The 65,673-nt window shown below is 41.5% G+C and overlaps 1 protein-coding gene across 2 annotated transcripts; it reads right to left on the bottom strand.

Moving 5' to 3' along the window:
* Positions 1 to 34,375: 34,375 nt before the first annotated feature.
* Positions 34,376 to 54,077, bottom strand: VBP1 (VHL binding protein 1). 2 transcript variants are annotated; one of them, XM_036740548.1, is made up of 7 exons: positions 53,948 to 54,059; positions 47,317 to 47,360; positions 45,284 to 45,408; positions 44,216 to 44,282; positions 40,074 to 40,172; positions 38,269 to 38,407; positions 34,376 to 35,337 (listed from the first exon to the last, which is right to left on the bottom strand). In XM_036740548.1, exons 3-7 carry the CDS (start codon positions 45,388 to 45,390, stop codon positions 35,267 to 35,269), a joined length of 483 nt encoding a protein of 160 aa, XP_036596443.1. In that variant the 5' UTR covers positions 45,391 to 45,408; positions 47,317 to 47,360; positions 53,948 to 54,059; the 3' UTR covers positions 34,376 to 35,266. The 2 variants fall into 2 exon arrangements, with proteins under 2 accessions (XP_036596443.1, XP_036596441.1); XM_036740546.1 differs by lacking the exon at positions 47,317 to 47,360 and having other exon boundaries at positions 53,948 to 54,077.
* Positions 54,078 to 65,673: the final 11,596 nt, after the last annotated feature.

Below are 65,673 nucleotides of genomic sequence, written 5' to 3'. Positions count from 1 at the left end.
GCTGGATTAGAACTCAGGTCTTTCTGACTCCAGGCCTGCTCTTTTGGAGGATTGGGATTTGACTTATGTTGCTGGGTGCTGAAAAATAAGTCACATCACAGCCAATGTGTCAGAATTCCCCCGCTTTCAAGTCTTTGAGGACCCAGCCTGGTTCTGCCAGGCCCCACAGGATATCACCAGGGGAAGTGGAGGCAGATTGAGGGTTGAGGTCAGGAAAGAGCTGCCTACCAACATGAGTTCTCCAAAAGGGTTGCCTACCTCCAAGTGTTATCATAAGCATCAAACAAGATAACATTTGTAAAGCGTTCAGCATAGTACTTGGCACATGATAGGCTCTATATAAAAGTCACTGGCATCATTATCATCACCATCATATCATGTAGTCTGTGCATGCCGCTTCCAAGAAGACGTTGGGGGCCCTAGAACAGCACAAGAAAATCAGGATTCACAAACTTAGTTGACAGTAAAAGCAGCTTTACTGCAGAAGGGGGTGTAAGGTGGGAGGTCAGTTAAAAGGAAAGGAATTTTATGCATTACCATGTCCTTAAGACCTCAGAGTTTTCTTCTAGCTGTCTAGTGTTTCTGGATTTGGGATCCGTGACCATTGTTCTCTGAGAAAGGCTCTCACACACATTTCTTCATATACATGTCAAAGACTATGTGGGAACCTGTCTGAGACCTTCCTCAGTACATTATTCTGGGACAGCACTTCTCAATCTGTTTTGGTCTGTGGACCTCTTTATGCTTAAAAATCATTGAGAGCCCCTCAGTGAGTTTTCTTTTATGTGGCTAGATCTATCAATATTTACCACATTTGAAATGAAAATGTCAGTATTATTGTGAAAATAGTTTTGGCCTTAGGGACCATAAGGGTCTCAGGGCCCCCCAGAGGGCCCCAGACCACACTTTGACAATCACTATCAATGGCGTTTATCATTAAGGAATTACATAACCACTAACTTGCCACTTGGGCAAATACAGTTAAGAGCTTTTATATAGAGCTTAATTCATCATATACAGTTGGGTTAAACTTACTTTTCCTCTTCTGCATGGCCTGTTCCAAGATGTTGGCCAATAGGCTAATGCCACCTTACTGTGTGAGAGGCTTCAGATATTTAACACATTACCCCAGTTCTGGACCCTCCCCATGCCCCTCTGGATGCAGACACCTAAGATCACATGGGCCTTTTGGGCTGCCACATCCCAGTGCTGAGTCACATGAGCCTCCAGGCCACTAAGACTCAAAACCTTTTGTCAGAAACTGCTAAGCATACATCCCCCATCTTCTACCGGTGATGATTTGTTTTTAAAACACAAGTAAGATTTTATATTTTTCCTTATTAAAATTTTTCTTATTAAATTTGGTTTAAAATTCTAACCCATCAAGAATTTGTTGATCCCAGCTGTCATCCATTGATGTCAGTGTTGTCTTCCTGTCAGCACTGTCCTTTGCAAATTAAATATGCATGCTATTTATGCCTTGTGCTGCTGCCAAGCTGACATTGAACCATTAACAACTGCCCTCTGGGTCTGGTCAGTTGCAAATTCCCTGAACTGTGGCTCAGGCCACATCATGTCCATGATACTAGCCATCAGTGACTTCAACAAATCTAACACTGAAATGCCAGATATGCTACGTCTATAGCATTCTCCTGATCACTAGCCAAAAAAGAAAACCAAGTTATTTTGGCAGGATTTTTTGATGACTTTGTGACTACTAGTTCCTTAAAAAGATGCTCATTAATGATCCCTTTAATAATATGCTCCAGAATCTTTCCAGGAAGCCAGCTCAAGTTTACAAACTCTGCTTTATGTTCTTTTTTTGCGAATTGGGTCAACATTTGCCCTTTTCCGGTCTTGTGGCACTTCTCCCATTCTTTATCAGTATCTTTTGTTTTTAGATCACAGTCATGCCCAGATGTAGGCCCCCCCCACCCCCATTAAACCCTCCTTTGTAACAATGAAAACCAGTTAACCAAAACCAACCAATAAAGTATCTGCATCTTGACAGTGTATACGACACACTGCCAAGAGAATGGAGGCATGCTTCATTATCTGGTCTCCAGAAGCAAGATTGTCCACTGTATATGACACTGGCTTCCTTTTGGCGTTCTTTTTATTACGTTGTTGCTCCTGGTTCTGCTTATTTGCTGTGTTTTTCCGAATTCCCTATAGTCACCATTTCTTATTGGACAATAATCAATATGTTGATACACTAGAGATTCACAGAATTGTAGACTTGGAAGGAACCTCCCCAGCCAACCCATACCTCAAGAAGAATCTGCTCCACAAACAGCTGACCTCTGCTTGAAGCCCACCCTTCTAGTGATGGATGGAGAGCTATCAAATCTCCAGGACACTGGAGAGCTCTGAATGTTAGGAAGCTTCTGCCCACCCCACCCCCATCCCTGAATGTTAGACAGCTTCCCCCCCTCATCTCTGAATGTTAGGCAGCTCCCCCCACCCCCATCTCTGAATGTTGGGAAGCTTCCCCCCACCCCCATCCCTGAATGTTAGAAAGATCCCTGCACCCCCATCTCTGAATGTTGGGAAACTTCCCCCCACCCCTATCTCTGAATGTTAGAAAGTTCCCCCTTACCCCCATATCTGAATGTTAGAAAGTTCCCCCTTACCCCCATATCTGAATGTTGGGAAGCTTCCCCCCACCCCCATCTCTGAATGTTAGGAAGCACCCTGCACCCCCATCTCTGAATGTTGGGAAGCTTTACCCCACCCCCATCTCTGAATGTTAGAAAGCTCCCCCTCACCCCCATATCTGAATGTTGGGAAGCTTCTCCCTCCCCCATCCCTTATCACAGCTATATTGACTGCTTTCTGTGCATTGCTCCTGGTTCTACCTCCTGGGGCCAAAGAGAACAGATCTGATCCCCCCTCATTCAAATGTCTCCCTTGAATCTTCTCTTCAATATGCCCACTTTCTAAGATTGATCCTCAGGGTCCTTGGTCATCCTGGTTGCCCTCCACTGGACACTCTCCAGTACATCCTGGTCTTCCTTAAATGAACCTGAACACAAGGCTCCAGACCTGGCCCAACCAGTGTAGAGCAAAGAGGGTCTATTGCTTCCAGATCCCAAGAAGTTCGTGTTTTGGGGTTGCCATATCACATAGTGAACTTGCAGCTCACTACAAACCACCAGATCGTTTTCAGACCAGCTGGTGTCTAACCAGGCCTCCTCTACCCAGTACTTGTAAAGTGGGTTTTGAATTGTAGATAAAATTGACAGTGGCATAACAAACCGGAACCCCCAAACCAGAAGCCAATTCCAATACCCCAAATTTAAGAACCAAAAAACGTTTCTTGAGTTTGTCAGTAAGGGAGCCCCTACCCACACAGGCAGAGACCCCCCAAAGAAAACACAAGGACAAAGCTCATATTAGGTTTCAGTTTAGGCAGGAAGTGAATTGGGTATGGGGTACCTCAGGAGTCCTACAGGACCGAAACAACCTCAAGATTGGACAAGGCTGTTGCAGGGGGCTTGTGCGCTAGGAATAGGGATGCGGTATCTTGTGATTGGGCAGGGCCTGTGCCTGGGCTAGTAACAAAAAGGGATCTTTTTCAGGTTAACTGTCTCTTGTCACCCCATCCTAATAGGACTATCCTTGCTGTTTCAGCAGTAAGGAAGGAAGGTCTTGGTTCAGCAATACCAACAGGGTCGGGGCAAGATGAGGACGTGCCGACCAAATGGAATTGCTTTAGTTTTTGTAGCTGCCCACGGTACTCAAGTGCAAGGCTTGACTTGAATTAAATTTGATTAGATTGAGCCCAACGCTAGAGCCTGTCAAGGTCCTGATTCTATCATCTGGGGTACTAGCTATCTCTCCCAATTTTATGTCACCAGCGAATTTGATGAGTGCATCATTTGGGCTTTTATCTACATCCTTGATAAGAATGTGAGGCCACCCTGGGCCCAGCCCAGATCTCTGGGGCCCTCTCCACTGGGGATGACCTTACACCATTAACAAGGACTTTTGAGCTCTACCATTTAACCAGTACACCTAATTGTATCATTCAGTTCCATCTCTTGTCCCTTTTCCACAAGAATAGCATGAGAGACTTTATTGAAGGCTTTGCGAAAATCTAGGTAAACTATCCTGTACAAAAAGGAAGTGAGATCATTCAGATGCGCCCCATCCTTAATGCTATGATAGTTCTTTGCTAGCACTGTTTCCCTTGCTAAGGTCCAATAACCTTCTCTTTAATGGTGTGCTTTCCCAGGAGTTGAAATCAAGCTCACCGGCCTGTAATTGGCAGGCTTTTCTTGATACATGGGGGCATTTGTTTTTCTCCAGTCCTGTAATGCCTTTCTTGCTCTCCAGGATCTTTTAGATGTCACTGACAGTGGGATGGAGGATTGGAAGGTCCCAAGGGCAGCTTATCTTGGGGATCAGCTCTCAGGGTACCTTTTCTGTTCTATCATTTCTCTTTGGAGGAGAAAACAGAAGCAGAAAGATTGAGCAATTCTGTTTTCTCTCTGTTGTCTCCATCTGTCCTCTCCCTCTCTATCAAAGATTCTAGAAGAAAGTGGTCACTTCCCTCTGATGTTCCCATCATTTCTACTCTAGCAACCATGTTAGCATTTCCCTTGGTTTCTCTACTGACTTGAAGGATGAAATTTTCACTAAGGGAAGTCAAGAAGTGACTAGCTTTCCTCCATTTGAGGGAGGGAGGGAAGGAGGGGGAGAGAGAGAGAGAGAGAGAGAGAGATCTCCAGCAGGTACCTGGATAATTTAAGTCTCCCAGCACTTCTCTGTCCTGTTTCTGTTCTAGGTTTGTGTCTTGCTTCCCTGTTTTCTTTTTTTTTTTGGAGAGGGTAAGGCAAGGCAGTTGGGGTTAAGTGACTTGCCCAAGGTCACACAGCCAGTAGGTGTGTCAAGTGTCTGAGGCCGGATTTGAACTCAGGTCCTCCTGACTAGAGGGCCAGTGCTCTATTCACTGTGACACCTAGCTTCCCCCATCTATTTTCTATTTCTATACAGGTGATCTGTAGTATATACTTATGACAAAAATCACTTGTTTGTCTCTCCACTGATTTTTTGTATTCATTTATTTTTTATTCTAAACTTAAATACCAAAAAGGAGAATATTTCCATACACACAGCAGAGCACAAAAAGAGGATTGTATATGAAGCCAAGAATTTCTATTTTATACCTCTTTTTAAAGAAGTATATAATTCCACATATTACAAACCTGTTCTGCTTATCTGTGCTTCCTTCTGAACTAAATTCCTTTTGTTTTCATCTGTGTATTTAAAAAATGTTTCGATGACCCCCCTCCCTTCTTTGGATCACTGTTGCTAAACCCTCTGTCCCTGCCGACCCTTAGTTAAAAACCAAAAAGGGCAATGAACCCTTCAAACAAATAAGCATAACCAAACCAAGCGAACCCATACTGTGATCGTGGCCAAAAATAATGTCTCTTTGTGCACCTTGAGTCCATCCCTTCTCATTGTAGGTCCTCCGGAGGCATGATTGGTCATTTCGTTGATCAGAGTTCTTAAGTCTTTCAAAGTTCTTTTTCTTTACAATGTTGTTGTTGTTACGGAAAACTTCCTCTGGTTCTGCTCACTTCTCTCTGCCTCTGTTCATGCTTTCCAGGATTCTCCACAACCATCTCTTCTGTCATCTTTTCCAGTACAATAGTATTCCATTGCCTTCATATACCACAATTTGTTCAGTCATTCCTTATTAGAGGAGTACCCCTCTTCGATTCCAGTTCTTTACTTTTATCTCTTCTCCAAGATCAGGAAGCTTAATTTGCTTATGGCTTATGACATTATCCTCCCTCTTAAGCCCCTTCTCCCTCTCCCCATTTGTTTTCCTGTTGACGTTGATGTATTTCTGCCCTAAACTGTTCCATTCAACACTATTTGTCTGTTTCAGATAAGTGTGAGGCTCATTTGATGCCCACTACCTTTATCCTTCCTCCTTCTCTCTATACTCTTCTTCTCCCATACCCCAAATGTGAGAAATAGCAAGTTCCACCACCCCCTTCTTCCTCCTTTCTACACTAGTGCATTCCTTCTTTTACTTTCCCTTCTCTTCTCCTTCTTCAAACCCTGACAGAAAAGAACCAATCCACCCCCAGGTCCTCTGTTTTTTTTTTTATTTTAACTCCTTCAATAGCCTTTGAAAACATTAAGGTTCTAAAGGGACACTCGTTTCTCTTCCCCCAACCCTCCAGCCTTTAAATGTTAACACTACAATGTCATCTAGCTTCTTCTACTTGGTCAAACAAATCTGCCTTGCTAGGTATCTGTAGGACTCTTATGTCTGTATTTCAAAGTCACTGCTCAGCTCTGCTTTTTTTTGATCAGAAATGTCTGCAAGTTCTCTCTTTCATTAAAGGTCCATTTCCTGCCCCCCTGTAGATTATACTGAGCTTTGCAGGGAACATTAATCTTGGTTGTAAGCCATTTATCTTTTGCTTTTTGGAATATCGTATACCAAGATCTCCGTGGTAGCACTGGCTTTGCTGGCAGCTCCCTTTCCTATTGCTTTTGAGCTTCGAGCTGACCTTTGGGTGAAATTCTGAAGTGAAAAAAAGTCCCTGTCGTTTCTCATTGGATTCCTTGATCATTATTCATGCAGATGAAATTTTCAGGTTTTTGCTGCAGTGCATAGGAGGGAGCTGGGTGGTCTTCCTCCATTCAGGCAGCCATCTTGGCCAGAAGTCTTCAATAAAAGCTTATCGAATTAATGCACATTGATCTTGACCCAAATGTTCTCCATTCCCCCCTTCTGGTTTCTGGATTTCTTCATATGTACATAGCTTCTCAATATACAATGCTATCTTATTCTCAACAATACAATGGTCCAAGACAGCTCTGAAGGACTTGTGCTGAAAAATGTTATCCATCCCCAGAGAAAGAACTAATGGTGTCTGAATACAGATCAAAATTTATTTTTTTTGGGGGGGTCTGTGTTTTCTTTTACAGCATGACTAATATGTAAATGTGTTTTGCATGACTTCTTAATGAGGGGAGTGGGAAGGGAGGGAGAGAATTTGGAACTCAAAATTTTAAAAATGAATGTTAAAAGTTGTTTTTACATGTAATTGGAGAAAAATAAAATACTAAGTAAAAAATATACAATATTATATACACATTACCTATCCTATTTCTTTTGAATAAGATAAACTAAGATAAACCCATCTAGCACCATTGTGGATTCATCCTACCAAGTCTCAGTGACACTTATGATGTCATACTTATCTTCTTGTTGTCAGGACCTCCACTTTCTCTTCTTGTTGTCAAGCTTTGGACAGTTGAGAACATATATTTTACTTACTTGCATTCTTCTTGGATTTTGGCTCCTATGAACTTCTGGGTATATCAACTGCTGTTCTTCCCTCATTGTAGCTACTTTCTATGGCATCTAGCTTGGAGGATAGGTAGTTTTTTCCCCTCATACTTCTTTGTTTAAAGCCTTCTTGGTTAGATTTGCAAGACACCCAACAAATGCATTTTACTCATTGCCCCTTAGGTAAATGCCAACCCTAGCCGGGAGTCTGTCATCCCTATATCTTTAGCTATGGTCAAGAAATCCAAATCCCATTATGACATTACCTTCTTAGCCAACTATTCCCAACCAAATTGATTCTTCCTCTCTTCTCCCACTCTTTCCTAAACCTTCCACAGATGTTGGAAGTAGAATTTGATGGGCATGAGGGGAAACATACAAGTTGTTTTAATTAGCATTTCTTTTATTATTAGTGGTTTAGAGCAGGGCTTCTTAAACTTTTTTCATTCGAAACCCCTTTCTCATTTTGGCAGTGTTCATTGGTGCTGTGTGGGCATAATGGCATGCTCAGTGCAAAGTGCGCATGCTTTGTGTTCAGAACCAAGGCTGCAGTGAAGTTTCTCAATGCAACACAGGCAAGCACTGCCAGAAACACCTCAGATTCATTACTTGTTTGATTTTTAATTAATTTTTGGTCATTGTGTGTTCAGAACCCTTTTACTTGTTGCCAAATTTTTGGGGGGTCACAATTCGCAGTTTAAGAAGCACTAGTTTAGAGCATATTTTCATGTAGCCATTAATAATTTGCAGTTTTTCTTTAGAAAAGTGTTTATATATTTTGACTACCAAAGGAATAGCTTTTCGCTAAACTAAAAATTATGAAGGAGAGAGAAAACTGCCTATGTATATTTGTATCAATCTTGTACATATCTTAGATATTGGATTTCTAGCAGTTATTTATTGCAAATTTTTCCCCCACTCAGTTTCTCTTATTCTAGCTGTCTTAGATTTTGGTCATACAAAAACTTTTTAATTGTCTGTACTCCAAATTGTCTTTTGCTATCTCCTCTTTACTTAACACTTCTCTGCCTACCACAGTTTTGAAAGGCTTCCATTCTTCTCTAATTTTTTTAATGATGTAACCCTTTATATTTAGGTTGATTATATATTTGGAACTTATTTTTGGAATATGGTGTAAGATGCTGACCTAAGCCTAATTTCTGCCAAACTACCTTCCATTTTTTTCCGAAAGTTTTTGTCAAATAGGGAGTCCTTCTCGTAGTGTATGTTAGTGAGTTGTTCAAATATTAGGTTTGTGTTTTCAGTTGTTTCTGACTCTGTTCCACTTATCCACTCTTCTACATTTTAGCAAGTAGCAAAGATTTTTAATGATTGCTGCTTTATGTTATGATCATCTTCCGTGGTAAAAACAAAACAACCTTTTGGATCTGAGGCATCACTTAACCTTGGACAGTTACAAGGAGATTTACATGTAGCTATTTAGAGACTTAAGAAAAGTTATATAAATTACAAGCTGTTCAGATCCCCCACCCCCACAGACCAGAAGGCTGGTAACTCTATACTGTCAGGCATTCTAGCCATGCTAGATCAAAGGGAGGTTTTATTATAATAATAGGAAACCAAATAACAGTCAGTTTTCTACAAAAAGTAGCTGACAATAATCACACATCCTACAAAGTCACATGCTAAGTGGCCTACATCCCTCAGCATGGGCAAGTCTTTTTCTCTCCCTGAGTATAAAATGAGCATCTCTTCAGAAGGGGAAAGAGACCAAAAGAAAGAAAGAGACTTCAGATAACAGGGCACTTCTTGCTTTGACAGCCTGTAAACTGTAAGTTGAATGGTTTGTATTAGATAACTATCTGAGATCTTGTCCACCTCTGTTACTTAAGCAAGGCATATCACATTTTGTGGTAGTTAGGTGACACAGTGGCTGGGATGCTAGGCCTGGAGTGAGGAATACCCTTCTTTCTGAGTCCAAATCTGGCCTCAGACACTTACTAGCTTTGTGATCCTGACAAGTCACTTAACTCTGTCTCAGTTTTCTCATCTGTCAAATGAGCTAGAGAAAGAAATGGCAAACCACTGCACTATCCTTGCCAAGAAAACCCCAAATGGGATCATGAAGAGTTGGACTCGACTGAAAAATGACTCAACAACAACAACAAAAATAATCACATTTTAATTTTTCTATTTTTTATCTTTGTTCCAACAAGTCAGTGTACTTACTATATACTCCTTCAGACTTGGATGTATTTGATCAGATTTGGAAATGATTCCCACATCAGCCACCACTAATCTCCAGGCAAGATGTAATCATTCTCCTTTTTTGTGATGTGGTTATGTATTGTATTAGCAAGGCAATAAACACAACATCGATGATAATTGTGAATATGCCTGTGTAATTCTGTATCTCAAAATATGAGAGATTCTCCATATAGAAGGTAGAAGAAGTAAAACATTTATTCAGACACCAGAGGACCAAATCCCATAACCAATAAGTCCAGTCTATCATAGCAGCAACCAACTTCCCAAACCAGTAAGCCCACTTTATTATAACAGCAAGGAACTTAAAACTCAATATCACAGCATGGAGCCTCACCATCTCATTAGCCTTCCACCCCACTGCTGGGGCCTTGCCACCAACACACACACTTCCAGCACAGCCTACACGTCTGCTCTCTCCCTCAGTTCTAACTGCTCCCTCTCCACATTTCCTGTGACATATTTTCCTTTTCCTCTCAGCAAGCTCCTCCTACCACATGTGACTTGGTTTCCTGTGATATAAGCAAGTCACATGGCCTATTAATGGGTGGGAAAGATCTTCAAATCTAAATTGTCATTACATGTATATTCCCCATGCCTAGCACCTCTCAACTCTTTTCTTAAAGAAAATACTCATGCTATAAAGGCACAGGATTTCCATGTAGTACACAAACCTTTGTCCTCTTTTGTTTCCTACTTCTTTATTGTTTACCACACTCCCCTAGGCCCACCTTTTTGTTGATTTAACCCCAAGGGTGATATAGAATTTGTCATTAAATTTCTCTACTTTAATAATTGGGCATTTCTAGCTTTTGTACCAGAGGGGGTTGAATGTAAGCTCCCCAAGGGCAGGGAGAGTTTCCTTTTTGTCTTGTTATTTATTCCCAGAGCTTGGCACATAGTAGGTGCTTAATAAATGCTTAATGGATGGGACGGAATTCCAAGAGGTAAGTTCCCATTTCTGGACAGTCTGAAAATTGTGATTCTTAGCCTCCTTTGCCACTGTTCCAGCAAAAGCAAAGGCAGAGGGACAGCCCAAGCTGGAGGGTCTTTCACAGGGTTTTTTGGTTGCACTGATTGCCATGGCCAAAGAGTTCATCTCCTAATGAGCTGAAGCTTCTGGAAATGAGCATTTCCACACTTAGCTCATCTGGGCCATAGAAAGCAGGCCCACTCTGGTGCCAGGACTATACTTCTCCAGCATGGTAGAACCCACCTGAACTTAGATTTTGCTAGCTTAGCTTTGAAAACCCAATGGTCACCTTCAGGCCATGATGATGCTCTGCCCTAGGACTTTCATGGAGAATCTGTGAAACAAAGAGAAGAAAGTAACTAAGGTATCAATTTCATCTGTACTTATTGTAAAAATAGAATTAAGATGAAAAGAAAAATAATAGACCCTGAAAACCATTTATTACAAATACATCTGATAGAAACAACACCTAAAATATATCATCAGGATAATAGGATTTGCGAGTTGGAAGGAATCCCCATAGTCATCTAGTCCATTAGGAATCCTCACTATACCATCCCTGAGGAGCGCTCACTCAGCCTCTGCTGGCAGACCTCCATGGAGTCTCCCACTTCTTGAGGAGGCCTCTGCCACCTAGGGACAACACCAATTGTGAGGGTTTTCCTGATATCCAACTTAATTGTGTCTCTGCAACTTCTAGCCATTGTTTCTGTTGCACACTGGAGCCAAACAGAACAGATCATAGGTTCATTAATCATTAGGATGGCAGTCAGCTCGTTGAGGGCAGGAACTGTCACAGTGGTGTCTTTGTATTCCTATAGATCAACCTGGTGCGTGGCACATAGTTGTTGTTCAGTTGTTTTCAGTTGTGTCGAAGATACTGGAATGGTTTGCCATTTCCTTCCCTAGCTCATTTTACAGATGAGGAAACTGAGGCAAACGGGGTGACTTGCCCAGGGTCACACAGCTAGTTAAGTGTCTGAGGTTGGATTTAGATTCCGAAAGATGAGTCTTCCTGACTCCAGGCCCAGCATTCTAGCTATTGTGCCACCTAGCTGCCCCTGGCACACAGTAGGCAGCATATAAATGCTTGCTGATTAATTGATTCATAGATCCAAACTGGAAGGAACCTTGAAGGTTATCTAGTCTGACCCCTTCATTTTTTTTGACAGGAAGAAATTTTATTTGTCATGCTTAGCTAACAAGTTTATTACAGATTCTAGTTTGACACAAGAGCAATAGTTGCAACTTTTAATTACAAAAATAGTTATATTTTTTCTCATTTCTATGTTTTTCTTAAGTACTATCTGCATATCTGATTCGGTGAATTGCAATAGTGGTTAAGCTCACACACAAATGCTTCCCTTGAAAAGCTTAGTGTGTCACTAATATCCTCTATGAATGTTAATAAAAACAAAAGGTGCCCAACACACACCCAAGTTCCAGGTTCTGTTCTTCACCAGCCATGAAAGAAAAGAGACTAGCACTAGAAAAGACTAGAACCCAACTAACCCAAAAAGTTACTAAGCAGGTTGAGTCCAGCACATAGCGTGCACCAAAGTTCACTCTTTAAAAATTGTAGTAAATAATCTTAGTCTACATCTGAAAGGTTGTCCATAAGGCATATTCCACAATTTATAAGATTTTACAATCCAAATGTGACTCTTCCTTTTTAAAACTGAGAACTAAACTTCTTCCCCACCCCTTCTGGAGTTCCCAGTCACAGGCAGGAGAGCAGCACTGAGATTTAGACCCAGATTCTTTGACTTGAAATCCAGTGTTCTTCCCATGGTGCCACACTCTATAGAGTTGTTTAGTTTTGTCTCAATGCTGGCGGATGGACTATATATACAAACTCCCAAGAAACCTTCCTAGTGCTAAATCTGGGAAAAGGAGCTGGGAATCAATGAATTTTGACACCTTTTGAGGTTTTACCCAATTTAAAATACTTATCTTGGAAGCCAACAGATAGGCTCAGTGTGTGTGTGTGTGTGTGTGTGTGTGTGTGTGAATTCCGGATTGGGACTGAGTGAGGCCCGTGAGCTCTTGATGTCATTTTTTTTTCTTCCTTCATGTTTTTTAGGTCTATCACCAGAGCCTACTACAGGAACTCAGTAGGTGGCCTTCTCTTATTTGACATCACCAATCGCAGGTCCTTCCAGAATGTCCACGAGTGGTTAGAAGAGACCAAAGTCCATGTCCAGCCCTACCAGATTGTGTTTGTTTTGGTGGGTCACAAGTGTGACCTGGACACCCAACGGCAAGTAACCCGACATGAGGCAGAGAAAGTTGCTGCTGGGTATGGTATGAAGTACATTGAGACCTCAGCCCGAGATGCCATTAATGTGGAGAAAGCCTTCACAGACCTGACTAGAGAAATCTATGAGCTGGTCAAAAAGGGCGAGATTACCATCCAGGAAGGCTGGGAAGGGGTAAAGAGTGGCTTTGTGCCAAATGTCGTTCACTCCTCAGAAGAGGTTGTCAAATCAGATAGGAGATGCCTATGTTAGCCAATCCTAGTAAGCCAGACACAATTTTTATTAATAAAACATACTCTACTAACTGAAGAGAAATGTAATGGAGAGTTGTAGCATACTAGTGTGCTCACCAGCAGGTGAGAGTAACTTTAGCCACAGATGAGAATGATGTCACATTCCCAATAGCCCTATTTCCAAATGGGAAATCCAGACCTTGTCAGAAAGGCCAATGGTGGATGTTTGTGTTGAGGGTCTGTGGGAGCTGGAACAGAGAGGAAACTAAAAACAAAAAAAAAACAAACCCCCTCCCAACCCCAGAATTGTCGTATTCCAAGGGAATTGTAGGCGAAGCGTCTGAGCTCAGGGATCACTGTCACTCCTATGTTCTGCCTCCTCTCTCCAGCCCTGGCGCTTCAGAGTAGCTTCTCCTACAGTGAGGTGGGGGCTGCTTGAGTTGCTCTCCAAGGACCCTTCCAGCCCCTAAATTGTACAGTTCTAAGAGACATAATGCCATGGGATACTTTTTTGAGGGGGTGGGGAGGAGGAGGGGAAAGGTCTGACCCCTGGGATCTCGTTGAGAGCTCTTGGGATGGAAACACCCTCCGCCAATTCAGATGAACACTTGTTGTGCGACTCAATGTCTGAGAGAGAGATGCTCGGGTGCTGAGAGGCTAAAGAATTTGCCCAGAATTGCACAGCCGGCATGAGGCAGGTCTTGACCCCAGGTTTTTCTGATATGAAACAGCTCTTTTATCCACTATACCACAATGCCTCTCAAAATTTTAGCAGGTTGTGATTGCTAATCTAACAAGTGGAAAAGAAAACTTCAAATCCTATTGTTTCTAAAGCCCTGGTCTTGAATGGGCTTCAGCCCATCTGTGTGAGGAGCCTAGCTTCCACAGAATTTATCCTTCCTTCACCCTGATCCTACCCTTTTCCAAAATGAACAAACCAAGAGTCTTAAACTCTTTGTCTTCAGTGGCAACTCAAGAAGCCACCTGCTGTGGGTTTGGAAAATACACCCATGAATCCAGAGGCCTGAACATCTACTTTCCATCCAGGCTGTCTTTGTTCCTGTGAAGCAGGGGAGCCTGGGGAGCCGGGGAGATGACAAGTGGCAGCTGAGCTCCTCTGCTGCTAGGAAATCATTCAGAACATCTCAAGCTGCACTCAAGGAGTGCCCTGGTCCCGGTTTTCTCCAAGCCATTCACGTCAATTGGGGAAATGCAACAAGAAATTTTGTGCTGAATTGAGCAGAGATGCATTAGCTTGTTGGGAACATGTGACAGTCATTCAGTTTGGGAACCGGAAGAACAAAGTAGAAGGAAGGACCCTTGGGGGACTACGTAGTGTGGCCAACACATGGGCCTCTTTAATGAGAGATGGCAGACTGGCCTCAGACACCATCGGTCAATGGGATATTTATTCAGAGTTCCTGATGTGTGTGTGCCCAATGCTGTACCAGGCGAGAGGGAGAAGGAAAGACAAATGAAGGAAAGCTCCCAGGCTAGTAGGGAGGGAAGAAGACAATTTACCCACATTAACAGATGATGAAATGGACCCATAACCAAGGACACACACACATAGCCAGGTCAGTTCTCTATTTTAGAGTAGCTGGACAGGTCCTTGAGCAGAAAAAATGGAATGAATCCATGAAGCTGAAAACAAGTAGGGGGGCCACCGTACACAGACCTGGAGTCAGGAAGTCCTGAATGACCCCGAGCACAGTCTCTTCACTGAGTGTCTGCTTCAGTCTCCTCACTTGAAATGGGGATAATAATAGGCCCTACCTCAAAGGGATGTTGTGAGAATCAAACGAGAGAAGATTTGTAAAGTGCTTAGAGCTGCTGTTATTTCCTCCCCACCCTACCTCTCCCCCAGCATAATGATCAAGGAGGTGGGTTTTTTTTCTTAATTGGGAAAACTAACAGCACAGATGGGGTTTGCTCATCCAACCCCTTTAACAGCACAGGCTCTTTGGAAAGTGACTACTGTGTTGGTTTCCCCAGTTCAAACAAGCTTGAACCCTCCGAGTGTTTGGCATTTTTTTCAGTATCCTATATATAAGGAAGAAATAAGTGAGTGAGGTACCTCTGAAATGAGGGCTTGAGACCTCAGTTTCCCCTGTAGCAAACAACCCACCTTTCTCATCCCATTTAGCATCCTAACCTGGCAAAAGTACTTAGCTCAAAATCACCCACACCCATTTGTCATCTATGTGCTGGCTGCCACAGATCTTACACTGAGATGTCCACTCTCCAAGGTGGTCCTTCCCCTCATTTGATTCCCCAACAACTCTTTGAGGTCAGACAGGCTGTACAGATGCCAAAATTTATTATCCCTAGAGAGAAAGAAGCTCTGAGATCAAGCAACTAGTGACTGACAGACGAGATTCCAATCCAGATCCACTGTATATCACACCACACTGTCCCTCACTGCCACTAATCTTAGACTCAGGGGTAGGAGGGACCTTACAGATTATTTGGGCCAGCCCTTCTCTCCCTTCCAACAACTGGGAATTGGTGGGGAAATATCAAAATATTTGGGTTTTCAGTAGTACATTTTATTAGAGTGCACAGCCAGGGAATTGAATTCTTTTTAAAAGATAAAACACTTATTAAATACTCAATTATTATATTTCTTTTTATTGATTAAAAATACACTAAGATTTAGCTAAACCTAAATTTTAAATTAACTAAACTTTCCAAATAAGCCACAACTTTTTGGAAGAGGCATTAGGGTATGACAGGCCCCACACCATGAGTAGCAACATCCCGTACTCTCCAGTTGGGTTTTTGTGCCACCAGACCATAGGCTTTTGAACTGTTTCCATATAAAGAAAGGTTCTTAGTATTTAACATTGGCTATATTTTTGCTCCAAAAGCATGAGTTCTTGCCCTAGTTAGTTATAATCTAATCATGATTCCTTTTCACAAGAATTTCCATCACTGAATGAATATGGCAAAGAGAAACCAAATTTAGCCATTGAGGACAACAAATCATTGACGAGAGGAAACTCAAAAGGGCTAGCTTGCAGTGAACAATTTCACAAGGGAAGCCACATTTGAATTGAATTAGGAAGTGTATTAGTGATGTGAAAACCAGTGGCCAGTGAGCTTGACCTTGATTCCAAGCAATATCTTGATAGCATTTTTGAGCATGAAGCAGAGGAGAGAATTAATTACCGTGGACCAATCTGGAATTGTCAAAAATTCATACTAGGCAAACCCTATTTCCTTGTTTTTGACAGGGTTATTATATGAGTCTATCAGAGAAGCAGTCATAATGTGCCATTCCCAACTCTGCCACTTGCTGTGTGATTTTGGACAAGTCACTTAAACTCTCTCGGTCTCGGTTTTCTCATCTGTAAAGTGAAAGGGTTCTACTACATTACTCCAGAGGTCCTCATTCTAAACCTGTGATACACGAAAGTGGCCTGTTGAACAACACAGAGGGACATGTCCAATGGCATGCCACAAGGCTCTGTGCCTCTTTGATTTTTTTTAAAGCCCAATTACTTGTACAAAGGCAACATGCACCTGGGAGGGACAGCTAATACCATGGACAACAGAATCAGAATCCAAAAAGAACTGCTGGGCCAATTGTAAGATTAAATTTAATGAGGATAAATGGAGGCCTACACTTGGGTTAACAAATCAACGATACAGTTGTCTAGGGTGGGGAGATATGGCAGTGAAATAGTAAATGTCTCAGGGAGAAAACTTGAAAGCCAAGTCATTCCAGAAGACAGGAGGAAGAGTGATTCTTGTCCCCAAGTATTCGAAGGGCCCCCTATGGAATAGCAACTTGGTCCTGGTGCCCAGAATCAGGGTGGAAAGCAGCAGGGTCCCCCAAGGGACTCACGGCTGTTCCTTGCCTTCTTCCCTTATCACCTACTCCTGTTGATATGCTAACACTCATCCTTTGGACTTCTGGCCCCTGTTTGTCCCTCTGGGAGCTGAGTATCTCCAGGAACCCAAGTGCTCCCTCCCTCCCTCACCCCACCCACACCCCAGTAGAAGAGGCTTTGTGAAGCATGAGCTCTTCTTGGAGAAGCTGGTCTCCTAAAGTGTCCAACACTGACCTTCCCAGCCCCCAAGTAGAGCTTACCATACCTTTTCTTGCCTTGGAGGGGATGGTATCTATCCATTATCTCTACTCTTCTATTACTCCCCAAGACAGAAGTAGAAACAGAAAATCTCCAGTCTGCCTTTGTCAAGTCCTGATCAGTCTTCTACTAAAACTCCCTGGCCTGGCCTTCTCTAGATGAAAGGAAGTCCTCTGCACCTCTCCCAACACCAATAGTATTGGCTGTCTCTTAAGGTACTGAGTTCCCCTTCACTGCAGGTCTGCAAGTGCAGTCTGGCTAATCGCTTGCTGAGAATGGAGTAACAAGTTTTCTGGTTCTGTGTAAGGATTGGCCTGAATGACTGTGAGCTCCCTTCTAGCTCCAGGTCTGTAATGAAAGAGGCCATAGACATGGGGAGTAACAGGGAATCTGAGGGCAATGGGTCTCAAGCCCACTTTCTGGTGGTGGTGGTGGGGAACTAACAGAATCTCTCTTGATTTGGTTTTCTGGGCTCAGTTCCTCCATAAAATGGAGGGGGGTGGAGAGAAAGGTGAGCTTGATGGCCCTCTTAGCTGTCAATTTTTGACCCTGTGTTACCACAACAGACCATTACCCCTTTTTCTGGTGGAGGGGTGGGAGAGGATGATAAATAACATTCCAGTTCTTAGTTCCAATTTCCAAGGACCTAGTCTTAAAGAAACTGGTCTTTTGAAGCAGGGAAGAGAGTATCACAAAAGTATAAAGGCTCCTTTACCTTCCAGAAGGGAACAGATAATGTTAGTGTTCCAAGGCTATTCCCTGAAAACTAGGGAGGAAAAAGAGCACACTTGTCTAAATCTCTTGAAGCATTCAGGAGCTTTCCCCAAGGAGCCCTCAGATCATAGCTGAAAAGGACTTCAGGGGTTTGCTCATCCAACCCTTTGATTTTACAGAAAAAGAAACCAGGGCCCAGAGAGATCACCCAGCATGACGGTCTATCCCTGCAAAGCATCTGGCATACTATCTCTCCTTTGACCTTCTCCACAATCCCAGCTCTAACACTAACTCCCTTTGTGACACTGTCCATTCCCCATTCTGGGTCTCCATTTCTTCTCTCCAATGAGGGGGTTGGACTAGATAATCTCTGACTTCCCCTTCGAGTTTGTGAGGTCAGCCCAGCAAGTCATTCCCCTTCTACAGATGAGAAAACTGAAGGTCAGGTGACACCCAAGATCACTCAGTTAGCAATTTTCTGTTTTTCATGATCATGGAAAGGTGCATGAGCAGTCCAAAATATCACTAAATTTATTCTGAAATTTCCATGTGAATGTGGGCATGTCATCAATTCCCAAACAAATAAAGCCACAGGGGAAGGGCCCTGGTAGGAGCAGGCGTTGGGTTGGCTGGCTGAGAAGCAAAGCTCCCATGTGCTGAGCGCCACCCCAAAGCAGAATTTGGATCTGCTCTAGGGGCCATGATTCTGATTCCTGTCTCTGCCACTTGTCAATTGTCAAACCTCCCTAGCCTGTTTTCTCCTCAGTAAAATGAGAGGCTTGGATTAAGTGGGCCCCGAGGTCCCTTCCAATCCTTAGATTTTGTCCTGGGACACAGCTTTGGAGCTGGAAGATATGGCTCAGACTGAGCTAGAACCCTTGCTTCAGTCAGCTCCTTACTTCCAACAAAGGCACAAGCAGACAATGAATTGAACCTAGCTTTCCTCAGAGGCCCAGGTCAGGTGTCACCTCCATCTGGAAGGAAATCCTCACCAGGAAGGGCTCTTTCCCGGGTCTCCTCACTCCCACCCCAAGTGTGTCAGGCATCTTGGGGAGGATTTTCCTATGCATCTAGCACATTAGAAAATGTGTTCTAGTTGTCATATGCTGTCTTGTCCTCACTGGACTTCCAGGTCCTTTGGAGCAGGGCTGGGATTATTTGTCACATCTATCCCCAGCACCTAACCCTGGCACTCACAGTGGGTACTTAATATGGTGAATTGAATTGCATTTTAGGCATTCCCTAGCTTGAGAGAGTGAAGTGTTTTGGTTGAAGAGACCAGTTGCAGGGCTTTATTGATCAAATTCAAAGCAAACGACAACTGGGCCAACCCAAGACTTCATCACCTACTCAAATTTGAAAGTAAGGTTATTTAGTAGGTAATTGAGTTTGACGGTGTGGGGCCGGTTCTGAAAAGGGCAGAGGCAAAATTTCTCTAAAGTCTTTGCTAGAGAAATCCATTCTGTGTACACCTTCCCATCTGCTGGCATTTGCCATTCAGGTTCTGACTGGAAGTATTCAGAAAATTTAAGATCCAGCAGGTAACTGTAAAATTTATTTGCTAACTAGACTAGAGAGAAACTTTTGTTGTTCAAAGCACATGTTTCAGTAATCTGATAACTGGACACTAAGCCAAGAATGAATCGCTGTTAAAGGACTTCTAAGGACTCAGCTTTACAAGCTCACTCACTAGATATGTCAGGGTGAACACAACAAAAAAATGGAAACTAACTTTTCTGGTACCCATGGATCACGTTCAAAACTGCATGTTGGAGCACAGATCCATGGTCTGAATTTCAAAAACTCCCAAATAAAATATACTATATGCTTTCCCTTGCCTTCTGTTATGCACTGTAATGAAATGTGAAAAAATGCTGTATTTTGTTGTCTGTGAATCAAAACATGCTTGTATTTATTAAAATGGTCAATAATATGATGTGTGATTCCACATGTAAAAAACAAACAAATCCAACAACAAAAAACCCTGTTTCTTTTTCCTTGGTCGTAGTTCTGTGTTCAGCACCATGCCTAAGAATTCAATATAAAGAAGACCAATAAAAAACAACGTGCATTGTTTATAACAGAATTCAATGTGATCTCAAAGCTTTTTTTAAAAAAAAAAGGTGGGTGTGATTTGTTTTTCGGCTTGTTTCCCAAAGGTTAGACTTGGAAGGAATCTCCAAGGTCAGCAATTTCGAGATGGAGGGGAGCTCTGAGGGCATCTAGGCAATTGCCCGTGGAGTATTCCTGCCAGAAGAAGTGGAGTCTACTGGCCACCAGGAGCCTCAAGGCCTGCCCCTGCTACTTACTACCCTTTGGACTTGGGGCAGTCATCTCCCTCTCTGGACCTGTTTTCCTCATTTATAAAAAGAAAGGATTAAACTTGCTCATCTCCAAGGTCCCTTCCAGTATTAAACCCTATCTCATCTATTCTCTGCTTGAACACTCATAAGGCATCCCATTCTATATGTTTGAACACTCTCCCTTAGGTTGATCCGAAGTCTGCTTTCCTGTAACTTGCACATATCTGATCTAGTTCTGCCATCTAGAGCAACAGAGGGACATGTCAGCCTGTGGTTTCTGGGTTACTCCCAGTTAAACCTCAGCTAGTTAAAAAAACCTCAGCTAGTCCTTGCATGGCCAAATTCCCTCCCTAGAACCGCTTTCGTTGCTCCTGAATGACATCTTTCCAGACATCTAGCAGAGCTCAGTCTCTCTATACCTTCTCCCCACTTCTCCTGGTCCTGTTCTCTGGATACCAGCAAATAAATATAATTCCTCTTCTCCAAAAAAACCCTTTAAATATCTGACAACAGTTTTCATGGCCCCTTGGAGTCTTCTCTTCTCCAGGCTAAATACCTTGAGTTCTTTCACCCACTCCTTACATCAGACTCAAGACGTCACGGACATCACTCTTTATATGACATGCACCAAAAACCAAATTCCCTTCCTCTGGGCATCCTTCTATTGCTCAATGGCCTTGCCAAAGCATAATGTCCAGAATAACATATAGTGCTGGGGACATAATCTGTCTGGGGTAGATGACAGAGGGACTAGTGAGCTCCTGGAATCTGGACACAACTTATTTGAATGAAGCCCAGGACTTCAGTAACAGCCAAATCCCTATTGATTGGGCAGTGAAACTTTACTAAGCACTGGTTTAAGGGTTCTGAGTGAAAAAACAATGGTGCAAGTCCATTCCTTCAAGGAGTTTTCACTCTAAGGGGGCAAACAACATGTACACGTACACACGTAGGCATCCCCAGAAGTACACCAAATGAAGGCAAAGAGACCAGGAAAGACCTCCTGAAGCAGGGAGTCCTTAATCTGAGCCCTAAAAGAAACCAGGGACTCCAAGAGACAGAGGTGAGGAGAGAGGGCATTCCAAGCACAATGACACACAGGCCAGGAATGTAAGAAGACTGGAAAGCCAGGGCTTTCCATGCCACATGGAGGACCTTCTATTTGATCTCGGAGACAACAGAGAGCCACTGGAGTTTGTAGAGGTGCGGAAGAGTAACACAATTAGACCCATGCTTCAAAAAATCACTTTGGAAGCTGCATAGAGTCCATCAGTAAACACTGATTAAGCACCTACTATATGCCAGGCACTATGCTAAGGACTGAGGATACAAAGAATGGCAAAAGACAGTCGCTGACCTCAAGGAGCTCAGTCTAATGGGGAGGTAACATGCAAACAGCAATTTCCAAACGACGTACAGGTGGCAAGATAAATGGAAGATAATCGACAGAGGGAAGGCACTGGAATTAAGATGATGGGGAAAGGTTTTCTGGAGAAGGTGAGATTTCAGCTGAGACTTCAGGGAAGCCAGGAAGGATGAGGAGGGAGAGCATTCCAGGCACGGGGGATGGTCGGAGAGAATGCCTGGAGCTGAAGGATGGAGGGTCTTGTGTCGGGGAAGAGCCAGGAGGCCAGTGTCACTGGATCACACGGAATGTGAGAAGGTATAAAGTATAAGAAGATTTGGGACAGGGGAGGGGGAGAGGTTCTGAAGGGTTTTGAATGACAAACAGGATTTCACATGTGATCCTGAAGGCAATAGGGAGCTACTTTCTTGAACAAGAGAGTGACATGGTGGGACCTGTGTCCTAGGAAAGTCATTTTGGTGGCTGAATGGAGGATAGACTGGAGTGAGGAGAGATGCAGCTGCTGCAGTAGTCCTGGGTGAGGTGATGAGGGCCCGAACCAGGGAGGTGGCAGTGTCAGGAGAGCAAAGGGGGCATATTTGAGAGATGCTATAGAGGTGACATCGACAGGGCTTGGTACCATATTGGATATGGGGGATGAGAGATAGTGAGGACTCCAGGCTGACTCCTAGGTTGTGAGTCTGGGGGATGGAGAGGATGGGGGTGCCCTCTCCAGTAATGGGGTGGGAATAGAATTAATTCAATTTGGAACAGGTTGAATTTAAGATGTTTGCAATACATCCAGTTCTAGATATCCATTAGGCACTTGGAGATATGAGACTGGAATTTAGCAGAGAGGTTAGAGCTAGGAGGCAGCTGGGTGGCGTGGTGGATAGAGTACCAGGCCTGGAGTCAGAGATACAACCTTAGAAGTTTACTAGCCATGTGACCCTGAGCAAGTCACTTAATCTCTTACTGTCTCAATTTCTTCGTCTCTAAAATGTGGATCATAATAGCACCTACCTCCCAAGGTTGTTCTAAGGATCAAATGAGATAATAAAGTGTAAAGTGCCTGGCACATAGTAAGCACCATAGAAATGTTACTTGTAATTATTATTATAAGTAGATGAGAATCATTAGCATAGAGATATGTGAAACCATGGAAGCTGATAAGATCACCAACTGAAACACCATAGAGAGAGAAGAGGACCCAGGACAGAACCTAGAGGGCCCCCTATGGTTAGAGGGAGTGATCTGGATGAGGATCCAGCAAAGGAGATAGAGACAGAGTGGTCAAGAAGGTGGGAGGAGAATCAGGAAATTGAGAGTATCCTGAAAACCTAGAAAGAAGAGACTATGAAGAATGGAGGATGGAGTGGGGAGGGGGGAGGAAATCAAAGAGAAAGCTAAGATGGCAATCCAGGTTGTAAGCTGTGAGGAGGGAGAGAGATTCAAGAGATGTTGTGGAGGTAGAAACAAGATCTAGTAAGTGATTGGATGTGCAGAGTGAGTGAGAATGAGGAGTTGAGAATGCCCCTGAGGTTGGGAACTTGACAGGAATAGGGAAGTTTGAAAGGGGAGTAGGTTTGGTGGGGACGGGGAGATTCTGTTTTGATCATACTGTTTAAGATGCCTACAGAGCATCCAGTTTGAAATGCCCAACAGGCGATGTAGGCCTGGGGCTCAGGGGAGAGACTAAGACTCGATATATAGATCTAATCATTACCTACATAGAGAAAATCATTGGACTCAAGGGATCTAGTGATGCATCGAGGAAGGAGACACAGAAGGTCCAAGACAGTCTTGGAATCCATTCACTGATCATGGTCATGGATGATGAATCAGCAAAGGAGACTAAGAAGGGAAAATCAGAAGAAAGCAGTGTCATGAAAACCGAGAGGAGACAATGTTTAGGAAGAGAAAGTGGTCAATGTACAACAGAGATATCAAAGGGTAGTGTTCAAATGTGGCAGAATAGTAAAAGAGAATGAGGATTGAGAAGAGGTCATTAAAACTGGCAATGAAGAGATGGTGCTGAGAACTTTGTAGAGAGAGGTTTCAGTTGAGTGATGAGGTAAGAAGCCAGATTGTAGGGGATCAAAAAGAGAGTGACAGGAGAGTAAGTAGAGACACGGAGTGTAGATGGCTTTTTCAAGTTCTCCAGAGAAGGGGAAGAGAGGTATGGGATGATAACTAAGGAAGATGGTGGAATCTAGTGAGGGGTTTTTGAGGATGGAGGAGGCTTATTCAGGTTTGTAGATGGCAGGGAAGGAACCAGTAGATAGGGAGAAATTGAAGATTAGAAACAGAATTGATTGAGGGGACAATCTGCTGGAGAAGACTGGAGGGGATGGGATTTCCAGGACCTGAAGGTGTTACAGGATGGGATGTTATACAAAGTTCCTGGTAAATACTTCATTGGGCCCTAAGTGAAGATGATGAGGAGTGGAAGACCAAATGATCCCTTTTGAAGGTGACTGGGTTCTACTTTGCTTTACTGCTTTCCCCATTATTTCCACTTACATTCTTGACAAATTGTTTTTAAAAAGATTTAAAAATAAAACAGAGGTGAAAACCTATTCCACCTGGTTGTGCTCTTAACCTTAGTTACATATTTTCGCGGGGGGGGGAGTCCTTTAAAAATTGGCACATGGTCACCTGAGAATATGGTAGTGGGAAAGGTTGCCAGCCTTCTTGCAAATGTCCGAATAATAATAATATAAACAAAGCTGCTAGCAGTTCACACGATAAAATTAAAATGAACACAAAAGACTGTGAGCAGACCAAAAAGTTATTTTTGAACACTTTTATGGCCTATACTTGTGATTCCATCAGAAGCAATGCATTTCCACAGCCATTCTGCAATTCCTGGGTGTCTTGGGGTACTTAGGCGGGTCATCCAGATTGGCTGTGCATGTCAGAGGAAGGACTTAAAGCCAGGTGCCCTTGACTGTAGGGCCAGCTCTCCTCTCTCAATATTGTTGTTGTTTGTCCTTTGTTTTCAAAGAGGACCAATGACATCATGGGTGATGCCTTGACCCATGAGCTAACTGGATTTAAGTGAGGCAGAGTTGCACAAAGTCATCAGCCTCATTGTTTCTTCCAGAGTCATCAAAGTCCAGTGGCAGAACAAAAATCAAGACAACTGGAGATGGCCCGGGATGCAGTGGCTGCTTGGTGTCTTCAATGTCTGACCAACCTCTAAGCGTTCCACAGTGCCTGCTTCAGCCACATTCATGGTGATTTGAACAAGTTGTTCCCATCTGCCCATTCTGCCAGGGCAAGTCTTCACATGCTTGGGGAAGACACCCCTGTAACTCACTGACAGCTTTAAGGCCCATCAGTTACCCTCAACCTGGGTTAACTCATCTGCCAAGATGGTTTTACTAGGGTGTGGCCACTGTACATGCTATAGCTTCTTGGAGCCACAGATGAGGGTTGGGTGCCAGATGAGCACCAAAGGTGGGTGAGCAGCCCTGAAAAGGGCTCAGCAGCCCCCATATCAGAGGTGCTAGTCCTCCTGAACACTCCATACCCCTATATAACTATGGAATAAAAGAAACAAAGGAAAAAGCACCAAAAGAAATGCACACAGGAACAAATTTCACACAAGAAAGTCAAAAAATTTAAAGTAGGATTACAACTAGTAAGAAAAGTCATGGATTGATTAAGAGAGGGAGGGACTTGGTATGGCTACAAAATCTGGAGGGAGGGGCGGGGGAGGGGAAGAGGCAGGGAGGGACTGGAGGCAGGGAGGGACTGAAGCCAGGACTGAATGGTGCTGAAACATCTACAGAAAAAAATCATGAAAAAATTCACCAAAATAGAGATTTAGAGAGACAATATGAGGATAGCAATTAACCACTTGAAAAAGCTGCGTTAATGTGATGAAAAATGCTATCCATCTTCAGAGAGAGAACTGATGGACTCTGAGTACAACAAAAATTGAAGTATACTTTTTCAGTTTATCTTTATTGCTTTTTTTCGCAACATGGCAAATATGGAGATGTTTCACAACTTCACATGTATAATCAATATATTGCTTGCTTTCTCATGGGGTGGGAGAGGGGTAGGAGGGAGGGAGAGAATTTGGAAATCAGAATTTTAAAAAATTAGTTAAAAATTTTTAAATGTAAAAAATAATTTTAATAAAGTTTTTTAAGCCAGGTTAACATAAAGTCAGAATCACTGACAATGTAGTGGAAGCAGACAGACAAGCTCAGAAATGGACACCTGAACAAGATTTGAGCACACTGCAGCTGAAGTTGACTGCTCTGGGGAAGAGGTCAGAGGGAGAGGGGCCAAGTAAAACAATAAAGAATAAACTATTTTGATCACTTTACTTCATAGAAAAGCTTGCAAAATTATAAAAAACAAACAAGTGGCACTCTGCAAACAGAAAGAATCCATAGAACTCTACCAAGAAGGCCTTAACATTCAACTCTCCCAGGCACATGATGATGGAACTTGTAAATTACCAAACAAAAACAAATAAAAAACCCTTCATACCACAAGAAGGAATACATCACTCTCCAAAAAGTGATTTTATTCTTACAAAATTTCTATTTGATTATTGGTTACTATTTTATTTTTCCCCACTTACATGTAAAAACAATTTTAAACATTCATTTTGTAAACTTTGAGTTCCAAATGCTCTCCCTCCCGCTGCCCCATTGATAATTTGATATAGGTTATACATGTGTAGTCATGCAAAACATATCCATACCAAAGGGCAATCAAACTGTGCATACTCTTTGACCCAGCAATGCCACTCCTAGGGCTGTATCCTAAAGAGATCATAAAAATGGGAAAAGCACCCACATGTACAAAAATATTTCTAGCAGCTCTTTTTTGTGGTGGCCAAGAACTGGAAATTGAGGGGATGCCCACCAATTGGGGAATGGCCGAACAAGTTGTGGTATATAATTATTACGGAATACTATTGCGCCATAAAAAATGAACAGGCAGACTTCAGAAAAACCTGGAAAGACTTATATGAACTGATGCTGAGTGAAGTGAGCAGAACCAGGGGAACATTGTACACATTAACAGCCACATTGTGTGATGACTGACTTTGATAGACTTAGCCCTTCTCAGCAATGCAAGGACTTAACTCCAAAAGACTCATGGTGGAAAATGCCATCCACATCCACAGAAAGAAATATGGAGTCGGAATGCAGATCGAAGCACACTATTTGCTCTCTTTTTTTGTCTTGTTTTGTTTTTTTCTTTCTCATGATTCCTCTCATTTGTTCTAATTCTTCTATACAACATGACTAATGTGAGAATATGTTTAAGAATGTATATGTAGAACCTATATCAGATTGAACACTGTCTTGGGGAGAAGGGAGGAGAGGGAGGTGGAGAAAATTTAAAACTTACGGAAGTGAATGTTGAAAGCTAAAAATAAATTATTTTAAAAATATGCATGAGTCATGTTGTGAACAAAAACATAGAGAAGAAAAAAACCTCAAGAAAAATAAAGTAAAAAATGTATGCTTCGATCTGTATTCAGACACCATCAGTTCTTTCTCTGGGGATGGATAGCATTTTTCATCATAAGTCCTTCAGTATTGTCTTGGATCACTGTTTGCTGAGAATAGCTAAGTCATTCACAGCTGATCATCTTACAATATTGCTGTTACTTTGTACACAATACATTTCACTTTGCATCAGCCCATGCAAGTCCTTCCAGGTTTTTTTCTGAGAGCATCCTGATCATCATTTCCCATGGCACAATAGTATTCCATCAATAATCACATACCACAACTTGTTCAGCCATTCCCTAAATGATAAGCATTGCCTCAGTTTTTAATTCTTTACCCCCAGAAAAGAGCTGCTATAAATATTTTTGGGCATATAAGTCTTTTTCCCTTTTGGTTTTTATCTCTTTTTGGATATAGACCTAGTAGTGGTATTTCTAGGTCAATGCATGAGCATAGTTCCAAATTGTTCTCCAGAATGGTTGAATCAGTTCACAACCTCACCCACAGTGCATTAATGCCTCACTTTTCCCACATCCCATTCAACATTTGTCATTTTCCTTTTCTGTCCTATTGGCCAATCTAATAAATATGCAGTACCTCAGATTTGTTTTAATTTGCATTGCTCCAATCAATAGTGAGTTAGAGCATTTTTTTTTGTATGGCTATAGATAGCTTTGTTTACTTCATCTGTAAACTTCACATATTTTGATCATTTATCAACTGGGGAATGGCTCTTATTTTTATAAATTTGACTCAGTTCTCTATGTTTGGGAAAGCAGATCTTTATCAGAGAAATTTGCTTCAAAAATTTTTTTTCAGTTACTATTGTTAACTATTTCCCTCCATCCCACCCCATTTATTCTATTCTCTCCTTTCACCCTGTCCCTCCTCAAAAGTGTTTTGCTTCTGACTATCCCCTCCCCCAATCTGCCCTCCCTTCTATCACCTCCCCCCTTCTTTTATCCCCTTCCCCTCCTACTTCCCTGTAGGGTAAGTAAGACAGATTTCTATACCCAATTTAATGTGTATACTATTCCCTTTTTGAGCCAATTGCAATGACAGTAAGGTTCACTCATTCCCCTTTCCCTCCCCCATTCCCCTTCACTGTAAAAGCTTTTTCTTGTCTCTTTTATGTGAGATAGTTTACCCCATTCTACCTCTCCCTTTCTCCCAGTACATTCCTCTCTCACCACGTAGTTTTATTTTGATACCATCCTTTCATAATCAATTCATAACTGTGATGTTTGTCCATATATACTCCTTCTATCCACCCTAATAATGAGAAAGTTCTTATGAGTTACAAGTATCATGTAGGAATGTAAACTATTTAACCTTATTAAGTCCCTTATGATTTCCTTTTCCTGTTTACCTTTTTATGCTTCTCTTGGGTCTTGTATTTGAAAGTCAAATTTTCTATTCACTTCTGGTCTTTTCATCAAGAATGCTTGAAAGGCATTTCATTGAACATCCATGTTTTCCCCTAAAAAATTATTCTGTTTTTCTGGGTAGGTGATTCTTGGTTGTAATACTAGCTCCTTTGCCCTCCCAAATATCATATTCCAAGCCCTCTGATTCTTTAAGGTAGAAGCTGCTAAATCTTGTGCTATCCTGACTGTGGCTCCACCATACTTGAATTGTTTTTTTTCTGACTGCTTGCAAGATTTTCTCCTTGATCTGGGAACTCTGGAATTTGGCTATAATATTCCTGGGAGTTTTCCTTTTGGGATCTCTTTCAGAATGTGATCAGTGGATTCTTTCAGTTCCTACTTTACCCTCTGGTTATAGAATATCAGGACAGTTTTCCTTGATAATTTCTTGAAAGATAATGTCTAGGCTCTTTTTTTGATCATGGCTTTCAAGGAGTCCAATAATTTTAAAATTATCTCTCCTGGATCTATTTTCAGGTAAGTTGTTTTTCCAATGAGACATTTCACACTGTCTTCTATTTTTTCATTCTTTTGGTTTTGTTTTATTGTTTTTTGATTTCTCATAAAGTCATTAGTTTCCATTTGCTCAATTCTAATGTTTAAGGAATTATTTTCTTCAGTGAGGTTTTGTACCTCCTTTTCCATTTGGCCTATTTTGCTTAAGGAGTTTTTTTTTTCTTCAGTGAATTTTTGTGCCTCTCTTTCCATTTGGCCAATTCTGCTTTTTAAGGTATTCTCCCCATTGGCTTTTTGGACCTCTTTTACCATTTGGCCTAGTCTGTTTTTAAGGTGTTAATTTCTTCAGTATTGTTTTTGTTTGTTTCTTTCCTTTACCAAGCTGTTCACTTGTTTTTTTGCATCAATCTCATTTCTCTTCCCAATTTTTCCTGAATTGTTGGTTGGGATATATATGCCCCAGGGGTCAGAAATAGTGTTCTCTAGGCTTGTGGCCTTAAATTTATAACCTAGTTAAATACTTTTCAACTAAATTATCACTATACTACCACTATATTCCCATAACATGTAGGCAGCTGGGTGGTATGGTGGATAGAGCCCTGAACTTGGAGTCAGGAAGACCTAAGTTCGAATCTATGAGTATTTAATCACTATATTCATACTATAATTTGTTCAGCCAATCCCCACTTTGGGGCCCAGTTTACAAAAGGTTTTCAGACAAAGGGTTAGCCACGGCAGTTGTCTGGTGGGGTAATGGGGTCAGGGAGCATGGACCAGTAGCAAAAAGAGGGCTTCTAAAAATTAACCATGAAAGCCTATTAAGGAAAGAGAGATATAACTATACTGCACAAGCAAGCTTGCTGGAGTTTCAGCAGCCATGGGTGCAGTTTAAACCTTAAGTTTACCTGAGCTATGTAACAAGAGATACTTCTAGGAGAATGGAGACGTAGACTCCTCTGGCTAGTCAATATTTTTGTTACATATAAGACCTTTATCTCTTTCTGTGATCCATTTAAGGTATAGGCTTAGTAATGGTATCACTGGGTCAAAGGTCATTTGGTACCTTCTGGGACAGTTCCAATGGCTTTCCTGAATCCCCAGACCAATTCACAGCTCCACCAACAGGACATCAATGTGTCTGCTTTCCTGTAGCTCTGGCAATACTTATTTGCCAATCTGATTTAGCATGAGGCAGAACCCCAATTGCTTTATTTTGCATTTCTCTAACTATTAGTAAATTAGAATATTTTAAAATATGGTTTTATAGCTTGTGTTTCTTTCCTTGAGAACACCCTGTTCATCTACTCATATCCATTTATCACTTATCAATTGGGCAATGACATATTCTTATAAACTTGAATCCATTCTTTATGTCATGCAAATGGAACTTTTGCCAGAGAAATCTGCTGCAAAAAAATTTTTTTTCCTCGTGTAACTGCTTCCCTTCTAAACTTAGCTATGTTGGATTTGTTTGATCTGCAAAATACATATATATATTTAAATAATCAAAATTGTCCATTTTATCTTCTTTGATTCTCTCTAGCCTTTGTTTGGTCATGATCCAATGGTCCAATAAAACTGAAAGATAATTTATTTGTTCCTCTAATTTGTTTATGATAAACCTTTTATATGTAGGTGATGTGGTACATGGTGTGAGGTGTTGACCTAAACCTAATTTCTGCCAGTTTTCCCAGTTTTAATCAAAGAGTTTGTCTTTATGCCAATAGCTGGGTCTTTGGGTTTAACGAACAGTAGGCTACTAGGTTTGTTTACTTCTCTATACTGGGTACCTCTCATCTGCTCCACGGATAGACATCTCACTCTCTTAAACCAAACTGTTTTAATAATCGCTGCTTTGTAATATAGTTTGATATCAAATACTGATACTCTTCCACTTTTTTCGTTATCCCCTTGAGATTCTTGACCTTTTGTTCCTCCAAATGAATTTCATGATTTTCTTCTAGTCCTTGTATTGGCAACCAAAAATGGGCTCCTTAGCACTTAGTCAACAAGTGCCCTTGACTAGTTTGGCTTTTTCCCCTGAACTGAATGCTGTTTGTATGTTGGACTGGAGTAAGCTTGTCGGCCCCTTCACCTTGCTTCCCTTGCTTAAGCTGATGGAAAGAACCTGTGCTTTCCCAGTCAACCCCTTCACCTTGCTTAAGCAGATTGAAAGAACCTGTGCTTTCCCCGGCGTACCTTACACCCCCGCAGAAGCTGAATGGTTAAAAGCAGCTCCCGTTGGAGCCAGAGGCTGCTACAGCCACAGCCACAGCTGAAGCAGGAGCTGCCAGTAGCAGAGCTGACCTACGGGAGGAAGCTGAACAAAGACTTCAGGCCAGTGGGTAATCTTTTTACCATAGAGGGGGAAGCATGATTTTGCTTTATGCAATCATGCTTCTCTGTAGCCTCCTGGTTACTCTTTCAAGGCGTACTTATTGGGCCTGGAAGCTTTTGATCAATATATCAAAATGGGGTTGCTGGTTCATGGGTTGGTTACTGTGGAGCCTAAATATATGTTTTGATTCTTCTGCCTTCTACTTTGAGAGTTTCTTATATCCGGCGGTTCCGAACCTTTCAGACATGTTTATGATCCTCTTTGAGATTATAAACTCTGCCCTCCTAATACAGTCCTACAAATAAGTAATACCTACTCTGTTCCAAGCACTGTTTTAAGTGGTAGTTTGATTGATATTCATTTAGAGGTTATTGTTATATACCAACTGCGCCTATCCATGAACAATGAATTATCCCCCAATTATTTGTCTGTGTTTACTTCTAGAATTTTTCAGTTGTATTCATATAGTTCCTGTGTGTATCTTCATGGGTATTTCATACCTCCCAAGGGTTCTCTAAGTACCTCACATGATTTGCAAAAGTAAAAATTTTGTTTCTTCTTTGCCAATGCTTATTCTCTCAATTGTTTGTTTTGGTCTTAATGCTACAGTTAGTATTTCTAGCACTACATCAAACAGAAGTGAGGACAATGGGCAGCCTTGTTTCATCGCTGATCCTACTGGCAAGGATCATAGTTTATCCCTATTATATATAATGTTGCATCTTGGTCATAGATATGTACTATCTACCATGTTAAGGAAAGGTCCATTTATTCCCATTTTTCCAAAAGCCTTTTCTGCATCTCCTGATACAATTCTGATTCTTATTATTCTTGTTAATATCGTCGATTGTGTTTATTGTTTTCCTAATAAGAAGTAACTATACGTGGCATAAGTTCAAGCCAGGTTGTGTGTGTGTTCTTTGTGATGTTTTGCTATCGGTGTATGTAAAATGTTCACTAAGATTGATTTGATTTTCCTTGTTCCGACTCTCTGGTTTAAGTATCATACAAAAATGTGGCAAGATCCCATCTTCAGCTATCTTTTCAAACAGTATCTGTGATACTAAAATTGTTCTTTGAATGTTTGATAGAATTTATTTGTGAAGCCTTCTGGTCCCAGGGTTTTTTCCTTTGGGAATGCATTTAGGGTTTGTTCAAATGTTTTCTGAGATGAGTTGTTTAAATCCTCTATTTCTTGTTTTGTTCATCTGGGTATTTTACATATTTGTAAACATTCTTTTAAGCTGCTGGCTTTGTGAAGTTACAGTTGGGCAAAATAGTTCTTAATCTTTTTATTTGCTGTAAAACCTCCTTTTAAAGTTTTGCTGTTAGTTATTTCCTCTTCTGAATAAAATCATCTAATAACGCATCTATTCCCCACCCACCCAAAAAAAACCCCTCCTACTTTTATTCTTTCTTTCCCCACCTGGTATTGACATGTTATGCCATGTGATAAATGTTAAGTATCAAAACTGTTTGTCTATGATTATCTTTCAGCAAGATACAGTTTCCCTGTTTATCTAATTGTCAGTTTTTGCTATTGCCCTAGTCTGGAAATCACTATTGTTAACACCTGATTTTTATAGTTCGTTGAAGCAAAAAGTTTGCTTTAACCCCTTATGTTCACTGTGTAGGTAACTAGGTTTCAAGTGTTTCTTGAAAAAAATTCATTGTTGGAAATTTTTAAATCCATTTTTTTCAATCCATTCTATTCTCATTCCTTTCTTTCCTTTTAGATCCTTCTTCATAATCCCCTCTGAGCTTATAGTTTGTTCTGGTTATGACCAACCACCCCCTTTCATCTCCCATCCTTTTCCTATCCCCATTTCCTCCAGTTTTCCTGTTGGGTTGAACGCATTTCTACACCAAATTGTTTTTCTACCCTCCTTTGACACAATGATTACAACGATGTAAATCGAAAAAACCACCACCACAAAACTATCAAAAATGAATGTTGTGGATATGTGGAATTATATCCACAATAAGCTTGGCTCAGAGAAAATTCCCCATTCCTTCGTACAGGCGAGGGATCCAGTTGTGGAAAACTGCGTATGATGTCAAATTTTTCAATGAATCAGTTTGGCTAAAAAAATGTTCTTCATATTTAAAAAAAAAATGTGTTATATGGAATGGCTCTCTGGGAGAGAGCGGATGCAGGGGAAAATCCAGGTGATGTAAAAATGTAAGTTATCAATAATAACTTCTTAAAAATCCAACTGTACAACAACAGGATAGGAATGAAAAGGCTAATAATTTAATGAGGCTAACATTTAATTAGTGCTTTTTACGTGCCAGACAATGTACTAAGCACAGTTAGAGCCTCACAAACACCCTGGGCAGTAGGAGCTAGTATTATGACCCCCCCATTTTACAGATGGGGAAATTGAAGCATACAGAAATAAAATGGCTTGCCAGGGGCCACATAGCTAGTGTCTGAGGCAGAATTTGAACTCAGGCCTTTGTGGCTCCAGGCCCACTGTGCACTGTGGTGCCACCCAAAACACAGTTCACACTTCAAACTCAATGAGCCACCAGGATTGGTCTTCAGGTCTGGATGCTACGTCTGAGGAAGCAGTGGCAGAATTTCTAGGGGGTTTCCAACCATACTGTACAGAGCCAGTCTAAGTCAGTTCTCTAGTACTCAGGATGACAGGGGAACTGTCTGCCTGCCAACATGTGGTTCAGTGGTTCGAATGGCTTTACTTGGCCCCAATGGGCAGGTCTAGTTAGCAGCACTAAGGGGCCAAGGCAGCTCTCTTTAAAGAGGGAGGCCCAAACTATGCTTCTGTTTCCTAGTTACCTTCTTGGCCCTCATCTTTTTTTTTGGGGGGGGGGGAAGGCAGGGCAATTGGGGTTAAGTGACTTGTCCAAGGTCACTGAATTAATAAGCGTGTCAAGTGTCTGAGGCCAAATTTGAACACCAGTCCTCCTGACTCCAGGGTCGGTGCCACCTAGCTGCCCCTCTTGGCCCTCATCTTACACTAGAGAAACTAGACTAGAAATTTTTATGGAATTCAAACTGGTAAATAATGAAGGTAAAAATCAACAAGATGGAAGTTATTGTGAAATTAGAAACAGGCAGAACCTGAGAGCTTTGAGATGACAACAGTAAAAATCAAAGCTGGCATCTTGACTTTTTTCTTTAAGTAACCAACCCTTCTTGGAATATGGAATTCATCAACAGAAGAACAGAGACAGGGACATTTCAAAAGGCGCTTTGCCAAATGTTTAATTTCACTGTTTTAATATTATGAAACCATTCTAAATGTATTGCTCACTACTTGAAAGTGGAAAAAAACATTGAAATTTAACTCCGCAGTTCTTTTATAAGCTGGTGTCATGTTAGCTTTTTAAGTCAGAACAGCTTGAAGACTTCCTTCCTTTGAAAGAAATAATCATTTAATTTTGTTACCCCTGTTAAGAGGCCTTATAGAAAGAGTTGTCAGAATGTTCAACTCAGACTTAACCAAGAGATATGAAGGGCATGAGAAGTAGGCATCCATTTAGCAGATGGGAGATGAATGTGCCACCTCAACAAACCCTACTGCTGTTCAGATATACTGCACGTGTTGTTTATAAAGGGAGATAAAGCAATTCATAAAAAAGGGCAGGACATTCAGTAAACTGACCAAACTTGACATGAGAAAAAAAATCAATCTGTGAAGTAGCAAACTTACAGCAGACTGGTTTAACCCAAAACCACAGGCCTGCAAGAACTTTCCCAACCTCTTAACTGACTTCACTTCTTCAAAGGTAACTTACAATAAATAAAAAAAAAAAAAGCAACCCTCCCAGCCCTACCCCAACCCTGCCCCTTGCAAATGCCCAACAGTGCATTTCACACATGCCCCAAAGATCCAGAGTGTCAAAGCTAAACGGAGATAACTGAGTCCAACCCCAGCATGATCTTGAACAATCATAATAATTTCATGAAATCTAAAGCTTTGTAAATAAAATGTGTGCTCATTATTGCCTTTAGTATTACGTTACAGTGTCTTTTTTTGTTTGAAAAGCATTTATCCCAAGTCAAAAATTCCAATCTCTGGAAGTACATCAAGCCCCTTGGGAAAGCTGAGCCCCAGGATGGGCATGCTAGACTTTAGCTTCGGCGGGCTCATCTTGGTTTCTTCTCTTGACATCCCAGTTGTAAACCCGAGCCATATCTGAGAAAGTTGTTAAAGAAAATGTATTCTGAGAATACTTCCAGTCTGCATGAGTACTGCCATACTCCCTTCCATAGAGAAACCTGATATGCAGATGCACTGTGTTTATTCCCTGGTGACAGCTAATGGACTCTGCAAATATTGGTTTACAAGATATTTTTAAAAAATAACTAGATCATAAGGCTTCAAAACAAAAACATTTAGGATATTTTATACTGTCATATTTCACAATTTGCATTCTAATCTTCACGGTAAAAAAGCCAACCCAACTTGTGCCTAAGAGGGTTATTAGTAAGAAAGAGCTGGACTCAAGAGTCAGAAAGACCCCGTCCAACAGAATGGGTTTCTGACCCTGGGCAAATCCCACAGCTCTCTACAACTTATATGGCAGAGCTGCTGATCTGCGTCACTAGATGAAATCAGTTACAGGTACGGGTACACAACACAACACTAGCCTATAACCTTACAAGCCTGGCTCAAGTCTCATTCTTAAGGAACTGTAAGTAGAATGGCCTTTGTTTTCTTTGAGTGACTCAGTTTATCTCATTGAGCCTTGCTGGGTGCTTGGTGGGGTAGGGCTAACTCCAGGGAGGGCCTATGCTGGATTAAAGTAAGCTTGTCAACCCCTTCACCTTGCTTCCCTTAGTTAAGCAGATCAAAAGAACCTGTGCTTCCCCGGTGTGCCGGCAGAAGCTGTGGGTGGGTCTTACACCCCCACAGAAGCTGCTAGCCAAACTGTTAAAAACAGCTTCCGTTGGAGCCAGAGACAGCTACAGCTGAAGCTGAAGCAGGAGCTGCCGGTAGCAGAGCTGACCTAAGTGTGGATCGAGGAGTGCTGAGCAAGGACTTGAGGCCACTGGGTAATCTTTTTACCATAGAGGGGAAGCATGTGTATGATTTTGCTTTATACCATCATGCTTCTCTGTGGCCTCCTGGTTACTCTTGTGAGGCAGATTTATTGGGCCTGGAGGCTTTTGATCCAAATATCAAAATGGGGATGCTAGTTTGTGGGTCTGTTACTCTGGAGCTTAAATACATGCTTTAATTCTTCTGCCTCCTACCTTGAGAATTCCGAACCTTTCAGACATATATATGATTCTCTTTGAAATTATAAATTCTCCCTTCATAATACAGGAACTCATTCTAATCTGGTTTTTAGACTAACTAAAGCTGGTCATTAGCTGCCACCACATCCCTTCTCCTCTTCCATGCTTTCTCTTTAGTTGCCAATGGGATATCCCACTGAGATGGGCCACCATCACTTGAAATGGCAGCATGTCGAAAATTAAAACCATTTCCTCCTTCAACAATAGACACATCCCTTCTCAATTTCTCCAATACAAAGTTTTCTGGGCTTGGAGGTTTCTTATAGCACTCAGATGAGATTCCCAAGAATCTTCTTCTTTACAATGTCTCTCAAGCTCACACCCCTCCTGTGTTTCCACAGACATCCCCCACCTCTGCCTCTAGGGTCTCACCATCAACTGATCCCATCTAGCACACCAACCTTATCTCACTCCTCCCTAATAAGGTAGGTCTCTTCACTCCAACCAGGAAATTTGAGAGCAGGGAAGGCCTGACTACTCCAGTCTCCAACCATTTTTCTTACTTAAGATGTACCCCAGAGTAGCGCATCTCCAGGGCTACCTCCCAACTTTCTTATTATCTCCATGAGGCATATGTCACCTAAGAGCACACTGCAAACACACAGTGACCTGACCTTTGCATTGAACCTAACATACTTGACACGTGGTTGCCTGGCCTCTGCTTAAAGACCTTCAAGGAAGGAGGGTCCAGCACCTACAGAGGCAGTCCATTTTACTTTCTGGGCAACACACACTGTTTTAAAAGAAAAGCTACGAAGCTCAAATTCACCCAGAGGAGACCAGGATGGCAAGGGGACTAAGGATCTTTAGCTTGGAGACAAGAAAAATTTGGGAACTGAGAGGTACACGTACGTAAAAGCTGTCTTCAAATGCATGAAGGACTGTCATGGGGAAACAGAGTTGGAGTTGTTCTGCTGAGCCCTGAATTCCCAAGTATTAACAGGTAGAAGTTAGGGGCAGCTAGGTGGCACAGTGAGTAGAGCACTGGCCCTGGAGTCAGGAGGACCTGAGTTCAAATCCAGCCTCAGACACCTGACACATGTACTAGCTGTATGACCTTGGGCAAGTCACTTAACCCCCATTGCCCTGCCCTCCCCCAAAAAAAACAAAACCAATTAACAGGTAGAAGTCACCAACAGTTGGACTCTAGGGGTCTCAGAGGAATAATTTTGGAAGAATTTAGGTTTGGGGGAGGGACTTCTCCAATTTTATGAGCACGCTACGCTTTTAATAAATGCTTGTCAAAGTAAACTCCTACCTGGGTCAGGAAAAGGACTCTGACATTTCCCACAAAGATTTTCTTGGCTAAAAGTGTTACCTAAGTTATGGTTGTACCACTGTGAGTTTGCAGAGCTTACATCAAGAAATTCTAAATAAGGGCAAAGAAAGGAAGAAACCTCTATAAAGTAAGCTTTAAGTAAATAAGCCCAATAAGCCACCTCTTCTACCCACTCCACAGCACTCAGAAGAACACTCAACATCATGTATGTTCACTAAATGATAAACCATTTCAGAAAGCCCTTCCCACGCCCTCTAGGCCTTTTTCACCAATTTATGCTTTCACAGCCAACTACCCTGAGAGATCTCCTACCTGTTTGGCATTTCCTACATCTAGGCATTCCAATGAATAGCAGGTAGAGCTCAAATGTATTTCACACCCATACTAACTACTACTAACATGTTTCAGCATCAATTCAGATAGCATTAAGATCTTCTTTATATTAAAGGGAAGCAGCTCATTTAAAAAAAAAATCCCTGAGACAGGACACAAAGCTCTGTGAAAGAAATCGTCTTTCAGATTTCTTTTTTAAATTACAAAGGATACTGACTTCTGTGGTGGTAAACTGATCCCGAAGGAAGTCCAAGTCTTCCTCGAGAGATTCCAAATTGCTGGTAGCAGTGCAGTGGTTCTTCTCCAAGAGAGCCTGAGCTTCATCGATGTCATATTCAAGCATCACATTGGCCTGGCGAGAGGGAGGGATTCTGAACTCAGCCCTGTCAGTGAATTGGTGATCTTAATGTCCCCAGGAGGACAATGTGTGTTTTCTTTCACCTCATTTGGCATTCAAATTCCCTTGGGAAATCTCAGTAGCCTCCCCAACTCCCCCCACAAAAGCACTGGGGGGTACAGGGGTGGGCGGTATTCTACCCTCACACCTTGCCTGGCATCCTGAGCTCTGAGCACTTACTAAATGTGTTTTCATTCATTCATTCTTCTTTTTTTTCTTAAAGTTCTGGGTACAACCTAGAAGCAGCTGGTGGATGGTACAGTGGACAGAGCACTGGGCCTGGAGTCAGGAAGACCTGAGTTCAAGGTCTAGCCTCAGACAAGTCAGTCTGACTGCCTCAGTTTCCCCAACTGCAAAATGGGAATACAAATAGGCCTGACTTCCCAGGGGTATTGTGGAATAAAATGAGAGCATATTTGTAAAGCACTTAGCATAGTGCCTGGTACATAATATGTGCTTAATAAATGCTTACTCCATTTTAGGAAGGAGATCACCAAGTCAGAGTCCAGAGAAGGGTAACCAAGATGGGGGCAGGCCTTGAGATCATGAGGCATGGTTGAAGCCTGGAGGAGAAGACTCAGGGGGCAAATAATAGCAATCTTCACATATTTAAAAGGGATTCGATTTTTTCTCCTTGGCCCCCGAGGACAGAACCAGAAGCAATGGGCAGAAAGAACAAGGAGAGCAATGTAGGCTCAATGTCCAGAGCTGTCCGAAAGTGGAAGGTGGGAGTCTTCAAGCAAAGGCTGGAGGAGTACTTTGAGGTGGGGTTGAACTAGCTGGCCTGGCCTCAGAGCTCTAATTCTGTTCCCTCTACCTGATGCTAGGCCTCAGTATACTCCTCTTTCTTCCAAACTGAGGGAGGCAGGGTATTAGATTATTCAAGGTCCTCCCTTGAGCTTGCAAATGAAGATATTGAGTCTTGGGAGATCTTGAAGAGCCATCTCAGGTCAAAGGAAGGCCTGGGTGGTCTGTAGCAGGTGGCAGTAGGAAGGGAAATGGAATTGGTTTGGCATGTTGCTTTACTCAACCCATGCCGGATTCAGAAACGTTTTTGTCTCTATGTTCCATAGGGTGCTAACCTCTAAGTCTAATGGCATAATAATACTGATAGCTAACATTTCTATAGTGCCTATCAAATGCCAGGCATTGTGCCTCTGAAGCACTTCACAAATGTTATCTCATTTGATCCTCACCACAACCCTGAGATGGAGGCATTATGGATCTCCATTGTTCAGTGACATTGACAGCTAATGTTTCTATAGCCCTTATGTTCCAGGCATCGTGCTAAGTGTTTTACAAATATCATCTCGCTGGATCCTCACAACAGTGCTGAGAAACATAGGTGCTGTCCCCATTTCACAGATGAGGAACCTGAGGCAGACAGGGGCAAGTGACTGGACCAGTGTCACCCAGCCAGGAAAAGTATCTGCAGCTGCATTTGAACTCAGGTCTGCCCACCTCCAGGTCCCAGGCTCTGCACTGTGGCACCTGGGCTTCAGGAAAGCTATTTAACCTATGCCTCCACTGTTACCCACGAAAAGGTGATACTATTGTGTTAGCCAAAAAAAGTGAATTGTAAGCATCAGCTGAGAAAGTTCTCCACCTTCCATGTACTTACCCCCAACCACAGGCAGACTTTATCCGTAGGAGGAACTGAAGCTTTGCAGTAAAGGTTATCGGCCAGTAAGAATCTAGTCTCCAGGGGCTCTGTGGTCTCCTTGGGGAGAAACCAACAGGTTGGTTAGGTATGCCAAAGGTATCTGTCACTCACAGGAGAGAAGCTGCACAAAGAAGATGGTGTCAGAGGGTGGGTGAGATGCCGACTTCAGGACTTCCACCGCAGCTCTCATTGTGAGAGCATTTACTAGGAAGGCACAGCCTGGTGTCTGTCTTGTAAATCGAATCCAAATTCCTTTTAAACTAAGGAGAGGGACTACAGAACAATGCCCACACTTCCCTGCCAAGTAGATACCACAGAGACCCACTATAATAAAACACCCACAAGTTGTTCAGAAAATAAAATTGAAGAATGAAGCCAGTACTAAAACATCTAATTTTTACTTTCTATCTACAAATGTTGAAAGTTTCAGCAATGAGCAAGCAGAACTTTAGGACCTAATGCAAGGAAGCTGAATGGACCTCCTAGGTTAACACTGACACTTGGCGGGATAAGAACCAGTACTGGAAGATGGCTATGAATAGGTGCATCTCATTAACACAAAACAAAGAGTTAGTGGGGATATTATATCAAGGCAGTATGAGGACATGCAGGAAGGGGAGGGGGATCGTGATACAGAACATTTGGGTGGAGATCAACAGAGGATTAAACCGAGGCAATACTGTCATTAAAGACTACTTTGACAGGAAGAATAGATGGGGGGAGTTTGAAAAAAGACATCCCAAGGTTGGTAAATTCATGATCATGGTAGTAATAGCAGGCTTCAATCATTCAGACATCCATAGGAGGTCTCCTTCTCTGCCAAAAGCAGAGCAGCTAGTAACCTCTTAGCTGTATTGTCTAAATGAGAACGCCATCCTTCAAAAGGTAGAACCCAAAAGGGAAAATTTTATTGTGGATCTGATTCTAAGGGGCAGCTAGGTGGTGCTGGACTTGGGAGTACAAATCCCACTTCAGACGCTGACTGGCTCTGTGACCCTGGGCAAGTCATTTAACCTGTCTGCCTCATTTTCCCCATCTGTAAAATGGGGATTATATCACCACCGATCTCACAAGGTTGTATCAAATAATTTATGTGCTTTGCAAACTTTAAGGCTCTATAGAGACGTTAACTTATTAAGAGTGAGGCCCTGGTTGCTGGGGCAGAAACGACCTTTTCATCTTAAAATTTGAGGGGGCAAAGAGGAAAGCTAGACATTGTCTGCCGTGTAACTTAAGATTATTTTGAAAAGCACATTTCAAAGGTTCAGAGGAAGGGCAGTCAAGTGGAGTAAAACCTTCCAAGGAAAGTCAGTCCAAGAAAGATGGAAACTCTCAAGAACAAAATTCAGAAGGTACAAAGAGAACCAGTTCCAATGAGGATTTGTCTGAAGAGAGTGGCAGGGTTGCACAGGGAACAATGCATGGCCTTATTTCAATTTCTACACGTGTCAGAATGAGAAACTGAGGGCAGGTAAGAGAAGACGAAGGATTCTAAGAGCAGGCGTGATACTCAAAGCCTACGCTCCAAAATGAGCACCAAGAGCTACAGTGGGAGAAAAGGGAGTTAAGGGAGAAAAAACAAAAGAGAGAAGACAGAGCCACCCAGGTCTGATTGGGCTTCTGCTCTAGGCCAAGGAAAAGGGCAGACCCAACATAGCTCAGAGGGAGCTCATAGCAAAGAGAAGAGAAAGTCAAGTCACCTGGCCCCAGTGGATGCCCAGGCTCTACGATATAGCACGTGAAAGACACTGGAGAACTGGAGGACTGTAGGAGGGTGGACAGACAAATGGCTTCATTTGCAAAAAAACAGAAGACAACAAAGTCCTTGAAAGTATAAGCCAGTCAGCTTGGCATCAATTCCTAGAAAAATTCTAGAATGGATCATTAAAGAGCTAGTTAATAAAAATGCAGAAAAAGAAGTGGGAATTACAAAGTCAGTATGACTTCCTCAAGGACATGCTAGGCTAAGTTAACTGGCTGTCCTTTTTGGATAGAGTGTTCAAGGGAACGCTATAGAACTTACCTAGATTTAAGTATCTCATAGTATTCTTGTGGAAGATGAGCAGAGATGTGGGTTAAACACTAGTTCAGTTAAGATGAATTTAGAAGAGATGAGCAGTCAGATTCAAAACCTGATGTCACTTTGGGAGGCAGGTCCACTGAAGGTTCTGAGAGCTGTGCTGTTTCACATTCTTCAGAGGTCACGCTCATCAGATCAGCAGGTACCATCAAGCAGGGAAGGAGGCTAACCCACTGGGTGACAGAGTCAGAAGCCACAAAGAGCTCAGTAGGCTGGAACTTTGGGGCAAATCCATGAGATGGAATTCAATAGGGATATATGCCAAGTCTTACACTTGACTAAAAAAATAACCTGACCTCACGAGCGTAAGATAGGAAAGGCATGGTTACTCAGCAGCTTGTCTAAAAGATGCCTAGGGACTTCAGCTCAAATTCCATGAGTCAGCAGTGGGCTAGGACAGCCAAAATGAGTCCTTGGGCTGCAGTGAGAAAGGCAAACTTTCTAAGAACCCAGAGATGAGAGTTCCTATGTACTTTGCCATGGTCTAACCTCATCTGTACTGTGTTCAATTCTGGAAAGGAACATGGATGAACTGGAGAGTCTACAAAGAAAGGCATCCAGGGTGTTGAACGGCTTAGGATCTATCTTACACGAGGAAGAGGTGAAGGAGGTGGGGATGTGTAGACTGCAGAAGAAAAAGCCTGGGGAGAGGAGTGGTGGAAAGAATAGGATAGCCACCTCCAAGCATCTGAACAGATGTCATATGGAAGAGAAAGGGGTTGGATACCTAGTGCCTGGCTTCAGAGGGCAGAACTAGGAAGAATGGGGTAGAAATTTCAAAGAAGTCAAAGTTCCTATAAACAAAAGTTGCCCAAAGTGGCATGACCTGCCTCAGAAGATAGCAGAATTGTCCTCCTTGAGGGTCTTTAAACAGAGGCTGGGTGCCCCACTGACCAACTGTATGGATTGCCATCAGGACTCCCTTTTGGGGCTTTCCAGCCTCTTCATCTACTACTACTCCCCTTCCCCCACTAGAGCATTCAGCAAAGTGACTTTCCCTCTGCTCCTCAAAGGACACCTGTCCTCTTGAACTGCCAGCAATGGCCTCCCTCCTGTCAGAATACCTCTCAGTCACCACCTGAAGACTTTCCTGATTCTGCCCTCTACCTCCTTTGGATTTTTATCTTTATTTTTGTAGCCTAGCACATAGTAGGTGTTCAAGAAGTGCCCGCTGATTCATCAGATACCTGCTGAGCTCCATTTTGACTCCAAAATTCTGTTCTTTTGTGACAAGTTCAACTAAGCTTCTGCTTGACACTTCTAAAGAAACAATGCATGTGTGACACAGAAAGAGAAAGACCCGTAGCACTTGAAACTTCCCAATGATGCCAACAGAGGCAGCACTACGGGTGACAAAAGAGTTTTATGCTGCAAGGTATGTCAATGTTAGTCGGATCATTTATGTCACATGTTTGTACTTTCTTTCAATGAGATGTTATCACGGGAGAGAATGGGCAGCAGAATGAGACACTTGAGAGAGCAGTGCCAAGCCATATTAATGAGGGTCCTTCCTACAATTCCATGACATCCTGTATTTTTAGTGAGCATAAGAAACATAATGCTACTTCAGGGTAACATGTCAATTTTTTCATTTTCAGAAACAATCTTTGGCAAACAAAAATGTCCCCCACTCCCTGTAAAACTGAATCTTACCTTGTTTGGAGGGGGATGAGTTGAGGGAGCTCCATTTGGAGTTTTGAGGGGAAGAGTGTGGAATACTAAGCGGCAGCAAGGCCACCTTTAACTCATGATTAAGGAAGAAGCACTACCTCAGCAAGTATGACTGACCTGTCACAGAGAGGCAAAGGGAGTCAAGCCTCAAGCAGAGGCTAAATTCAATGATGTTCCTAGGTTAACATTCTATGAATCTGGCAAACTGCAGTAGAGGGGTGCTGGCTAAAAGAAAAACAAGCTGTGTAAGAGAGAGCAAAGAGCTATGCCGCCATGCATCTGCTTCGAGGGCCCAGGTGCCCCCAAGGCATCCTGACTTAAATCACTGAAAAGTCCAAAATTCACTTACTTTTTTCTTCTGCATATATTTTAAAATGTGCAATGTCTGTTTGATTTCAGGAATCTGACTTTTTAGCCTGTGAATTTAAAAGAATAACAATTTAGTATCTCCCAAACAAGAAAACCCCCTCTCCCTCCAAACCACGGTTTTGAAGACCCAACGAAACCAAAGTTTACAAACAAACTCTGTAAGCTCAGTCAGCATTTATATGTGCTTTGGTCTCAAACTGTTGTCAAGCAGAAGTAAGCAGCGCATTGAAAGAAGGCCCTTGAAGCAGGTTTGTCCTGCACAGGGGCGACTCACCAGACTCACCTCTTTTTAGTTCTCGTCACACCCCTCCCCCTTTCCCATGAATTTTCTGATTCTCTTTCTCTCTTTTTAAAAGTTAGAATCTGAGATACTTATGTGCAGAGAATTAGGAAGGGAAAAGAAAGAGGGTACTACACAGAGAGCATCAGTTCAAGGGGATAACCATATAGGGGTCTTAAAGTACATCAATTATTGCCCAAAGGCTTTCTCTAGAATTTCAAGCTCAACTAGCACATAGTGCCCACTAAGGTCAATGCCATGACTTCTCTTTGGGTCAAGCGAATCCATGGGGCTGACTGTGGATTTATGAGGGGCCTGTTCACAGCCAGATGGTCCTTGCTAGGGTTCCAGGGGAGAGGCTGTCAAGTGTAATTGTCCATATTCTAGAGCTAAGGATCCATGACATTCCTTAGGCAAGAGTGAGGGATGACAGCTGTACCAATATCCATGAAGCAGGAAAAGAATGAGCCTTCCAACTATAAGGTGCATAAAGGAGGCTATGGAGAAATCTCCCAGGAAGACAAAGCATAGAGGGACTGCAATCCACATTAGTGGAAGAAATGCCTACAGAAGAGAAACAATGGTGCCACCAAAGCAGGTTGTGGGAATTTCCAGTCGTCTGTTTCACTTCTCTTCCAGTCTTGAAGTCATGGATCATAAAATGGTGGCCAATATTCTTTCGTTCATCTTAAGAAATCTGTGGGGGAATATTTTCTGATATTCCTACCTTTAATTTTCAAAAGCACCTTCAGAAATCTCAAAACATACCTTCTTTTCTTCTGAGCAAGGTTAAGTTCCATAAACTTATACTTCTGATACTGCTCATCCAATTTCTTGAGTACAATATCTACAGACTCATTCCCAGGCTGTTTCATAAAAGCATCTACATCTTCCTTTAATGAAGGGGAGAAAAAGTCATGGATTATAAACTTCAAATATTATACTAACAAAGCTCATAAAAAGGGAGAATAGTATATACAAGCTACTATTCTATATCAAGGACAATAAAATGCTATTCACTCAGATTAATTAGGGATAAGGGTAAGTTTTTTTAAAAATCAGGGGTCAGAGAGATGTGATTAAAACTTAACACATATTTCCCTCAATTTGGTGATACTCATATTGATCATCGGGTGGAGAACTATCTCCAATTGAACGTGTTTATAAATGGGGATATTTTTATTACACTGCAATTGAGAACAAGAATCAGCCATTTAAATTCTTTTAATGGAAAACATCAAGCTTTTATTTTGAACAGGGTTTTCTTCAACAAAAATGTGGTTACCGTAATAGAAATAGCCCAAGGGTTTTTTAAAGCATAAAGCATTTTAGCTTTAAGTTTAACAAAACAAAGACTGCTGTTAGGCATTTCTATCAATTACTTAGGTGATATGAGAGCAGAGATGGTACTTATGATGCTTACCAGATTTACAGATGCCATCAAGCTGGAAGGGAGGGCTGAGTTTGGAACCAAAAAGACCCTAACCAGTTAATAAGGGCAAGTGTATAAAACCTACTATTTAGGAAGGCTATACAGGCAAGTGAAGTATAAAAATCCTTCTACTTGGGAAGGCTATGAAGGCAAGTGTATAAAAGCCTTTCCTTTGGGAAGGTTTCATAAACTGAATTTGGGGCAGGCAGAGCTGGATAGTAATTTCCTAGGGGGAAAAAAAGGCCTGGGCTTTTAGTGGCCTTCCTTTAGAGTCAATTGTTTGATCAGCAGCCAAGAAAGCTAACACTAGATGTTAGTCCCACTGAAAGGAGGAGTATCAAGGCCTTGGGAGGCGATCGTAGCTTTGTATTTTGTCCCATCCAGACTGATGTGTTCAGTTCTGGGCACCATATTTTAAGGACATTAAAATGATGAGCATCCAAGGCCTGAGATCATGCCATGAGTGACTCAGCTGCTGCAGCAGCTACGACTTACTAGGCAGTTAGGTGGCACAGTGCCTAACAGTGTTTGGAGCCTGGAGTTAGGAAGACCTGAATTCAAATCCAGCCTCAGACACTTTCTAGCAGTATCACCCCCGTATGCCTTGGTTTCCTCATCTGTAAAATGGGAATAATAATAATAGCAGCACTACAATCAAAGGATTGTAGTGAGGATCAAATGACATATTTGTAAAGCTCTCTGCAAACCTTAAAGCACTCTAGAAATCCTAGCAATGATTCTTGTTATTATTACTATTGTCATCATTACTATGAGTGTGACCTTGGTGGAGTCACTTCCTGTCTTTGGGCCCCACCTGTAAGACGAGGAGGCTGGACCAGATCATCTCTACAGGCTCCAAATCCCTGCCATGTGTCCTTTTAAGGCTGGTGGACAGAATGGCTATTGCTACCTCAAAATAACTCAGCTGACCAGCAGAGTGTGCTCCTTTGGAGATCTCATCAGCCTGGTGGGATAGTATAAGCTATGTTTCCAAGTCCTTTGTTTCCTTTGGGTGGTTTCACAAGTATTTAAAGAGGAAGGTTAGACTTGTCCTGCCCTCAGAGTGACCAGTCAAAGCTTCAAAGAGGCCTACTTAGCTTTTAGAGAAGAAACAAATTTAGGAAGTAGTAGGTTCCTCATTCAATGGAATTCTTAAAATAAAAGCAGGATGATCATTTGCTAGGTGTATTATTGGGAGGACTGTTGTTCCTTTCTATAGTAAGGAGTGGACTAAGCAGACTCTAAGCTGATTCTGTGTGAAAGACGATCCTTGTCAGGTCAACATGAGGAATTGAAATGAAGTTTTACAGCTCTGGCTCTATTGATTTACATACTAACTCAGAAAAAAATAAAAGGTGAGCATGCCCACCTTGTCAATTCTCAGACTGGAAGAAGTAACCTCAGTACTGAATACTGAAAATAACACAATGAATTTAAAATCATTCACGGCCTGTTTTAACTTATTTCTAAAAACATTTCCAAAAGGCTTCCTGACTTATACGAGTCTAAAATCTTAGGTAATCTGCTTCCAATGTACTAGGAAGTTACATTCCAAAAGCATTTTATCTTATAATATAAAGGAAGCTTTTGTACATTTGTAGTAACAAAGCAGGAAGAAACAAGAAATGTTCCCAAACAAGTAATAAGACTGAATAAGAAAGCATTTCTGTACCTGGAATGCTGGCACTTCAGAAATAGCTCATTAGAATCTAATGAGGAAGCAGAGGTAGGGAAATGCCCATTTTAAAAGGAAATTCAGAGTGCTATTTTCAAGGCTCATAGCTTGAGATCCTCCTTGAGCTACCAAGCTATTAAATGCTAGCTATTAGTTCTCTGCATGATAAACCGCGCTTCCAATCTTGTGGCTTGTCTTTTCCTTGATATAAGAGTATCATTAGCACTACTCAAGCTCATCAGCCAAGATTATGGTACTTTTTTGGTTAACAAATGGAAGAAACTCAGAAGTAGAATGGGCCCTGAGGAGGCATGGTGGGAATGGCCAGGAGAGGCAAAAAGACAGGGAACTGATTTTCCCCAAGATAATGGTCAAGAATTTCAAAAGAGAAAAAAGTCCTCACCAATAATCTCTACCAAATCCAGTGGCCCTCTCCAGACCCTCCTCCTTTCTTTAGCCATCTTACACAGCTGAACATACCCCTCCAGTAAACTGGCTCTACCCACAGACTACATTCTTTAATCTCCACTTTCCAGACTCTCTTTCCATCCCTCAAAACTCTAAAGGTTCTTCCTTAGGTCCTCTTCTATCACAACTACATAGAGGATTGACCAAATCTACATTTCATAGCCCTGATTTCCCTCCAGAGTTCTAGCCCCACATCTCTATCTGCCCATAGGACATTTCTACTCCAAAGTCTTTAGCTCAACATCAACACATCTGAAAGAGTCATTTCCCCCCCCCCCCCCCCATCTATTCTAGCCTCTCTGTTCCCACACACTAGCAATAACTCTAAATAGATTAAGCAAGTGTTCAACAGGATAAAAACGATTTAGTAATTTCTTTAGAGCACATGTTCCACTACAGACCTCCCCTGAGGGCCTCATCAAGCTGGGTTCTTCTGGAAGGCCAGAGACTGCCCCACAGGCTAAGTCTCAGAGTGGATGCAATCTGCAGAGGCAGAATGGGTACACTCTGCAGGTCAGTAAACACAATCTGTGAGATTTTAGGTCTCAGGAGAACCAAAAGCACTTTAGCTCCTCCAGTAGTAGCAATAGCACTTGCATGCAACTAGGTGCTTGGGGCCAAACACTTCCAAAGGAAATCTTAGGCAGTTTTTTCCTTTGAAAAGAACATGTAAATTTTAACTCTACCCCTTCCTAACCAGTCACACAAATTCAAAACCAAAGTTGCATAGTGTATCCAACTCTCAATTACCTGGGATTATGGAACATATGGGTAATAGACACACCTGAAATTGACTCATCAAAAGATAAATTTCATACTTCTCAAAAAAGTCATTCACTGGGGATATGCATTTATCCCCAGTGAAATGGCTGGGAGGCCAATAATTTAAAAGGTATCTAGGCATGGTGGATAAGGCTTGGAAACAGGAAGACTGGGGTTCAAATAAAGATACTTTCATAGCTTCAAGTTAGGGCACGGGACACCCCTGTGCCTCAATTCCCTCATCTATAAAATGAGTCAGCTGGCCTCTAAGGCCCCTTCTGGATCCCAGGATCTAGAAGCTGCATAATCAACTCTCCCATCATGGAGAGAGCCAGCTATCTGCATAGCTTAGAGAGCTAAGAGTTTTCAGAAAGTTTAATTGAATGGTTAAGGAGGGAAGAAGACTGAATGTCAGAATCGGACAGTTAGAGACTAGGCAGCCCCCTCCACCTGCCCAGAGAGGTAATTTCTGATAAGGAGCACTGTCTCGTCCTCAGTGAGTGGTTCAGACCCTTCTGTGTGTCAGACCCCTTTGGCAGGCAATCTGGTGAAACCTAGAGATGCCTTTCAGAAAACAGTGGGTTTAAATGCAAAAATTAAAATACATAGGATTACAAAGGAAACCAATTATATTTGTAATAGTTCTCAAAATAGTTTTTAAAAATCATTCACAGACCTGAGGCCAATAGCCCTCTCAATTAGACTAGTAATTACTTAGATTGATTTTTTGATCATGGTAAGCTCAGAAGGGTTAGTCACTAGTAATATACTAAGACAGGAAACAAGACCAATAAGCCTATACAACAGTCCACAGGGCAACACTGAGACTTCCAAATAATTTTTTGGTTCAACCATTCTAGGAAAGTAATTTGGAACTATGCCCAGAGGTCAAAGAGGGAAAGGACCCAAATATATTTGCACAAAGACATTTTAAAAACTTTTTGTATCAAAAGACTGAAAACAAATTGGGTGCCTATCAATTAAGGAATAGCTGAATAAAATGTGATATAAAAATGCAATAGTATATAAAGAATTCCTGAGAAACTAGTGAAGACTTGTGTGCACTGATGCAGAATGAAATGAGCAGAACTAGGAGGCCAATTTATATGACAACCACAATAATGGAAAGGAAAACAAGCTTCCCACACCCACAACACGGAGAATACTGTGCATTAACAGATAGAACACCAGATCTTTTCCAGTATCGTTAATTTTACAGAGCCTTTTTTCCTTTCTCCCTCTTCTAAAAAATTAACTATTGAGAGGGAAGGCTCTCTTGGAGGGGCAGGGAGGTGGGAAGTGAGGTGATGAGCTATCAAGAGCTATCAAAAGAGCTATCAAAAAAAAAAATGTATTTTCGAATTATAAGATTGTGATCAACAGGGTGCTAAAGCTTGCTGCCCACATCTTGGCAGAGAGTGCAAAAGGAAAAACATTTTCAGATGCAGCCAATGCACAGATTCTGAGACAGGTGGAGATAAGGGAGGGTGGATTTAGTGGGTAGTAATAGAGATTCCCTCAAAAGAGAAAGCATTAAAAAATACACAGAACAAAAACAAGTTTAGGAGGGGACAGAGACAGGACAATATAGTTAATTCTATGCTCCGTTTACTACACATTTTGAAACCAACCCTGTATTAACAGAAGATCAGTTTCATGCACAATCCTTTTTATTCTTTTTTGTATATTGTTTTTGCTTTGTATTACTATTTTTCGTATACTGTTTATCCTTGTTGATGATTAATGATTCACAATAAAGAAAAACGTATTCAAAAAGTGAGCACCAATTTTCCAACTTCCCTTACCTGCACCTGCGCAGCAGCCAAGCTGTCTTGTGCCAGGTTGGCTCCAATCTTCCTTCAGTCATCTGAGGTTAGGCCTCTTTTTCTGACTTTCTCAAGCTGCCAATATACTGGAAGTTACCTTCATTTTCTGATCAGTCAATAAGCATTTATTCACCACCTACTGAGATAGCATGCTGTGGTGAGAGTTGGTGTCGAAGTTCAACCTCTAGCACTTACTAGTTGTGTGGTTTCAGGTAAATAATTTCATCTCTCTAGGCTTCAATCAATCAACCAATAAGCATTTATTAAGCACCTACTATATGTCAGCCACTGTGCTAGGTGCCAGAGATAAAAATACAAAAGTGAGACAGGCCCTGCCCTCAAAGGGCTTACATTCTGGGGAGAGGAGAGTACATACAAAATATATACAGAGTAAATTGGGGCAGGAGGGTCCTGGAGCCTGGAGAGATCGGGAAAAGCTTCATGCAGAAAGTGGCGCTTGAGTTCAGTTCTGAAGGAAAGAAAGGACTCTTAAGAGGCAGAGGGGAGAAAGGAGTACATTGTAGGCAGGGGGAACAGCCAAAGGCATTTACTTGGGTGAGAGATGGACCTTCTTTGTGATGAACAGCAGAAAGGCCATGTGGCCAGCCTGAAGAGCAGAAGATGGAGAATCATGTACAGCGAGGGCAGAAAGTGAGGTTGGGGCTAAACCTAGACTGAGCCTAAGGTCTAGAGGAACTCATCAGATTGCACTGACCAGAAGACTGACATGATCAACTCTTAACTTTAGGAAATGAACTTCAGTAGCTGTGATTGTGTGGAAGAGGGATGAGAGAGTTGGGAGGTGAGGCCAGAGATCAATTAGTAAACTATTGCCAACAGACCAGGTGAGAGGTGATGAGAGTATAGATTTGGGGGTGGTGGCTGGGGGAGTTCAGAGAAAGGAAGAGATTTGAGAAATGTGGGGGTACAAGGGCCAAAACGTACACATATATGGTTTGGGAAGAGTGTGGAATCCAGCATAATTGCAGAGATTGGGAAATTGGGAGCCTTCAACAGAAACTGGGAAGTTCAGAAAAGGTTTTGGGGAAAAGCTAATGAGTTCTATTTTGGACATACTGAATCTAAAATACCTACAGAAATCATTAAAGGACAATTGGAGATGAGTGAGTAGCTCAGGAGATAGCCTAAGGCTCCATCTAGAAGTCATCTGAATAGAGATGCTAATTAAACCCATGGAAGCTGACAAGGTCACTAAATTTTCTCATTTAGGAAATGAAGAAATTGGAATAGATGATCCCTAAAAGGTAAAATTTCAGGAAATATAAAGCCATGAGGAAAAAAAAGATTTTTGTTTTGATTACATTAAGTTTCTTTTATACATCTAAGGGTAGTTGAGGAACAGAAAAACATGTCTAATTTGGTGGGCATCATATTTGGAAATCCTGGAAAAGTACATTTTTGGGGGGAGGGTGCGTGTGTGTGTGTGTGTGTGTGTGTACATACAGGGGTAGCAATCCCTAAGTAGAAAAAAATATTTGCACAGCCCTTTTTAGAGGGCCCCTTACTATTTCTAGCCAAACATATTTATAGGCACTATGGGAGACAGAAGAGAATACTGAAGAAATAAAATGCTTATGGATCTTACACAGGTACAAAGTACTGCAGTGGGATGGAGGTGGGACACAATAAAGGAATGAGTAAGGTTAGAATAAGAAACAAACAGTAACCTGTAGATTAGAATTTTGAAGGAGGGGGATTGTGATGATCAAGAGGGTCAAGGCCAAGACCTTAAATTCCAAGTGGAGACAAAAGCTGGAACAAATAAACCATGTATGAATAGCAGCTTACTCTACACTAGACAGGAAAAAAATGATGTTTAGCGTAAGGAAGGTGGTTAGAACTGCAGTCAAATCACTGAAAAGGTGTGTCCTGGTAGTCAAACAGCTCTTAAAAATACTAATAGTCCCAGCTCATACTTTAATGGTATCAGTTTACATAGTTTTTCTTGATACTCCCAACAAAGTCATTTACAACCTGAGAGGGCACAGAGAAGTCACAGTGAGAGAAGTAGAACCCAGTGTTCCGAGCATTCACCTCACAAATCACAGCTTGGGGGGGGGGCAAGGGGGAGGGGAGGGGATGGCAGCAGAGGAAGAGGACTGAAATATCCTCAGCAGTATATTTCCCATTCATTTTTATAGACAAAACTCTACAGGCTTTCCTTCCTGGATCAATGAGAAGAGGGCTGATAGCTTTCACAAGTAGACTTGGGACTTTGTTTTAGCAATGAGTGATGAATAATCCTATACTGGATAGGCTTAGAATATTATTAGTGATGATGCCTTCTTCCCTTCAGAACTGCCCAGAGCTAGTGTGGAAATTATCAATCTAAAAGATTTCTGGTCTAATTCACAAGGGTCTTAACCTGAGAGATTCAAAAACAAAACCAACACCACTTTCCTCCCCAGTATCTTGATAACTGTAATTCAATATCGTTAATTTCCTTTGTAATCCCGTGTATTTTATTTTATGCATTTAAAACCTTACGGGGGAGGGGGAATAGGCTTCACCAGACCCCGCCAAAAGGAATGGTATAAAAATCCCTACTTTAGTCCCCAGAGTGTTGACAGCTGTCAAAAACATACTGCTCACAAGATGACTTTTTAGACCTGTCTGTAATCAACCAAAGAAATTGTGTGGGGCGCGGGGGGCGCCCTCAGTCTTCTCCTTTGTAGATTGAATTAGATGACCTCTGAGGAGACACACTGAGCTGGGCAAACCAGAAGGTTCAGCTCCACCTAGGCAGATTTCTATTTGGGAAAGAGGTGGGGGGGGGGGGTGCTGAGGCTCAGGAGGAGGGGGAGAGAAAACAGGGAGGGGAGAAGGGCAGAGGAAACGCAGCTGCGAGGAGGGCAGCTGAGTGGGGGTGAGAGTGGGCGTATATAGGGGAGAGTTGGGGAAGAGGAGTGTTTAATAAATGTTTACTGAATTGAGAAGGATGAGGGGAAGGAAGGGGGATAGAGAAGGGGAGGACAAGGGAAGAGAAGGGTGGGGACAGAGGAGGAGGGAGAGAAAGAGAGGGGGAAGGGAGAAGGCGGAAGGGGGAGGGGCAGGAGGAAGGAGTAAGAGCGGGGGGGGGGGGAGGAGTAAGGGGAGAACGGAGGAGACCTATTCCTCCTCCTCTGCCCCTCCTTTCCTTCCCTCCCCTCCCCCACCTTCCCCAGCGCCAACGCGACTCCCATAGCTCCGAAGCCCCGGAGCACGACCTGCCCGCCCACAGTGGATCAGCGGCCTGCGGCACTCCTTACCACAAACACCGCCTCGGGGATGCCCAGGTGCCCGCGGCGCCCTTTTCCCCCCGCCGAACCGCCGGTAATCAAGAACTCCTTCGCAGCTGCCATCTTGGAAGGAAACCGAGGAGCCTCGCTTCCTTCCGGTGCCAGCGGAAGTTCAACCGCCTCTTCCGGGAGACCCGTGCGACCTGCTCCAATCAGAGCTGGCCATTGGATCACGCCAATAACTGAGGCTGTTCCCATTGGCCCGGCTCCTAGATGGTGGCTACTGATTGGCTAAGTGGCAGGAAGTGGCGGGACACAGCGCGAAGACCTGAAAGTGAAAGGAACGGAAAGACAAAAACCGCCAGTGACGTAGCTGGGGAGGCGGTCCTGGGGTCGTGAGTTCCGGGCCAATCCAGATTCTCTGAATCCTCAAAATGGCTCCGAGCAATAAAGCCAAGAAACATTTTCCACATGCTTCCTAGGCACTCTGCGAGGCCCTGTAGATGGCAAACGGTTCTCAGGGCCCGGAAAGCCCGAGTTAGAGAACCACCTCTGACACATGACACTGCTCTGCGGGAAAATCTTAAACTGAGCCCGTGCTGACCTGCTAGTAGGGGTTTCCTCATCCCTCTGTATTCCAATGAATCCAGGACAATTCCCACCCCCATGTTCCAAGATGAAAGAGGTGAGGAAGGGGCAGATTGGGCCCATTCTTGCGTGGCAGGTGGACATCCTGCCACCCTTAGCGTTGGGGTCCCCAACCACGATCCGTGGGCCCATTCCTGCCCCCAGGCCAGCTGTGCCCCACCTCCCATGCCAGACTCCTCATTTCACCGTGACAGTCAGCTGAGCCCCTTCTTGGACAGACAGTCCCTGCCTTGGCACGCTCTCACTCATTTGGGGGCACATCTACATTCAAACAGAAGAGATGCGAATGAAGCGGGTTAAAAAGTTTCCTAGAATAAATGAATTTAATAACAATTTATTTTACTTAGATGAAAAGCTATAGCCCATCTGGGTAGCATCAAATAATTCATTGCTCACGGGTTTGTGCTTGCAAAGCATTTTACACATGTCAATTGAATCCCACAAGACCATGCGGGGTTGGGTGGGTACGAGTATCGTTATTCCTAATTTTACAGATGAAGAAACTGAGGCTAAGGGTGAGGGGGCTAAGAGATTTGTCTTAGGTAAAACAGCAAGCATTTATCAAACCCCCTATGTATCAAGGGGTTAGCTAGGTGGCACTGCAGTGGATAGAGCACTGGGCCTAGAGTCAGGAAGACGTGAGTTCACATCGGGTCTCAGACACTTACTAGCTGTGTGACCCTGGACAAGTCACTTCACCCTGTTTGCTTCAGTTCCCTCACATGTAAAATGAGCTGGAAAAGGAAATGGTAAACCACTCCAGTGTCTTTGCCAAGAAAACCCCAAATGGGGTCATGGAGAGCCAAACATGACTGAAAACAAGTCAACAACTATGCATCAGGCACAAACTCAAGGAGCTTGCATTCTGCTTGGAGAAAACAACAGGAACACAAAAATGTAATTGGGAGTGGGGCATTTGAGTTGAATTTGGAAAGAAGCTAGTGATACCTTGAGACAGAGGTGGAAAAGGAGCACATTTAGGAAAGAGGAAAAGCTTGTACAAATGCAAAGGTGACTGAGGGGATGGAAGTCACCTGGGAGGTCAGTCTGCATGGATCAGTATGAGGAGGGTGATGATTTCCGATAAAACTGAAGATAGGTTGAACCCATAACAGGACTTAAAACTGCAAGCTAAGCATTTGTATAACATTTTAGAAAAAATATGGAGCCAGTGAAGGTCTGATCAAATACTTGGCCTCATTCAGCTTTAGTTTTTACAAGTTAGTGTTTAGAAATTGCAAATTCACATGGCTATAAAAATAATTTTTAAATGCTTAACTTTGGACATCTACTTCCAGGTGTGGGCATTTTATTGCTGGCACAAAAATGAACATGTAGTACATTTACAAGTGAGTAACTTTAGTGAGAGAAGTGTCAAAACACAAATTCGAACAAGGGGACCCGCTGGGTACATACAGACATTGTCTAAAGACACAATAATGCCAGTTCCTTCTCTGCCAAATTGTAGGGTGTGGATAATGAAAAACCGGGGCCAGTTATAGAATTAATACTTATCTGTTAATCAAACTGAAATATTTTCATTTTGTTGTTCTCTTCTAAAGGTCCAAAAGCAGGTTTTGAAAATGAGAAAGTTTGCACACAAAGTTCTGTTTAATGCAGTTAAACTTTTTATTATCTAAGTAGCCCACATCATGATTAGCCATTTTAATTAATATTAAATTTCATTAAATTTTCTAAGTCATTTTATTTGTATATAACTGGCTAGATAGTGGCATTAACATTTAGTAAACTCTTATTTAAAGTGTAAAAGGTGTGTGAATTCCTTAATAGGCTATTTTAAAGACTGTAGCATTACAGAGATGTTTCAAAGGTTATATGTACATATTTAATTTTTAAAAAATAAGTTTTTATTTTAATGTGGCATGCAAAATATTTTAAGGCTAGATGGCATGGAAACCCTAATCTCCCCATTTTGAGCTCATTAATACTGTATTTTAAAAACTACCCAACTGTTCAAATCAGCCAAACCTATTGCAACAAATAAACTGGGGGAAATTTCTGTACAACAAAGGCCCTGGCCCCAAGTCCAGAAATTGAAGCTATCTGGAGTAATAAAATTGTAGAACAAAAGAATCTGGATCATTTTGAGGGTTTGCTGTAAAGGAATATCCTAAGAAAACAGCTTCTTCAACTCCTTAAATGTTGGGAATCAACTCTTTATAATCACATTTATGCTTTCAGGAAGTTATGATCAATCTGTGGATGTAACTGTGCCCTCCAGGAGAAACCTGGAAGCAGTGGAAAGCAGATGCAATATTCTATTCCCCATCTCTGGCTGGCCCACTTGCCAATGATAATGGCTGCTTTCCTTCCCCCTGCTCCCCTTCCCTAACCCCCTTCCTCCTTCCCCCTCCAGCGTGAAGACTATTTTTACCTAAAAGCCTTTACTTGCCATTGAAAGGTTTCTCAGGTTAAAAAACTGGATTTCACACCATGATGATGATCAGTAAGAATCTCAAGAGCAGTGGAATTCAAAGTTAGTCATTTTTTATTACACTGGAAGAGCGTGCCCTGGTTCTAACCCTATGCTACCCAAAAGGCGATTTGTTCAGTCTCTTCTTCTTTGTGCCAGTGGTGAGCTGTTAGCACATCTCCTGCCCTTGGAGCTCTACATGAAGTGGCTCTGTGAGAAGGGGGGGAAACAGAGAGAAAGAAAAATGGAGAGATGGAGGGAGAATGGGAGAGGAGGAGAGAGGGAGGGGGGAAGAAAAGAAGAAGGGGAGGGGGAGGAGAGACAGGAGGGGAGAGAGACACAGAGATACAAAAAATAAATCATTTTGACCCATTTCTTCTGGTTCGAAGTTAACCAATCACTACCATTTTTTTCTTTTAACAAACTCCAAATATCTGCTGTTTTTCAGCTCCTCAGGTCTCAATAGCCTTTAACACCAGAGGAGACAAAAAGATCAGGTGGAAGATACATCTAGACTGAAAAGACCTGGGTTACTGGCTGGGCTCTGTTACTTACAATATGACCTTAAGCAAGACAAGATCATTTTCCCTCTTGGGACTTGAATTTCCTCACCTGTAAAATGAGAGGTCAGACTAGATGATCTCAAAAGAGTCCTTCCAGTTCCAAATCTATGACTGTATGAACTTTTACATCACTATGCACATCATACCTGAGCAAAATTGTGCTGATAATAATTACTCAGTAAAACAAAACAGCTGAGTGCATATAGTACTGGGCTCAGCATCAGGAAGATCTAAGATCAAATTCTGTGTCAGATAATTTACTAGCTGCGTGACCCCGGGCAAGTGACTTAACCTCCCTCAGCCTTTGTTTTCTCATCTGTAAAATGGGAAGAGAGGGAGTGCCAGGTACTGGACTTTACAAACATTACATCATTTGATCCTCACAACCACCATGGGTGGTAGGGGCTACTATTACCTCATTTGGAAGTTGAAGCAGATGGAGGTGAAGAGACTTACACACAGCTAGGAAGTGCCTAAGGCTGGATTTGAATTCAGCTCTTCCTGACTTCAGGCCCTGCACTCTATTCCCTTTGGGATATAAAAGCACCTAACCTAAATACTATCGATCATCATCATCGTTATTATTATTAAACTGGACAAAGCTCTTAGATCCTTTCTGCTTTAGTCACTTACTAGCAAGACTACTTCCCTGAAGATGTAGTACTCCAGGGAATTATGAAGTTAGGCATTCCCAGACCCAGCCTTTCCCCAAAGCTCCCCTAGGCATGTTTCTGCTGAGGGAACCTTAAATATTTCACTTTTGGACGATGTCTCAGAGAAAGGATAAAAATGAAGGAAAATGCAAACACCAATGAAAGGGTCCAGATAGGTGCAGGGAAGAGGAAAAACAGAGGAGAAGGAGCAGACCACTTTCAATTATAGATGATTTGTGTTGAACCCTTTCTTTCACCACCGTCTTCTTTATAAATGGGGGAATGAGAGAGAGGAACAAGTAAAGGAAAAGATGATGGAAAGAAATAAAGAAGTAACAATCATAACAGTAAATATGAATAGGACGAGTTCTCCCATAAGATGGAGGAAGGTAGCAGAGTGGATTAGAAAGCAGAATGTGTTGTTTACAAGAAACACACTTGAAACAAAAAGATTCACACAGAATTAAAATGAGGGGCTGGAGCAGAATTTATTATGCCTTAGGCAAATTTTAAAAATGGAGGAGCAGCAATCATGATCTTAGACAAAGCAACAGGAAAAATAGACATGGTTAAACGAGATAAGCAGGGGGACTACATTATGCTTAAAGGCACCATAGATATTAAAATACATCAATACCTAATATATATGTACCAAATAGTATAGCATCAAAATACTTAAAGGGAAAATTAATTAAATTACAGGGAGAAATAGATAGCACATAAGATAGTTGGAGACTTCAACATACCCCTTTCAGACCAAAAATACCCAACAACAAAATCTTTTAAAAAACAGCAATAAATAAAAAGAAGTTAAGGACCTGAATAGTTAGATATGATAAACCTCTGGTGATTGCTGAATGGGAACATAAAGGAACATACATATTTCTCCACTTATGCATGACACCTACATAAAAACCAGCTGCATTCTATGGCATAAAAATCTCATAACAGTGCAGACAAACAGAAATAACAGACATCTTTTACTGATCACGATGCAATAAAAATTATAATCAGTCAAGGGCATTTAAAAGAAGAAAATGGAAACTAATAATGTAATCCTACAGAATTGGTGGCTCAAAGGACAAATCACTGAAACAACAGATAACTTAATCAAAGAAAATGACAATTAGACAACATAACAAAACTTTTGTAAGGGAAACAAAGTAGTCCAAAGGGGAAAATTTATATCACTAACACTTTGATGTAAATAGAGAGAAAGAACAGATGAGTGAATTGGGCATGCAACCTAAAAAACTAGGAACAGAAACAGGGACTGAACCTATAGATTTTTTAATATGGGTAATCTCAAGATGAGGAAACTCCCTCTGCCAATGCAGGAAGGCATCTTCTCATCTTAGAAAGGGCCTAGAGCACTGAAAGGTCAAGTAACTTGAGTAGAATGCATAAAATAAATTATTAAAAACTATTTTGCTCAATTATATGCCAATAAAATTGATAACAAGTGAAGCAGATGAATATTTACAAAAATATAAACCATCTAGATTAAATGAACAAAAATAGTGAATTTAAATAACTCAATCTCAAAAAAAAAAAACCTAAGCAAACCATAATGGGGAAAAATGGATTTACAAACAAATTCTATCAAGCATTCCATGAAATATTAATTCTAATATTATTAATTTGTTTGCCAAAGTAGGGAAAATGGCATCCTTCTAAACTCCTTCTATGATACATATACAGTCCTGATATGTAACCCAGTAGGGAAGGAAACGTATAGACCATTATCTCCAATGAATGTCAATATAAAAATATTGAATAAAATATTAGCAAAGAGGCTACAACATATTAAAAAGATTATACATTATAACCACATTGAATTTACACTAAGAATATAGGGGCTGCTTCAATATTAGGAAAACTATAACCAGATCATATTAATAATAAAAATAATATAAATCATGATGCTATTAATAAAAGCTTTTGACAAAATACAATAACCTTTTATCTGAAGAAAAAACATAAATGGATTGCTAAAGTTAATTTACACTTTTAATGCTATGCCAAACAAATTATCAAAGGGATACTTCATAGAACTCTATAAAATAAGATTCATTTAGAAATCAAAATATCTAGAATATCAAGGAAAATAATGAAAAAAAAGGTAAAAATGAAGAGGGAATGGCACTTCCAGACCTTAAGCTATATTACGAATCAGCAGTAATCAAAGACTAGATAGACAAGGGAGAATCGGAAATAACCTGAATTTTATAAGTGTGGAAACAAATTACTTTGGAAAGAACTGTCTGCTAAGAGCTACTGGGAAAACTGCAAAGCAGGCCGGTGGAAGTGAGCCTTAGACCAACCTTAGGGCAAATACCACATTTCTCACTGAATTCACATTGAGTATGTGACCTGAACACTCAAGGATGTTGTCATGATGAAGATGAAGAGAAGCGGACCATATGCCTTCCACAACCATGGATGAAACATAGATTGGGATGCCAAAAAGGGATAAAGGCAACACAAAAGAATAAAGATAATTTTGACTACATCGAGATTGAAAAATTTCTAAACAAACAAAATGAATGCATCTAGGATAGGGAGAGAAGCAGCCAAAGGAGAAAAAGTTTGTATCAAATTCCTCAGATAAGGATTTGCTATCCAAGATATAGACAACGCGCGCACATGCACACACACACACACACGTATATGTATCTACACACATAATATATACATACGTATGAGTACATATTATGTGTATTATTACGTGTGTATGCATGTTATTCAGTCATTTTTCACACGTGTCTGACTCTTTGTGACCCTATTCAGGCTTTTCTTGGCATATGTATCTACATACACACATATACATATATAATATACACACATGAGTATATGTTATGTATATTATATGTGTGTATGTTGTTCCAAATCGCTAAAAAGAAAAGCAATGTAAATCCCAACCACTCGAAGGTTTTCCCTCACAGCCAGCAAATTGGCCAACATGATAAAATATGGCGACGGTTCAAGTGGGAGGGGTGGTGGAAATACAGGCACGCTCATATACTGTTGGTGGAGCTGTGAAGTGGTGCAAGCAATTTGGAATTGTGCAAATAAAGTGGCAAAAATGCCCATACCCTTTGACCCAGACATTCAGTTACTAGGCATCCCCCAAGGAGGCCACTGATAAAAAGAAAGTCCTTATATACACCCACAAGGTCAGAGCAGCACTTTTTGTGATAACAATGAATTGGAAACAAAGCAGATGCCCACTGACTGGAGAATGGTTCACTACACTATGGTCCATGAATGTAATGGAATACAACTGTGCTGTTAGAAATGATGTATGTGACACTAATGCACTGTTAGCAGGCTTGAGAACTGATCCAAACATTCTGGAGAGCAATTTGGAACTATGCTCAAAGGCAACCAAACTGTGCATACTGTTTGATCAAGCAATATCACTACTAGGCCTATATCCCAAAGAGATCATAAAAAAGGGAAAAGAAGCTACATATGCAAAAATATTTATAGTAGAACTATTTGTGGTGGCAAAGTATTGAAAACTGAGGATATGCCCATCAATTGGGGAACAGCTGAACAAGCTGTGATATATTAATATAATGGAATGCTATTGTGTAATAAGAAATGATGAACAGGCACATTTCAGAAAAACCCTGGGAAGACTTGTACAAACTGACATAAAGTGAAATGAGCAGAACCAGGGAAAAAACTGTACAGCAATATCACATGATGATCAACTATAAATGACTCAGTTTTTCTCAGCAACACAATGATCCAAGACAAGTACAAAGGACCCATAAAGGAAAATGCTATCCACATCCAAATAAAGAACTGATGGACTCTAAATGCAGACTGAAGTATATTTTTTCCACTTACTTTATTCTTTCTCATGGTTGTTATTCCTTTTGATCTGTTTCTTCTTCCACAACTGTGATGAATATGGAAATATGTTTTACATGATAGCATCTGTATAAACTATATCAAACTGCCTACCATCTTCTGGAGGAAGAAAAATTTGGAACTCAAAATCTTGTAAAAATGAATGCTAAAAATTTTCTTGATATGTAATTGTGGGGAAAAAACAAAATATCATTTAAAGCCAAAAAAAAAAAAAAGAAATTATGTATGTGATACATACAAGGAAACCTGGAAAGATCTATACAAACTGATGCAGAGAAAAGTCAGTAGAGCCAAGAAAACAAGCTACAAAATGAGCACAACAATGTCAATGGAAAGAACAAGCCACCGATCAAAAGTGAATACTGGGAAATCACAAAGGATAAGCTCGGCCCCAAAGATGAGATGAGAAGATGCCCCCTCTACTCCTCTGCAGAACATCACATTGTTTTCAGATTTTTTCGATGCATTTGATTACCCTTTGCTGATTCTTTTATCTTCATCTTCTTTTTTTTTCTTTTAAAACATTCTGTTAGATGGCTCTCTGGGAGGGGGAAAGCACCATATTATTTGAAATAGTTCAATTATGTGATATAGTTCTAGAAATGCTAGCTTGAGCAATAAGACAAGAGAAAGAAATTGAGAATAAGCATAGGCAAAGAGGAAACAAAACGATCACTTTTGCCGATGATATGATTTAAAAAACCCTAAAGCATTAACTAAAAAATTGAAATGATAACTTCAGTAAAGTAACATGATATAAAATAAAGCCACAGAAATCATGAACCCTTCTGAATATTACCAAGAGAGCCCAGCAGGAAGAGCTAGAAAAATAAAATTCCACTCAAAATACTTCAAGGTTCTATAAAATATCTGGGAGTCCCTTTACTAAGACATACTGAGGAATTACATTAATACAACTACAAAACACTCTTTTCAGAAATAAATACAAATAACTGGAAAAATATTAATCGTAGTTGGGCCATGCTAATATAATAAAAATTATAATACTACCTACATTGCTTTACAGATTCAGTGGCATGCTAATTAAAACTACCAAAGGGCTATTTAATAGAATAAGGAAAAATAATTTAAAAGTTTCATCTAGAAGAAGAAAAGTCAAGAGAAATCATGAAAAAAGCGAGTACAGGACAAAATATTCTGTGAAGTCAGCCAAGGGTGGGGAGGCAGGTCATCACTGATAGATGGATGCTTCATAGAGGAGGGGAGGGAGCACTGGAGGTTTTCGTTGTTGCTGCTGCTGTTGTTTTTTTAACCTGACCAACTGGTTTATTTATTGAGTTTTTAAAGTATATAATCAGTTCAACATAATGGGTACGAAGTTGAACTGCTCATCTGTGTTGCCCTCCACACTTCTTCCTTCTTTACGTTCATTCTCTTCTCTGCGTTTTGTTAAGGCCCTTGACTTTGTTGTTCTTTCTGACTTTGCCATCACTATCATTAGCCCTCCCACCCCCCCCTCAATTTCCCCCTCCCCATTCCCAAATCTGAAAGACTCAAGCAAACAAATTCCCCAACTGGCTATGTCACAAAATGCACATCTCATTTTGCCCCTGAGTCCAACATGCTTCACCCTGGTTCCTCTGGAGACGGACTTGGCCATGCTTTGATCAGAGTTGTTTTTCTTTACGATGTCATTGTCTTGGGATCAATGGTTCTTGGGATTCTGCTCACTTTATTCTGGTTCAATTCACACGTCTTCCAAGGTTTTTCTGAATCCATCTCTTTCTTCATTTCTTACCGCCCAGGAATATCCATTAATTCAGAAACATAAAAGGTATTTAATAAGTATTTTTTATTATTTAGACATTCAAGGTCACAGAGAGCCAAGAGTCAGCCAGCAAGGTAATTATAATAAATGATCATCAGTCCTGGAGAAAAGATCCTTTAGCTGGAGGAATTGTGGAGGATGTGGGACCTCATCATTCCCCATCATTCATGGTTGCCCTATCTATTGGTTTGTTTAATTGTTTTTCTTTATTACAAGGGAAGTCTCACTGTTGTTAGGGAGAAAGGGAATGGTATAAAGTACAGCTCTATGTCTATGTCAACAGGGAAAAATAGATAGGATGAGGGCTTCCAGGAGAATGATGGATGTTTGCCACCATTACAAGAAGCATAGGAGGGAATGACCAAGAAGTGAAAATGAGGGCCAAGCTTAGGTTGAGCCAACATCATCAAAATGACAACAGTCTCTAAATAAATTTCCTTATTTCATGCCTTAACAATCAAACTACCAAGGAATTACTTGACAGAGGCGTCAAACATGCAGCTCTAGTGAATCAGATTAAAATGTAACTGGGAACTATTTCACAAAGAAAAAAAATACAAAAAAACCTAGGTAACATTACATTTTAAAACCAAGTCAATATGTGGCCCACAGGAATCCTTATGTATGGATTAGTGGCCCCCATTGCTATTTGAGTTTGACAACAAAGTAATAACAAAATACATCTGGAGGAACAAAAGAAGAAGAATGTCAGATGGAATAATGAAAAAAATGGGAAGGGAGCTTAGCAGAACCAGATCTCAAACTATACTACAAAGCTGTAACTGTTAAAACAATCTGTAAGAAACAGAGAGATCAATCGGTAGACTAGGTTAGGTGCAGAACATAAAATAAACTGAACACCTTGGCTCCTTTGGGGAGGAGAGGCCTCACTACCTGACAAAATCTGCTATCTCAGGGCCATATGAAAATATGTTCCAACTCACTAATAATTAGATAAACGCAAATTAAAACAACTCTGAGGCCTACATCATACCAATCAGATTAGCAAAGCTGATGAAAAAGAGAAAATGACAAATGATGGAGGGGCTGTGGGAGACAGGCATGTCGATGAACTGTTGGTGAAGCTATGAACTGGTCCAGCCATTCTAGAAGGTAATTTGGAACTCTGTCCCACAAATTAATAAACTGTGATTGCTCTTTGACTCAGTGATACCCCTTCCAGGTCTATACCCCAAGGAAATTTTTTTCAAAAAAGGAAAAGGATCCATTTGTACAAAAAAATATTTATGGCAGCTCTTTCTGTGGTGGCAAAGAGCTGGAAACTGAGGGGATGCCCATCAATTAAGGAATGGCTGAACAAGTTATGGTATATGACTGTGATGGAATACTACTGTGCTATAAGAAATGATGAAAGGGATGGTTTTAGAAAAGCCTGGGAAGATGTGTATGAACTGATGCAAAATAAAGTGGGCAGAACCAGAGGACAATTTATACAATGACAATAATATTGTAAAGGTAATCAACCTTGAAAGACTTAGGGACTCTGATCAACACAATGACCAACCACTGATGCAGAGGTAAATGAGCAGAAGCAAAATAATAACTTCTAGAATGCTGACAACACCGTCAAGACAAATGACTGTTAAAGACTTAGGAAGTCTGATCAACACATTGACTTGGCATGACTCCAGAGGACTAATCATGAAACATGTTGCCCATCTTCTCCCAAAGAGGTGAAGGGTTCAGAGAGCAGACAGGGATAGACATTTTGGGATGTGGCCAATGTGGAGATGTTTTGCCTGACTATGCTTATATGATACAATGTT

The sequence above is a fragment of the Trichosurus vulpecula genome (genome assembly GCF_011100635.1).
Source record: "Trichosurus vulpecula isolate mTriVul1 chromosome X unlocalized genomic scaffold, mTriVul1.pri SUPER_X_unloc_2, whole genome shotgun sequence".
Lineage (NCBI taxonomy): Eukaryota > Metazoa > Chordata > Mammalia > Diprotodontia > Phalangeridae > Trichosurus > Trichosurus vulpecula.
The sequence above is the reverse complement of the archived record's forward strand: the minus strand, read 5'-3'. Positions and strand labels throughout refer to the sequence as shown.

Coding starts and splice junctions, on each gene's coding strand:
- VBP1 (XM_036740546.1), bottom strand. CDS start 54,040: ATGGCAGCTGCGAAGGAGTTCTTGATTACCGGCGGTTCGGCGGGGGGA. Junction 45,409..53,947: donor TCCCCGAGGCGGTGTTTGTG/GTAAGGAGTGCC, acceptor CCTTCATTAAAG/GAAGATGTAGATGCTTTTAT. Junction 38,408..40,073: donor AAGTCTGCCTGTGGTTGGGG/GTAAGTACATGG, acceptor CCCTCTCGCCAG/GCCAATGTGATGCTTGAATA.